Source organism: Oreochromis niloticus, linkage group LG11 (genome assembly GCF_001858045.2).
Source record: "Oreochromis niloticus isolate F11D_XX linkage group LG11, O_niloticus_UMD_NMBU, whole genome shotgun sequence".
Classification (NCBI taxonomy): domain Eukaryota; kingdom Metazoa; phylum Chordata; class Actinopteri; order Cichliformes; family Cichlidae; genus Oreochromis; species Oreochromis niloticus.
Window position 1 is genome coordinate 17,072,952 of NC_031976.2, and position 72,089 is coordinate 17,145,040.

The 72,089-nt window shown below is 40.6% G+C and overlaps 1 protein-coding gene, 5 long non-coding RNA genes and 4 pseudogenes across 7 annotated transcripts in view; 6 read left to right on the plus strand and 4 right to left on the minus strand.

Annotated features, from left to right (window-relative positions):
- The first annotated feature begins 7,217 nt into the window (after nt 1–7,217).
- On the plus strand, nt 7,218–12,462 carry LOC112848148 (uncharacterized). Its single transcript, XR_003222096.1, has 3 exons — nt 7,218–7,403; nt 10,991–11,080; nt 12,427–12,462. It is a non-coding gene; the product is annotated as an uncharacterized LOC112848148 (long non-coding RNA).
- A 3,920-nt stretch (nt 12,463–16,382) lies between these two features.
- On the minus strand, nt 16,383–18,530 carry LOC106096961 (chemokine-like receptor 1; annotated as a pseudogene).
- LOC100706510 (chemokine-like receptor 1) lies at nt 17,994–24,114 on the minus strand (annotated as a pseudogene).
- On the plus strand, nt 21,494–22,726 carry LOC109204375 (uncharacterized). Its single transcript, XR_002063882.2, has 2 exons — nt 21,494–21,870; nt 22,574–22,726. It is a non-coding gene; the product is annotated as an uncharacterized LOC109204375 (long non-coding RNA).
- An 8,990-nt stretch (nt 24,115–33,104) lies between the features above and the next one.
- LOC109204523 (uncharacterized) lies at nt 33,105–35,218 on the minus strand. Its single transcript, XR_002064016.2, has 5 exons — nt 35,072–35,218; nt 34,813–34,872; nt 34,489–34,609; nt 33,545–33,746; nt 33,105–33,433 (listed from the first exon to the last, which is right to left on the minus strand). It is a non-coding gene; the product is annotated as an uncharacterized LOC109204523 (long non-coding RNA).
- Nucleotides 35,219–39,413: 4,195 nt separating this feature from the next.
- On the plus strand, nt 39,414–40,422 carry LOC109204400 (trypsin-3-like; annotated as a pseudogene).
- A 2,763-nt stretch (nt 40,423–43,185) lies between these two features.
- Nucleotides 43,186–46,137, plus strand: LOC100707580 (hyaluronan synthase 1-like). Its single transcript, XM_003458426.5, is given in 6 exon segments — nt 43,186–43,262; nt 44,081–44,779; nt 44,877–45,102; nt 45,229–45,361; nt 45,497–46,038; nt 46,041–46,137. Coding segments are annotated over 5 exon segments (1,602 nt in total). The 5' UTR covers nt 43,186–43,262; nt 44,081–44,089; the 3' UTR covers nt 46,052–46,137.
- Nucleotides 46,138–62,422: 16,285 nt separating this feature from the next.
- On the plus strand, nt 62,423–63,564 carry LOC109204517 (uncharacterized). The gene is made up of 3 exons (XR_002064010.2): nt 62,423–63,145; nt 63,220–63,368; nt 63,450–63,564. It is a non-coding gene; the product is annotated as an uncharacterized LOC109204517 (long non-coding RNA).
- A 1,521-nt stretch (nt 63,565–65,085) lies between these two features.
- LOC109204626 (uncharacterized) lies at nt 65,086–70,462 on the plus strand (annotated as a pseudogene).
- A 206-nt stretch (nt 70,463–70,668) lies between these two features.
- The window catches only part of LOC112848252 (uncharacterized), a 2,202-nt gene continuing 781 nt past the window's right edge, over nt 70,669–72,089 (minus strand). The window contains exons 1-3 of one of the 2 annotated variants that reach the window (XR_003222274.1): nt 71,889–72,089; nt 71,198–71,414; nt 70,669–70,996 (exon numbers count right to left, since the gene is read on the minus strand). The exon at nt 71,889–72,089 is cut by the window's right edge and continues 781 nt beyond it. This is a non-coding gene — a long non-coding RNA (uncharacterized LOC112848252). Of the gene's footprint in view, nt 70,997–71,197 lie in introns of both variants that reach the window. The other variant, XR_003222273.1, reaches the window with a different exon arrangement.

Consider the following 72,089-nt stretch of genomic DNA (forward strand, 5'->3'; position numbering starts at 1 on the left):
ATGTCTGCTGTGATTTTGGTGAAAATCTCATGAGAATTGAAGTTGAAGTAATGATAATAAAACGTTGAAAATAAGTAAAGAGTAAAGAGAATAAGAGAAAATAAGTAAAGAGTAAAGAGAATAAGTGTATTTAAAGCAGTTGAACTGCAGACTGAATTTAGAGTTATAGGTTATTGGCGAAGAGTTTGTGACAGTCAAGTCTTAATTGAATATAAAGCCGGGCTTGGACATCAATAACATTGCTTGTGTAATTTTATGGGGTGTCTTCAAAAGTAATTAAATTTTGTAGTACGGGATTCTGGGAATTCTGAGAAGCGTATTGTCCAAAGGTAACGCTTGCCGGGAGTACGGACGCGTGCTTTCGTCCTCGAAGAGGGATAGTCAGTTGGTCACTGTGGACCTTGGGGCAGTCCAGAATAACTAGTGGTCAGACCACTTTACCGTCCGGGGCGGTGTTTTACGCTTTTTTGGTCAGCAAAGTTCGGAACTTGGGCGTTGATTGACGCTTTTAAATTGTGTTAGGGCATTAGATATGTGACCACGGTCCGGGGCCGATACTGGTTAATTGATCGCAAAAAACTTGGAGTTTGTCCCTTGGAGGGTTAATTTAAATTTGTCAAAATTCTGTAGGGTGTGCAATCTCAGGCCTGATATTTGTTGTTATTGTAATTATAAGACGTCTGTGTATCTGTGTAATATAAAGTAAGAGGTTTGGTGTCAAAAGGAGTCTGACCCAGCACTGAGCTGAAGTGCTGAGGCCATTTTTAGAGTGTGTGTGAAAATGCAAATAAGGCAGCTGCAAGGTCCCTAGAGTTTTAGGAAGTTTAGATAGAGACTGTTACACACGCCTGTATTTAAGACGCTGGGTTTTGTTTATTACAATATTGTAAGTAAAGTTTTATTTCTTGCCATGACTGTATGACTTTTTTGCTGGGTTTTGACATAGAATACATAAACTGTTGAAACTTAGGACCGCTATTTGGGGTCTGAAAACTGAAATTGACTTTGAAACAATTTCATTAATAAATATGTCTGTGAGTGATGTCTCTTTTGGTGTGTTCAAGTAAGATGTTTTAGGATTTTTAGATGGGTTTTGTTTCAGTTTGAGATAATATACACAGTTACATTTGGTGTTCCTAATGTATTGTTGACTTTGAGTGATACATATAGGTGTAAGTCGTTTGATGTTTGTTGGGCAAAGGAGGACTTTAGAAGATTGTAAGTGGTTTTTTAGTCCGATAATATATAAGTAGTTAGATTTGACAGACTTGTTTACATTTTGGCTTTATGTTAATATAGGTTGCAACGGGCACAGAGGAAACACAGCACAACATCTTAAGGGTTTAAAATAATAATAAATGAATGAATGAAGTTAAATGAATGAAGTTGTTATGGGTTTTTGTGTGTGTTTTTAGGGATAGTTTTTTGTGGGTTTTTAGGGGGAGTGTGTGTTTGTGGTGTTTGTGTGTGTCAAACGGGAGATAACATGAAAACAGAGGAATTAGAGACTAGAATGTCCTAGAAGCCAATAAAATGCAAATTAAGAAGCTGTGAACTGCTTAAACCACAGTTGGTTTCACAAGTACTGCTGCAAACATTGTTGAATGCGTGTGTTTAAGACGCCATTTATGTTTATTAGAGGGTTATAAATAAAGTTTTGAGTTGCTGTAGTGGATGTATAGTAAGTGACTGAATTTTGATAGATGTATATATTTTGAGCCATAAAGGCTGGTGTGTTTTATTTTTCAGTTATGTGTGTGTGGTGAGAAGCTGTGTGTGAGACGATGAGAGGTTTCAGTTTCTTTTTCTTTTGACTTGCTCTTTCTGATCATGGAAGGCATGTCCAAAATACTCGTATGAAAGCGTATTTTGTGTGATTTTAACCGTGTGAATGCTGTCAGTATTTGATTTGAGTGACTCTGCATGATTTGTCTGAGTGAGTGGAAAATGGAAGTTTGAGAGAGAAAAGGCGGGGTGTGTGAGACGATTACTGAATGACTAAAGAGGTTAGAACTTTTAAAGGTGTGTATGGAATAAAGGAGTGTGAAATATATTTCTTGTGTGAGGAAAAGTAGGATGTTTTAAAGTTTGAAAGTGTTTTTAATTCAAGAAATCCATGAGAGATGTTATGACAGGTTGAGTGTATTTTTTCCGATTGAAAATACATAAGTATATGTACTTGGGAAACCCAGTTAAGAGATTATTGGGTGACTGATGCTATAAAACTGACCTAAAGAATGGTCCTGTCCGTGGAGAAGTGTTAGTTGTCCTGATGTTTGGAAGAGCTCTATTTGAAAGTGTGTGTGAGAGGAAGGTGTGTGTGTGTGTGACTGATGATGTCAGGGGAGCACCCAGAGAAATAGACAGAGTTAAATTCTAAGAAGATGAAGCGGATGCATGTTTTAAGAAAAAGTAATAAAGTAATAAAATTATATTAATTACAGGTTTTAGAAAAGAGACAGACTGAGAGAAATAAATACAGGAACTAACAATTACATTAATGAATTGAAAATGCACATACACAAACTGTTACATGTGAAATTATGGTTGGAAAGTTTAAGAAAGAAAGCAGTTTACACTCCTTTAATTTCCAGAACCAGTGTGTCCCCTAGGTCTGATAACACCCTTGCCCAGTTGGCCCCTGTAGTAGGCGGGCATGGAAGGCTGGACAGCCCATGACGGGTAAGATCCCACCTCGAAACCCTGGGACAACCTAAGGCAAGGCGCAGTCACGATTGCTTGAACCTAAGTCCCGGAGTGACCTTGGAGTCACTGGAGGAGACGGGATTTAACAGGTAAGGCCACTGGGCACAGACGGAGGGAAATGTCATTAACAATGACCAGTGATGAGCCAAAGAGAGAAAATACACCCTGTCAAAAGGAGTTTGAAACACTGCAAAAGAAACATTTATAAGAATCACACATACAAACAGAAAATGCACTAACCTTACAGAGACAAGCTCATGAAGATTAATGAACAGATAATGATTTAAAACCTGGCTAAGAACACAAACATATGTAATTAAATCAGCCTGCTAATTTCATGAGGGTTAAAATGGTGTGAATGTTGAAGAAAATACACTTAAAACACACTTGGATAAAATAGAGTTGTTGTGGAATAACTCGAACGAAGCTGTATGACAAGGGAGTGAGTTAGGAAAAAAAAAAAACAACAAAACAAAAGAGAAGTGATTACTTAGGAGTGCTTTTGCACTGATTGATCAAAGTAAGTGATTAGTATAGAAAGAAAATGAAAATAATTCAATTATGTGATAAAGTTTAAACATGTATTCCTCTTGTTAAGTCGGCTGTTGAGCTGTGGGTTTATGCAAATTAGCTGGAGTGAGTGAGTGACAAAGACACTTCCTGTGTGCGTGTGTGTCGGAGGCTTTCAGTTCAGTTCAAGAGAGATCGGGGGCTGTTGAAGAGTATTGGGAGAAATATATAATGGTAAAGTATCAGGATATTTGATTACGGTGGTCAGGTCTGTTAAGAGGGGCAGATTTGGACAGGAAATTTATAATTTAAGGATGATACGTTGTTGAAATTGGTTTTTATCTTGTGCTGAATGAAAACGGTCTTTGATCTTTTGACGAGGTTTTCGGTGTGTTGAACGGGTGAAATTTAAGATTGTTTTAGATTTTTGAGGCTGTTGTTTTATTTCCAGAGAGGGAGTTTAATTAAGACATGGATATGTCTGAGAGGGGCCCCAAAAATTTTTTGTAGTAGTGCACTCAGGAAAAACCTGTCAGGTGATTTTGTTTGGTACTTTGATGAGCTAATAATCAGCTCTCTTTTTTCATTTTTGTTCTAAGCAGGCCTGGAAGAGAGTGAACCGACGGCGCTGACAAAATTACCAAGTACGAAAATCAGGTGGGCTTTACGGAATTATAATTGATTACAATCAGAGACTGATTGGCGGCAAGTCTCTGTCTAAAAATGGATTGTATCGATTCAATCCAGTCAAAAGTATAGAGAACTATGTTCCTGAAAAGGAAAAGGAAATAAAACAACAAATGATTGAGCTCATTTTGCTGATGTGGAGCATCCGATGACGTGCGCAGGAGGCTGCAGATCAGCAAAAATATCATGTGTGAATGCATGTGAGTGAATGTGAGTGACTGGACTAAGGTGGGAATGAATAAATGTGGACAAATTTACCATGTGAGGAAAAGAAAGAGGATGCTTTGTTTTGCTTTTGCCATAAGCAGGACAAGTGGGAGACTTAAATCTGGGGATGCTGATTTTGGGATATTGATGTGTGCTGTGAGGTAATTATTTACGGGGGTTAGATTATGGGATTACATTATATTGTTGGGAGAATGCAAAATGCTAAAAGGGAAACATTGTTTGATGAGATTCAAGTTACCATTAACTGAGGTAACTCAGGATTAATAACTGTTCTGTTCAAGTTTATTTTTGTCATGACACAGACTAGATCATAGGGGGAGAGTTGAGTATGAAATGTAAAGTACAGGTTTTGTTTCCAGGAAATTTCAAGGATCCAGACTTTTGCATGGAGCAAGGAGTTTGAGAAGATTTGACATGATGATTAAATTGATTTTATTCCTTAAACACAGGTTTACAGGCCTGGAGCAGATCTACCGGAGAGGAGGATTGCTGAGGTGTTTGGAGAGATGATATGACTAACCGTTTTCCTTTAATTTCTTAAGCCCGGGTGATGCATTTTGAGTTTTTTGAGTTTTTATTTATTTGGACACATTTGGTGTGTCCAAATATAAAGGGGGAATTTAAGAGGTAATTTGAGATGGGTTCTAGGATCATTTTATGACTTTTGGGGTTGTTGATAATTTAGATATGGTAAAACTGAGGCAGAAATTGTTATTTTTAAATAAAGTTATTTTTAAAGTAAAATGAAACTCCCCTGCTTGATTTAAAATAGGCGAGGCCAAAGGCCTGTAGCTTTTAACTGTATAGCTCTTAACTTGCAGGGATGGCGTGGAGTGTAATGAATGAATGCAAAACATGCTTACAGACACAAATATGACATAGATTTATTTTATAGGGCAAAGGTGGAACACATGGTGTTTTGTTTCTGCTTAGCAACTAATGAGGTAAAAGGTGTTAAAGATGAATACATGTAATAAGTGAACAGGAAACATGTGAGGCTGAGACGGGTGAAACAAAATGTTGTAAATAATGGAAACTTGTGTAACTGGCATTAACAGTAATTTTTGCATGTTAGGTATATGCTTGAAGCAAAAAGAGGTGTAAATCCTGATAGAAATTCTGAAGCGTGCTTTCTAGCGGAGAGTTAGGCTGACATGGGGATGGTGTATATTTTACCCGGGGTGTGTTTAATAAAACTAAAAGTATTGCTCACACACATAAAGAGTATTGAGATTAAGTAAAGTTAATAAAAAGGATAAAGCCCAGAACATGATATTGTGAACCAAGTTTGAATAATTAAAGGAACATTGGATGAACACAATAGATTAGTGAGGTGGAGCAGAGAGAGGTTTTTGTTTTCTATCTTTTACAGGAGAAGATTTCAGGACCACAGCGACTTAGGGGGGCGAGAATCCTGGAAGCCCCAGACCGAACGGAACCAACCAGAGAAAGGAGAAAAACAGAGCACAAATACACCTAGTTGTTTATGTTACAAAGAAGATCAAAAGCTTACACAGGTTATAATGGAAGCATAAAAGGGATGAGAGGAACTTTACATAACATAGAAATCCTGCAACAATTCGTAAATTGCCCAAACACAGTGTTCAGACCGGATATGCGCTACCCGTTAAAGGGGGCGAAGAAATCAGGCCTAAGTGTGAAAAATGAAATGGGTTAACTCGATAGAGGAGGTTTCCAAAGGTTGAGAAAATAATGTAGGACCTTTTACCAGGAGAAAGCTAATTGTATCTTTTACACTTTACAGTGTGCACTGAGGGAAGTTAGGAATAGTTTAAACTAGGATTGAAAAAAATTAAACTAGGTGAAAAAGGGGGTGTAGCAAGTAGATTTAGGGCAGCTCACAGCCTGGCGTAAACGCAAGGTGCCGTCACACAGCTTAAGTTATTTGTTTGATTTATTTTATGACAAAATAATAAGGAAGCATTGTTTATCAGTAATATTGTTTACAGGGTTCATATTGCATTGAATATGTTTGTCATCACATTCATTCTATTCACAGGTTTAGTTCATTTTATACACATTGCATATCTGTGCTTGTTTAGAGTTGATGTTCTATCCAAGAGGGTTTTAAGCTTCACTGGTGAGAGTGTCCAGGTGATACATGTTGAGGGAAGATGGGAACATAGCAGGTTAATTGCATGCATGCTTACAATACACATAAATCTAGTAGCAGGCCTGAGCGAGGGCCCAAGTGTCTTCTGCTTCTTATTTGAGACCTGCGCCAATTTAGTTTACTTAGTGATTGATGACGAGGGTCCATTCCACTAGATTTCCACTAGAGAGGGACCCAGGAAAGGAGCAGAGACCACTTAAGCGTGAAGTGTTTTCAAGTGGGAGCTGGCGTTTTATTACTGGACCACCTAGATGTCGTGAGGTTATTGTCTGGTTTGCTGAGTCAGGGGACGACTAGCGAGGGTCAGAGCGAAGGTAGTGGACCTGGGAATGTGACGTCTTTGGAAGACGTCAAGAGAGGGAATTGTGGAATTACAGGGATTATTTTACATAACCATCATCTTTATCATTGCATTAATTATCATTTCATCCAAGCATTTATTGAAGTTGCTGGCATTATGTTATAATTTGTATTACAGGTGTTATCATAATCAAATATTAACATGTTTATTACAGGTGCAGTTAGAACAACTTAAATCGTTGAGTTAAATCTATAATCATAAAAGCTTATATGCTGAGTATATTGTTACAGTAAAATAGTAGCTGAGCAAAGGCCTGAATGTATTCAGCTTCTTGTTGCATTTGAGTTTGCCTAGTAACAGGTGACAGAAGATGGGCCAAAGAGGAGGACAAGTCCATGGGGACCTCATCACCATATTTGGAAAAGGATGCCAGAAAGGGGAACTCCTGTCTCTGTAGTTATCTCTTAAAATTGATCATTGTCTGTAGAAGAGGCAAATAATGTTCTTAAGATGCAAATTATGTGCTTGTAAACGCATGAGGGGGCGTCATAATACCCTGAGGTTATAAAAGCAATCTGAAGTGTATTTTTGGGTGGGGATTTACAACTGATGGTTTCCAGTGTACGTCTCCCCACGCTGCGTGTATTCATTAAAAATCAATTGTTTGATTGACCTCTTTTGGACCATCATTGTTTTACTCTCGTCCTCAATTTCGGACCCGTAACAAAATGCATTGGAAACTTGTCACTTTTTTGTCTTCTGGATCGGACTCTATTCCTTTTTTCAAAAGGAATTCCTCCTGTATTTCCTGCTACGCTCTGGTCATTTCACCTCGAGGTAAATGTGTTTCTCATAGAAATAAATGGGGACGAAGTAGCAGGTGGATATTATGCAGACTGCAGGAGCTTAATGATTTTGAATAATCAAGATGAAGTATTCCTGCTGCTTTTTACCTAATCTGACAGCAATATTGTGTGTGCGCTTATTTTGCCCACAGGCTAAGAACATTTAATCTTATAAACACTATAAATCTTGTTTCACTTGTTTACTTACTCTTGTTAACATTTGGCTTTGGAAATCTACCAAAAGTACTTATGCTTCAGAAATGACAAATGATTTCACCCTTGCCTGTGTAATTGTAATTGCAAGAGAGGGCAAATGTCAGAGGACACTGACTGACTTAAATTACCATTAGGTTGCAACTTAGTCATGTGCTGCTGTGTTTTGTATTGTTAACACGTGTTCTGTTATTGGCTATTTGATTATCATCTTCTTGTGTCAGATGTATTACATATAGGATCAATTCATACACATTTGACACTTCATTTATACATGCAGAATAACAAAAAAGATGGTTGCTTTGTGCACTCATGTAGTGATTATGAAATTTACATTATATGTGCATAGGCGGTTAAGTCATAAAATACTCTGGCCATACTAATTTCAATGATGGTAAGCAAAAAATCATAATTGTCAATGTCAACAGGGAGTCAATAGGGATATATACACACTAACACACACACACACACACACACATATATATATATATATATATATATATATATATATATATATATATATATATATATATATGTGTATGTATGTATGTGTGTGTATGTATGTATATATGTTTTTAATATACTCTTTAGCATACACATACAGTCCTAATCAAAAGTTTAAGAGTACTTGAAAAATGCCAAGAAGTCATGTTTTGAATGGTTGGATCTTAACAAGGTTCCAAGTAGAACTTCAACATGCAACAAGAAGAAATGGGAGTGAGACAAAAAACTTTTTTTTTTGAGCATGCAATATGTTGAAAACAACACTTGAACTGAAACAGGCTTTTCAAAAGTTTAGCACCACACCTCCAAAAAAAACCCTGTAAACCCCCCCAAAACAGAAATCACTAATTACTAAGTTCCAAACATGAACTTAGTAATGAGTAGCTCCACCATTATTATTGATCACTTAAAAACTTTGTTGCGGCATGCTTGATGCAAGCATTTCCATTAAGTAAGTGGGAACATTTCTCCAAGTGGTGAAGACGGCCTCACAAAGGGCATCTACTGTCTGGAACTGTTGTCCATTGTTTTTAAACTTCCCTTGTTATCCATCCCCAAAGGTTCTCAGTTGGATTTAGATCAGGGGAACACACAGGATAGTCCAAAAGAGTAATCTTATTCTCCTGGAAGAAGTCCCTTCTCCTGCAGGCATTGTGTAATGTAGCGTTGTCCTGTTGAAAAACCCAGTCATTACCACACAGACAAGGGCCCTGAGTCATGAGGGATTCTCTCTGCAACATCTGGACATAGCCAGTGGCCATTTTATGCCCCTGCACCTCCCCTCCTCAAGCTCCATTGTTCCACTGAAAGAAAAAGCACCCCAGACCATTATGGCATCCCCTCCACTGTGGCACATAGAAAACATCTCAGGTGGGATCTACTTGTCATCTCAGTAACATTGGAAACCATCAGGACCAGCAAGGTTACATTTTTTCTCATCAGAGAATAAAACTTTCTTCCACCTCTCAGTGTCCCATGTTTGGTGCTCTCTTGCAAAGACCAAACAGTCAGTTTTGTGGCGTTCAAGGAGACAAGGCCTTTGAAGACGTTTTTTTGTTTTTGAAACCCTTCAGTCTCTGATGGTTATGGGGCTGCAGTCGGCACCAGTAATGGTCTTAATTTGTGTTGAGGATCGTTCAGTGTCTTGACGGACAGCCAATTGGATCCTCAGACTCAGTGCTGGTGAAATTTCTTCAGGTCTTCCACTTGACTTTTTTGTTCCATAACCTACAGGATTATTTAAGAAATTCCAAATGACTCTCTTACTCTCTCTTGCGTCCCACCTCAGCAGCAATGGCGCGCTGCGAGAGACCCTTCTTATCTAGTTCAACAACCCGACCACGTTCAAAAAGGGAACGTTTTTTTGCCTTTGCCATCAGAATGTCATGACAATGTGACTACCTGAAAGAAAATGACAATGAATCCACGTTTTTGCAGATTTGGCCTTTTAAAGACACGTGGTCCTAAACTTTTGATCAGCTGTAAAACAACCTGTTTCAGTTTAAGTGTTGTTTTCAGTAAATTGCATGCTCAAAATAATGTTTTGTCTCACTCCCATTTCTTCTTGTTGCATATTGAAGCTTGATTTGGAACCTTGTTAAGATCCAACTATGCAAAATATGATTTTTTTTACATTTTTCAAGTACTCTTAAACTTTTGATCGGGACTGTATTTATACTATCTTAGATATGTCTTAGATGGACCGTACAGTGGTCCCTCGTTTATCGCAGGAGTTACGTTCTAAAAATAACACGTGATAAGTGAAATCCATGAAGTAACCAAATTTATTTTTATAATTATTATAGATGTTTTGAGGCTGTAAAACCCCTCACTACACACAGGCATGAACATTTTCACACTTTTCTCTCTTGTTTAAACACTCTCAAAGTTTAAACCTTCGTAGAAAAATAAGTCCAGTATTATAGAATGAAACCAAAGGCACCCGCAGGTCCCTTTGGCTGTGCAAAACGTTACGTCGACATTGTTGTGTTTGTTGGGGAGAAAACATACATACAGTACAGCACTTCAAAGTCACACTGCTAGCGATCGAAGATTTATGTAAATTTGACAAGCTGAACGCATTCTGTACTGTACAGGAGACACGGCACGAGATTGATTCACAATGGTCTACAACCAATCAGGATGCAGAACACAATGCACTGTAAAAAACAAACAAACAAAAAACATGCAAAATTGCACAAAATAAAATCTGCGAAACAGCGAGGCTGCGAAAGGTGAACCACGTTATAGCGAGGGACCAATGTACATAAATATGTCCATCTAACACAAAATTCCTTGTTTTTGGTTTATGCATTGTTATACGTGGTCTAAAATTATTTGCAACACTTGTCCAAAAATATTATTTTTTATAATATGTCATTATATACAATTATCCACAATAAAACTTACATATAGTTGTAGTTTTTTCAAATCTTCATCCCTGGGCTAGACTGGGACAGAAAATCGGCCCTGCATTTTGACTAGAGATCAGAAAAGCCATAAAGCCTTTGAATGAAAACAAATGCTGTTGTGCAGTGATGTACACTGTCTTGTTGGTATATATGTATGATATCTATACATTTTACATCAAATGACCACATTGGTTGTAAGATTCAGATAATTCTTTATTACTGGTTTATTAATGTTTTTATCCACTGGTTTCCTCTTTCTGGCGCAAAGTAGGTGATAAACAGAGAAGAGAGACGGGACTTTGCCCAGACAAACCGATCAGCTAATCATTGATCAGTTTCATGGTTGAAGAAGCAACAGGAGAGGGACGGGGAAAGAATGAGAGGAGAAAAGGCAGCTGCGCAGCATAAAGCCACAGAATAACTCCAGCTTTTTGTCTTTTTTTCATTCTAGCTAAAGTACGGGACAAATCACGTTCCTTTTCACCTCAATACCTCAGTACCATTGACTGGTGGACCGATGGTGGCCAGTCCAGCTGTGCTGGTAGTAAACAAACTCACACCATCACCTGCTATGCACATACTCCTCATTGTTGTCCCAAGTGTATTACTTTTTTAAATTAATGGGGGTTTTTTTTTCAATTATTTAGCTTTGCACTCAGCTGTAGGTATTACAGGTACTGTGCTGCAGTGGTTTGTATCATATCTATCTAATAGACTCCAATTTGTTCAAGTAAATGGAGAGTCCTCTTCACACACTAAGGTCAATTATGGTGTTCCACAGGGTTCAGTGCTAGGACCAATTCTATTTACATTATACATGCTTCCCCTAGGCAGTATCATTAGAAGACATAGCATAAATTTTCACTGCTATGCAGATGACACGCAGCTCTATCTATCCATGAAGCCAGGTAACACACACCAATTAGTTAAACTGCAGGAATGCCTTAAAGACATAAAGACCTGGATGGCCGCTAACTTTCTACTTCTTAATTCAGATAAAACTGAGGTTAGTGTACTCGGCCCTGAAAATCTTAGAATGGTGTTCTAACCAGATTCTTACTCTGGATGGCATTACCTTGGCCTCCAGTAATGCTGTGAGGAACCTTGGAGTCATTTTTGACCAGGACATGTCCTTCAACGCACATATTAAACAAATATCTAAGACTGCTTTCTTCCATTTGCGCAACATCTCTAAAATTAGAAATATCCTGTCTCAGAGTGACGCTGAAAAACTAGTTCATGCATTTATTACTTCCAGGCTGGACTACTGTAATTCTTTATTATCAGGATGTCCTAAAAACTCGCTGAAAAGCCTTCAGCTGATCCAAAATGCTGCAGCAAGGGTACTGACAGGGACTAGAAAGAGAGAGCATATTTCTCCTGTTTTGGCTTCCCTTCATTGGCTTCCTGTTAAATCTAGAATTGAATTCAGAATCCTGCTCCTCACATACAAGGTCTTAAATAATCAGGCCCCATCTTATCTTAATGATCTTGTAGTGCCATATCACCCTATTAGAGCACTTTGCTCTCGCTGTGCAGGCCTACTTGCTGTCCCTAGAGTATTTAAAAGTAGAATGGGAGGCAGAGCCTTCAGTTTTCAGGCCCCTCTTCTGTGGAACCAGCTTCCAGTTTGGATTCGGGAGACAGACACTATCTCTACTTTCAAGATTAGGCTTAAAACTTTCCTTTTTGCTAAAGCATATAGTTAGGGCTGGACCAGGTGACCCTGAATCCTCCCTTAGTTATGCTGCAATAGACGTAGGCTGCCGGGGATTCCCATGATGCATTGAGTTTTTCCTTTCCAGTCACCTTTCTCACTCACTATGTGTTAATAGACCTCTCTGCATCGAATCATATCTTTTATTAATCTCTGTCTCTCTTCCACAGCACGTCTTTCATCCTGTTTTCCTTCTTTCACCCCAACCGGTCGCAGCAGATGGCCCCGCCCCTCCCTGAGCCTGGTTCTGCCGGAGGTTTCTTCCTGTTAAAAGGGAGTTTTTCCTTCCCACTGTCGCCAAAGTGCTTGCTCATAGGGGGTCATATGGTTGTTGGGTTTTTCTCTGTATTTATTATTGTGCGATCTACTGTACAATATAAAGTGCCTTGAGGCGACTTTTGTTGTGATTTGGCGTTATATAAATAAAATTGAATTGAATTGAATTGAATTGAATAACCCCTGTCTTTGTATGTAAACATTTTTTTTTAAAATCTGGTAACAGATTATTTCTTTCTTTGTACATTGAACAGTTTTTTTTTTTACCAGATCCATAAATTTCAACCTGTTTGACCTAAAAAAAAAACAATGATTTGAAAATATGTTTGCGTACTCCAGATATCCAACCTTATTTACTAATTTTATCACTCTTTTTTATAATGTGCATAGTTGCTGTAGTGTGCTTTTGTATTTGTTATCCTATATTTCCAGATCAAACCATTGAACGGTTTTAAATATCTAATGATGACTGTTTCAGAATGTGCCTTGTTTTTCCCAACACTGGGATCCTCTTTGCTATTTTTGTTTTTAGATTTCTAACATTAGGCTTCCTGCAGATTTTGCAGTCTGATGTCACACCCAGAAATCTGTTCTTATACACCCCTTCTATAATATATTTTTCTGATTATAAATCAAACATTAAAGATGTGATAGAAGTGGAGACTTACAACCTTAATTCTTTATTTGTAACAGGGACACTGCACTTTAATAAACATTGCTTTTAATGTACCAGATTTAGCTATGAGCAAATTTTTTATCTGTAGTTCCCAGACAGAAAGAAAAGATAACAGAAATACAAGCAAAGGCTCCAGGGCATAGACCCTTATCATGATGGAGCCAAGGCAGTTTGTTTTCAGTAATCTCTAATGAAAAAAGAAAATATAAACAAACATAAATGATTATGATACTGAATGCCTGATAAACATCTAAAACAGGAAACAAAGTCAAACGTTGTTGTGATCATAAAAGATGGGATCAGATACTGAACAAAACAAAAAATATATTAATTACATTTTTAGTAAAACTAAATACTAACATATGCAAGCAAATATGCAAAATACTTTCTCTCTCTCTTTTTTTTAAGATGCCTAAATTAAGACTAAAACTAAACGGCATTTTAGGCAAAAGAGTGAAATGTCACAATTAACAATGGTGGAAGAGACTAAGGTGAGAAGAGTGCAATTGAATTTAAGTTATACAGTATATAATATAAAGTAAAGAATAAATGTAAAAATAAAGAATAAATAATTATACAAAGCTGCAAATGTTAAACACAATAAAACACAACAATCACAACTCTGTGTCATATATTAACAGGGAACATGCCAGACTGTTGTTATGCTAAATAAGTAAAAAAAAATATGAACACTCACAGGATGGTCTTACAAAGAACTCAGTGGTATTCCAGTCATAATAAATATTTGACTGAATGTGTTATCTTTATTACATAGTTAATAGTTTAAATGCCCACCTCTCTTACCTAATATGGCATTTGTGGGACCAGTCACATGTCCAAGTGTTGTGTTACACAAAGTCGACCAGAAACAAATGTAATACTTATTTTGAAATTACTGACTCATTCTATTTTCCAGGAAGTGGCATTTTACAACCACTTTTAGTTCCATAATCGTACAAACATAGCACAAACTGCAACTGTGAGTCAAAGAGACATGAACAACTTTTGCTACTGCCATCTAATTAACATTATAAGAACAGTTATATTTTTATACAATTCAAACAACACAGGTTTAGAAAGATTCCCTCTGGAGTAATGTTTCTTTTGTTTCTATGTTTCTTTAAGTCATTGCAACCCTTGAACATTAGTATTTAAAACTGAGTTGTATTTGTGTTTACTGACTTATTGTAAATGTGAGAGTGTTTCTCCTCCCGGAGGACAGTCTTGAATACATTCATAATGGATTTCCAGGCTTCTTTCTTAAAATCTTAGTCCACAAACACATGCAGCAGTGGATTCAGGCAGCTGTTGAGAAAGGCCGTATTGGTGGCCAAAGGAATGCCAATAATGCAATTTGAAGTATCCATTTTTTTTTGCTATCACAATTCGATCCATAATTTGAATGGGAGCCCAGCACAGAAAAAATATGATGACAACGGCAATGATCTTGAAGGAACGACTCAATTGGGTGGCCAGTGGTTCCTTTTGAGATGATTGTTTTGATTGTGACAACATGACGTGTGCTCCTAGCAGTGAACCCCAGGAAGGCGGCCGGTCCAGACGGAGTACCTGGCAAGGTACTAAGAGCATGCGCACACCAGCTCACCCTCATCTTCACCAGACTCTTCAACCTCTCACTGGATCAGGCAGCCATCCCATCCTGTCTAAAATCAGCCACAATCATCCCAGTGCCGAAGAAGTCTCCCATCTCCAGCCTGAATGATTACCGCCCTGTGGCCCTCACACCGGTAATCATGAAATGCTTTGAGAGACTAGTCCTTCAGCACATCAAGGATTACCTCCCCCCAGAATTCGACCCCCACCAGTTTGCATACCGTGCAAACAGATCCACAGAAGACGCCATCGCCACAGCCCTCCACGCTGTGCTGAGTCACCTAGAGCAGCGGCAGAGCTACGTCCGAATGCTCTTTGTGGACTACAGCTCAGCCTTTAATACTATCATCCCGGACATCCTCATCACCAAACTGGTCACTCTTGGCCTCCCTCCTCTCACATGTGCCTGGATAAAGGATTTCCTCACAAACCGGCCCCAGACTGTAAGACTCGGCCCTCATCTCTCCTCCACTCGCACACTGAGCACCGGCTCCCCACAGGGCTGTGTGCTGAGCCCCCTCCTGTATTCTCTCTACACCCACGACTGCAGTCCAACCCACAACAACACTCTCATCATCAAGTTTGCTGATGACACCACGGTAGTCGGACTCATCTCAAAGGGAGACGAGGCAGACTACAGAGAGGAAGTCCTGAAGTTGGCAGCATGGTGTTCAGAAAAAAACCTGGCACTGAACACCAAGAAAACCAAAGAGCTCATTGTTGACTTCAGGAGACACAACACCGACTTGGCCCCCCTCTACATCAACGGGGAGTGTGTGGAGAGGGTCCACACTTTCCGGTTTCTTGGTGTCCTCATCTCTGCTGACATCTCCTGGACGGAAAACATCTCAGCGGTCATCAAGAAGGCCCAACAGCGGCTGCACTTCCTGAGAGTCCTCAGGAAGTACAAGCTGAACTCCAACCTGCTGCTGACCTTCTACCGCTCGTCCATTGAGAGCCTGCTAACCTACTGCATCATGGTATCGTACGGCAGCTGCACCAAGGCAGATAGAGTGAGGCTTCAGAGTGTGGTCAAGACAGCACAAAAGATCATCGGCTGCCCTCTCCCCTCCCTGATGGACATTTATTCCTCCCGCTGCCTCAGCAGAGCAGCAAACATTATCCAGGACAGTTCCCACCCTGGCTTCAACATGTTCAGCCTGCTTCCCTCAGGGAAGCGCTACAGGTGCATCAGCACAAAAACCCACAGACTCAAAAACAGTTTCTTCCCCAAAGCGATAACCACCCTGAACTCACACATGCACCGATAACACAGCCCCCCACTTCCCACTTCCTCTATGGACCACCACTATTTATACCAATTCCATGTGCAATAACTCAACTGTACATACATAACACTATTTATTACATATCACTTACGGCTTGTAAATTGTACATTTTATATATATATACACATCTTCTTCCATATGTTAATACTGTCCATATGTATATAGCGCTGCAGAACTGTACCCCCCCCCCCCCCCCCGCATGTTTACACTGAGTAGGAGATGCTCTGTATCTCATTGTACAACTGTATAGTGACAATAAAGGCATTCTATTCTATTCTATTCTATTCTATTCTATTCTATAAGAGGAGACAATGATAGTGGATGGGACTGCAAAAAGCACAAGGAAGTGGGCAATGTTAATTGGTGGATGATAAAATTGTCGCAGTATATTGGGAGATTCTGCATTATAGTCATCAGAAATAGCGTAGCTGTTTAAGCAGAGAGTTTTGTTTTCATTCTCACACGCTTGCTCTGTGTCCATGATGATGGAATATGGAAAGCTGATCATCAAAGCCACCCCCCAAACACCCAGAGTCACAAACCTTACATACATTTTGGTTGTTCTGAGCCCAGACGGGCCACACTACAGACACACATCTGTCTGCACTAATCACCACCAGAATGTAGACACTAGCAAACATGTTCAGAATAAGTACCATGGCATTGCGCTTACACATGAATTTGCCAAAAGGCCAGTGGAAGGCTAAAGCAAGGTTTATTACATTAAGGGGTAGAAATGCTACAAAGTAAATGAAGTTGGCTACAGCAAGGTTGAGGTACCAAAATAGGTACTGTTTTCTTCATCTTGAATCCAGTTGTCCAGATAACCAGTACCATTCCTGAGCACACTAAAGAGAAATATCAGGAAGTGAAAAATGTTAGAAAGTCTCTCATCACTGTGTCTAATTTCAGTAGTGGTTGTACTGGTGCTAATACTAGAGTTAATGGTTTGAGTTATTGTTGGCCATCTCCATCATTTTCTTGAGACCTGCAGTTTATGTAAGATATAATATAAGACATAACAATATAAGACAAACAGTATGAATGTAGTGTAGCTATACTCAATTAATTACCCCCAAATCACTACTTGATGTCAAATACAGTTGAAGTTACAAAGCAAATGAATTTTGTCAACATGAGCCCCAAGTGCTAAAACAACACAAATAGTGATCCAGATTAAGGCACTAAGCTATGCCAAATTACAAAAATTACAGTAGTAATGAGTAGTAATGCCCAAAAAATAAGTAAATAAAAGTGAATAAGAGCAGTAATAATGTCAAGTTATGAGGTTAATCAAACATTTAAAATTTTCAAAGTTATCACAAATGTATCTAGAGGCAAATTATAATACAAATATGGGGAGTTACTACAAAGTGAATCAATATATTCAAGGTTTATTCCATATATTTGAGTTTTATTCAATATATTCAAGGTTCATTTTATTCCATTTATATTTATGTTTATTTGACTAGATTTTATCTTAATCTGAATAAATGTCTCTGAGAATATGCATTTGTATTTGCTTTCAGGTGCAACTGTGTGGCTGAACACAAAACTGTGCTGAAAACAAAACTGTCCAAAACACATGTTTCATCTTATGTATTTGTCTGTATTGTGTGTTTATTTATTTACACAGGATAATTACATGTCATCTTATAAACACTGTATTCTCTTAATTCACCCTTGTTTGCCTACTTTTAATAAATAGCTTTGGCATAAGAAGTGTACCAAAAATAATTATGCTTCATAAATGACAGATGATTTAACCACTTCCTGTCTAGTCAACACAAAAGAGAAACAAAGCGCACGTTGTCTGATTTTCTTAATTAAAGTTATCAGAAGTTGGAACTCAATCATGTGCTGCGGTGTAATGAAGTTTTAGCATGCAAACAGCTCCCTCTACTGGTTGATATTATAATAATCAGTGTTTTCTGTTTGTTTTTTGATAATGAGAAGCTGCTATCACTGGATGTTTCTTATTAGATGTTGGATTAATTGATACACATATGAGGATTTATTTATAGATATACAATACAATAAAAAATTATTTTGAGCCCACATGTGGTGATTACAGGATGTATAAGTGGAGAAACAGTTAAGTCCAAATACACTCTCAAAATTTAAATGATGGTATGAAAGAATGATCATCATTGTCATCTTTTATTGATGCCACCATAGCTGAGAAGAAGTGAAAAAGTGGAAAAATTCATATATATTATATTCTTTACATAGACACAGAAGCTTTTACAAAAGTTCATTTTGTTAAAATTTTTGAAAAATATTATACAAAGCAGATGAACGTAAGAATATAATAATGATGAAATATAGTGAAAAGGAATTTTACAATTCTTTTGAATTTCAAAAACAAGCAGCCTGAATGCACAGCTGTGAATCAAAGATACCAGCAGCAAGTCTGCATAGTGCAACTGCATCAGTTACATATCTGAATCATACTTAAGGTAGTAAAAAGCCCATAAGCAATTTGACATATGCTTTACAGCTTAATTTTTTTGTTTCTTATACCTCAGTATTCAAATCTGAACTCTCTCGGCTCTGACTGGTGTCCACTGACTTTGTGTAAGTGTGAGTGCGTGTCTCCTCTTCCTTGAAGGCACTCTCCAGCACATTCAGGATGGATTTGCGGACTTTATCTTTAAAATCTTGGCCCATGAACACATACAGAAGTGGATTCAGGCAGCTGTTGAGAAAGGCCAGACTGGTGGCTCTTGGTGACCCAATTATGATGATATCATCTAATATCTCACTTGAATATTCTGGCATGGAATTTGCCATCTCAATTAGACCCATGATGTTAAAGGGAGACCAGCACAGAAAGAAAGTGATGATGATGGCAGCAATGATCTTAAAGGGGCAACTTGACTGGCTAGTCAGCGTTTGGTTTCTTCTGAGACGATGAATTATGACAGCATAACACGAGACAATGACAGTGAAGGGCACAACAAATCCTAGGAGGAAGCGCGTGATAGTCATGGCCTGAAGACGAAATTGCCTTAACTGGTTCACAGATGGTGTTTCATAGTCATCAGAAAGAGCATAGTTGTCGAAGCAGAGGATTTTGTCACAAACTTTCTCAGTGTCCCTGAAGATGAAGTATGGAGCACTGAGAATCAAAGCCACCACCCAAACACACAGACTCACATAGGATGCCTTTCATGAACTTCGGTGGTTCTGAGCCCAGACCGGCAACACCAAGGAAACACATCTGTCCACACTGATCACCATCAGAACGTAGACACTGGCAAACATGTTCAGAAAGCTGATGGTGGTGTTCAGCTTGCACATGAACTTGCCAAAAGGCCAGTGGAAATCCAAAGCTGTGTAAGTCACACTCAGGGGCAGAAATGCAGTGAAGAGGAAGTCAGCCACAGCAAGCTTGAGGTACCAAACTGTGTTAACAGTTTTCTTCATCTTGAAGCCGGTCACCCAGATAACCACTCCATTCCTGAGCACACCAAGTATAAAGGCCAGGGAATAAATTATGAGAGACATGATTTTGATAGGCTGTATCAGCCCATCATGACAGTTACTATTCTCAGAGCCATTTCCATCAGGTGCAGCAGTTGTATTGATTGGATTGAAAGAGTTAGTGGCCATCTCCCTCACTGACTTTAGACCTACAAAGAAAAACAATAAATAAAAGGTTCATTTCCCAGTCAGTAGGACACTGAAACTGAAGCTATGGTGACATTCATCTAAGACAGTGTGTCAACATAGCTCCCAGACAATCAGACACAAACATGAAAGGGCATTATTTTCAAATTTGCAATCCTCAAAAAAGCACACTTTTTCTGTAATAAAGTGTTGTAAGTAAAGTTGTAAAGTGTGATTTAATTTTTCTTCTTCTATCTGCTGCACCCTTTAAGGGTCACCAGAGTCCTCTGTCACACAAACCTTCTGTGTGTTCATGTTATAATACATACAGTACATTTGGGAACTTTGTCTAAAGTTTTGTTTTTTTCCCCCATCTTACACTTCCTTTGTCCAATATATCCATGCACCTGTCAAAACCATCACAGTCTTGCCTCTAATGTTCACCTGAGGCGTTTTTGCCACCCCATCTGAATCCCATGCCACTCTCATGCCACGCTAACAAAATTTCTCTAGATTTCCCTTCTACCCTGTGAGTACCGTCACCTCTTCAGGTTCTCTTCTATCTGCTCAGTCCTCTCACTAAATAACACAATGTCATCATAGACCACAAAGACTCCTTGCTGACCTCATCTGTCAACCAATGTTGCAAACAAGAAGGGGCTCAGAGCCGATCCCTGATGTAATCACACACTCACCTTGGATCCATCTGCCACTCCTACCACCACTGTCTCGCTGTCCTCATACATGTCCAGCACTACCATCACATACTCCTCTTCCGCTCCCGTATGACTTCTGACCTTCTTTATACTTTGCATCTACATTCTCAAGGCAAACATTACATCTGCAGTGCTCTTTCTTGGCATAAAGCCATAATGCTGCTCATCGATCATCACTTCTCTTCTTAACCTGACTTCAGCAACTCTTTCCCATATCCTCATGGCATGGCAAGAACTTTACCCCTCTGAAGTTTAGATACAGCTTTGCACATCACCCTTGTTCTTGAAAATCCGCACTAATACTGTGAAATAACACTAAATTTGTGTTTTTACATCATGTGACAGTGTAAGAATATGAATTTCCTGCTTTTTTATGCACATATACATATTTAGAGAAATATTCCTGGGAAATCTTTCATGGCTTCACCTTTAGTACCTTTAGTGAAGCTGTCTTGTTGGCTGTTGATGAATCCTCTGCAGAAGAATGTCTGATCCAACTCTGACAGCTTAGGTGTGGGGGTGTATGTCACTGCTGATAAACATGCAAATCCACAGGAAGTTTGTAAAAGTTAAAACATGAGAGAGCGTTAGATGGCGGTTGGGAGCGTGAGGGTTTGCAATGCCTTCAATTTGGACCGCAACATATTGCATCAAGAATACAGCATTATCTTTCTGAAAGCAAAAGACATCTAATATATATTCTTGTGAAAGGGCCATAGCGTAACCCAGCTATCAGCACCCCGTTTTGCAATTTAACTCAATTTTCTTTCCTAACACTGTCTCAACCTTGTGTTTGGTGAGTATCAAGTCATGAAATATTCTGAGGAAAACCAATGTGTTTCCACAATCAGTAGCATATAATATAATTCAGTAAATAAAAGTATAATATGCACTTTCTAACTCATTGTCCCTATGCCCTGGGTGTGTATTTTGTTTGTCTTTTCTTCTTTTTTGTTTTTATTTTTGGTTGGATTCAGGTGGAAGAAGAGCATCTTCATGAATTTTTTGCCAACCCTAATAACACATAACAGTCAATAATATTAACATGCAGCGCCGTAGCTCCGCAAACGCACATAACGCACACTGCGTAGGGCACCAAATGGCCGGTAGGGCACCAAAAAAATCAGGGTCGTAAAAAAAAAAAAAGTAAACCATATTAATACTATAAATATCATATGCATTAATATGGTTAAACAATACAAAAGCAACATAAAACAATTTTCCCGAGAAAAGGGGTGAATCTGCTTTGTGCCCTGTCTCCAGTCTCCTCCTGGTGGCCCCCCCCCCACTCCCAGTGGTCTGTTCTATAATGCCTCAATTCGGTATTGGTAAACACCTGTTTGAACATGGCCTCGAAACGGCAACAGGAGTCGGGAGCGGAGAAAAGAAAGAAGAAGAGGAAGCGTGATGAAACTCAGGCGTCGCTTGCCGGTAAGGCAATGTTTAAATAATAACAATAAAAAAAGTTCATTATTGTAGCCCTTGCTTGCACGCTCATGTCCGTCAACTCTGTGATAGCTCCTGTTAGCAGTGTTCATACTGTGTTAACAAATGTTGCAAATGATTGATGTTGGGTAGTTTGTTTACGTTGTGGATATGAATATAGAATGGACTACTAAAAGCAACTCATCATGGTCACTCAATTGACGGTTTTCAGATAACGTTAGCAATCGTGAGACTAGCATTTCCCTCCTCAGGTTGCTAGCTGGCTAACGTCATGCATGCTACTGATTAACCTTAACTTTGGGATAGGTCAGTGATGCAGTCAAGTATTATTATCAGATTAGACAAGATTACTTTGTATGTTGCTGCATTTCAGGATATCTATAAAGACGCATATCTTATTTATGCGGCATAAATAAGATATAGGTTTCATATTACAGTGTAATATGAAACCTATATCTTCCAGTAATATAGATTTCCTACTTGCGCATTTATATCAAATTATGTACAGCATGTTTATATTGCCATTTGCCATTATGAAAATCTATACATGTAAAATATAGTTAGTAATTTTTAAATGTACCAGTGACTTACTTAATTTATTAGTCTTATAATGCAATTTTTCGTAGGCCTACTGTAGATTCAAAATTGTATTTCTGTAAAATCCCTGAATATTTTCTCTTGTATGCAGGGTCAATGCTTAAATATGTTCAAGGAGGATCTCAAGGACAGGATGAACCATCCAGTAGTAGTGCCATCCCTGGACATCAACCACCAGCCATTGTAGACCCTGCAACAATCCCTAGCCAAGAAGAACAAGAACCATCAACCACCAGTTCAGGTACAGTTCCATACACAAGTACCACTGAGAGTCCTGTCACTGAGAGACTATCAGAAAGTGACACTGTGGAGACATGTGTGCCCCCTTCAACCGATCCTGCTCTTTGGCCAGCTCACATTGTAGATGCTGATCGTGTTGAAATTGTGCGGAGAGGTCCTTTTAATGTCAGCTCTGATTTTAATTTTCCAAAGGGGCCTGAGTATTTATTTGTAACAGTATTTTTAACCTCCTTTAACCTTATTTATTTGTTTAACTGTCATGTTTGTTGTTATTTAATTAAACAAATTCCACTGAGAAATTCAAAAGTATTAATGTTTTTTTTTTTTTTTTTTAAGTGGCGGGGGGGGGCACCATAAAGCATTTGTGCTTAGGGCACCCAAATGGCTAGCAACGGCCCTGTTAACATGTATAAACTTTATAGATTTGTCCACTAGGGCCAAGAAACATAAAAATACATTATGTTCAAGATAAGTGATTTTTCAAGTTCTTCAGGTTCATAGAAAAATACCTGATGTATCTGCAGTTCTACAAATATGTTATTTAGTAATTTAGTAAAGCTCTTTTTTGTGGACGAATTCACTGCAGATTAATAAAACACAGTTTAGGGGTGATTTGTCACCCCTTATGAAGAACTAGATCTACAGGAAGTTTGCACAACAATTAAAATTTGAATCTCTCTATTTCTTTTCAGTGACGCAGTATGGGGCTCTTATCAGCATCTGGTTTTGCAATCTTGATAAACTACTTCTTACGCTGAAAGCCAACTGTCCTTTTCTTGTGTCTGCACAATATTCTCATGAAAAAAAACTCCTTGTGGAAATGTAACTAATATGTCAACTTCTCAAAGAGTAGCAGCTGAAACAGTAGCTGTAACAACAGAGGAATATTTATTTAGGGTCTGACAGCAGTTTACCATCTGTGTCCAGAATCTCATACCTTTTTTCTGGACTTGGACCGTGTACGTTCTTAACAGCTCGTAACTCGTAACCCTCCACCTGCTGTCGGTGGCGCTGAATGAGTATCTACAGGAGACGTGTTATGGATGTCAAACCGGCCAACCCAGTCACGTACAACACAGCTGCCTGTTTGAATTGCCTGAGTATTTCTTTGAGACCTACTATGATGAGGTGATGCAAAGGCTCCGGATGGACCGATTCATCCCAGCCATCTGCCTGTTTGTATGCTCATACACCGTCTGTGAGGTGAAAGCACAAATCTGCAGTGTTGCAGAACGCCTTCTGTGTGAACTGAGAGCAGCGCCACACATAGTATGCACCATTAACGAGAATATCACATACCTGCTAGATCAGGGGTAGGGAACTCCGGGCCTCGAGAGCCAGTGTCCTGCAGGTTTTAGATGTGTCCTTGATCCAACACAGCTGATTTAAATGGCTAAATTAGCCCCTCAACATGTCTTGAAGTTCTCCAGAGGCCTGGTAATGAACTAATCATTTGATTCAGGTGTGGTGACCCAGGTGAGATCTAAAACCTGCACCGGCTCTTGAGGACTAACATTCCCTACCCTGTGCTAGATGCAAGTCGTTATGCCCGTCGTGTTAAACCAGCACTACTTCACATGATTGGAAACTACTGGGCTGGGAGACACATGATTTAATGTATGCTGCTCAGTATTCATTGTCTGTATGTGCCAGTGTTTGAATTAAATAAAAAGACATGTTAACATCAACATCTTAGTCATTTGTGTCTTGCACTGATCATGGAAAACACCTTGTATAAAATATATCATGATCCTGCCCATCCTGCAGGTTTGGGTGCTGTAAATAAGCTGTGTATGGCGGCGGGGGAGGCATCAGGTGTAATGCCTCCACTATCTCAGGTCAAACGTTATTTAGAACGAGACGACACTTACAGTCTCCATAAACCTGTTAGGATACACTTTCCCAGAAATAGAGTATTGGTGAATGGGATCGACAAACAGTTTCAAGCCGATCTAGTTCATATGTCTGAATATTCAGCAGATAATGATAATGTGAGATACCTGCTAACATGTATCGATGTATTCTCAAAATACGCATGGGTTAGATGCCTCACAACCAAGACAGGGGCCGCTGTAGCAGCCGCTTTCGAGGATATGAGGGAAGGATCCCTATGAAACTACAAACAGATGAAGGCAAAGAGTTTTATAATACAGTCTTTAAACAGCTAATGAAGTGATATAATATCAAGCATTTCTCAACACCTAGCGAGGTTAAATCTAGTGTTGTGGAGAAATTCAATCGTAGCTTCAAGGGTAGAATGTGGAAGTACTTAACATCTGCCAACTCCTGGAGATATGTAGATGTCATCCCGATCTCACACGCATATAACAATGCTTATCATAGATCTATCCAAATGGCCCCGGCAGAGGTGAATAAGGATAATAAGAAGTTGGTCTTTAACACGCTGTACAAGACAAAGTCTCAGAAGAAAACACATTTTAAATTTAATGTTGGCAACACTGTACGAATATCAAAACTGAGAGGCGTGTTTCGAAAAGGATATGAGCAGACCTACACTGATGAGATCTTTACCATGAAGGAACACATACGGAGACAGCCACCGGTGTACAGGCTAGTGGACCTCGCAGGAAAGGTATTAAAAGGGACATTTTATGAGCCTGAGATACAACATGTGGTTGTTGATAAAAACAAAACATTTAAAATTGAAAACATATTGGCTAGAAAAAAAGTGGGCCGGAAAAAGGTGGCACTAGTGAAATAGCTAGGATAGCCCATCTGTTTTAATTCATGGATTCCAGAAAAAGACATCGTCGAGGTGTGATTAACACAGACAACCCAGCTCTGCATACTTTCATTCTGCACTGAGCAGAGACTGAAGAAGGAAGGATGAATAAAAAGAACAACAACGGCGCCTTTTAAGTAAGCCTCTTCTCGAATGCTTCGGCACATGTATATCCAGGCAATAAAATATCTAATTTTAGAACAAAGTTAGCAAAACCTATTGTTTTGAATGAACCAGATGAGGTTGCTGTTATAGAGTTTCAGTACCCGCGTATATGGGTGGCGTTCCAGCAGCTGGATTTCAGAGTGGAAGACCGCCGGGTGCCCATTCTACATTTTGACACCCCACACTACACACCTTTGTCCAAGTCATTAATCGACGACAAAGGAATTGATTTGAAAGACGACCAAAATCAACACATACCCTTTTTATACGGGAAGGTGTTTGTCAAGCTCCACTTCTGTCCGGTAAGACAGCATTTTTAAAGAATAAGGATGGCTGCCTACAACACAGATGAAGTAAAATATTTAAAATACTATTTGAATCAGGCTGGTGGTGAATTAAGTGGGTATATCGGGAGGGGCACGCAATATGGTGCAGGCCTGGGAGGCTTGTTCCACAGCTTGTTTAGATTTGCTGTACCGTTGTTTAAAAAAGGAGTCAGCATAGTCAAACCCCACCTAAAAACAGCCGCATCAGGCATAGTGTCTGATGTCATATCCAACATAACTAGTCTGCATCACCATAAACATGCTGGGTGTCCGCCGGCAGGAGTTGTGCATCCCGGTTAAATTGTTCGGGCAGGGATAAAGACAATACATTCTTTTCACGGGGACCTTGTCTCAAAAGCGTGAGGTATCTTTGGAGAATGTCACCATATTTTTTAGCTTTCTCATACACATCTGTGTCGGTTTCTTGTAACACCTGAAGCATCTCCTTGTCCAACTCATTCTGAGCCTGTTGTCTGATGGTACCTGTGTGCTGCTGCTGCTGCTGTTGTTTTAAGTCCAATTGGTGTTGGGGCACCAAAAACATCTTTTGCACATTTCCATTTTCACCTGTTTGCTATCAGACTGGTTATGAAAGGGATTGCAGCCCCTTATAATGGTAGTAAAAACAAGGATTGGTTGATTGTCTTTCTCTTTTTCAAAGGTTTGAGCTTTTTGTCAGCAATCAGTCTGATTATTGTTTTTTTTTTCTTTTTTTAGTTGTTTGTACTGTTGATCAGTAAGTGGAATGTTGCCTTGCAGTACGTTAAAGGCTATCTCACGCAACGCATTGATGAAATCTATGTTTACATTCCTAATAATAACTCTGTGTAGGCTAGGGGGTGACTTGTATATCAGCTCCAACAGAGACAGATTCCTCCGCATGTGTGATGACATCCTTTCACCTCTTCACTGTTTTTTGTTTTGGGATATAAACAACTGGATGGTCTGATAGTAAATTGGTTCTGACTCTTAAATAGTCCGGAGTCTTGGCTTTATAGTCTATTAAAAGATACCCGTATGTTGTGGATCTGGCATCATTAAACACTTCTATAAAATATTTAGTATTACCAGGAAACATTTCCCTACCTAAAAGCATGACCTGATATTTATCTCTTGGATTATTAAACAAAATTAGGTAGTTAGTGTTCAAGGAAATAGTTCTACTGGATTTTCCTCGAATAAACAAATTCTGAACTAGATATATACAACTCAAATTCCTATGATGCACATATTTCGTGAACACATTTTGTACTTCTAAATTGCTGGCAGCATCATTCATTACATCATCTATAATTAACAAATTGTTATGGTCTGTGGGCAGGAGGGTGTCATCAGCCAGAGATTCGGCTATACCGTTCACAAAGTTTATGTCTCTTATCTTAAGAAGTTGGTCATATAGCGGCTGCCAGCATGAGTATGTATATACAATGTTATCAATACTATGTGAAATAGTATTGATAACATTTCACAGGGTCATTCAACCATGCTGAATGGGTGCTGCAACCTACCATCATACCCCTAATCTATTTTAAAATCCATAAGGATGTGTTGTATAGTCTGAAAACACACGGCACTTGTTGTAGACCTCTTTGACCTTCTTCACAACAGTTTTATTCTTCAAACGAAGTTTCTTTTTATTGCATCTGATACTATCAGACACAGCAACTAGGTGTGAGTCTGATGTCTGATTGGCTACAAACGTGTGGACTAAGCCTTTCAAGGAGGAGCCAGTAGGAGGGTGACAACTTTTGAGTTTATTGCGTTCAGTGTTACACCTTTACATTTAACCTGTGTCTTGCCCAGTGATGTGTGATACGCATAGCATTTTGGCCCACCGGAAACAAATTCCACTATGTAATCCTCCACACCCCCTTCTCCAGAGTCTAATTCACTGGTGAGATCCCCTAGAAATGGCCCTAGAGGAGGCATCCAGTTGCCAGGGCATACAGTGAAAATGACACTATCCATGTCACAATACAGCACGCGTTGCTGCAAGTTGTCTAACAAATCAAACAGCATCAGTCTGGCGTGTGCAGTGGTGATGGCCCCCACAAAGACATTGACATCCTTCACACCGGATGCTCTACCATGAGCGTGGCGCCAATGCACCATGGCGACCTTGTTGGGAAAATGCCACACCTCGTCAATAGAAACAATTCTGTATCCTTTCTCAACAGTTTTTTCAAGCTCAAACGACATCTAGGTTCCCGACAACATCCTCTCACTGTCACTGTGCAGGCATGCTGTGTGTTGGTTCTGCTCTTTAGCACACATGCTGCAGAGTGGGAACATCAGTTTGCCGTGGCACCTGTAGGGAAGGACTGGGTGAAACAGACCTCTAGGTGGGAGCACTGTGCATTTAACAAAGGCGAAATAATTTTCTAGCCTGTCAAAGTTGTTGTAAATGATTTGCGGGTGTCCTACAGGATAATCTTTTTTACAGGGAGTGCAGAATTATTAGGCAAATGAGTATTTTGTCCACATCATCCTCTTCATGCATGTTGTCTTACTCCAAGCTGTATAGGCTCGAAAGCCTACTACCAATTAAGCATATTAGGTGATGTGCATCTCTGTAATGAGAAGGGGTGTGGTCTAATGACATCAACACCCTATATCAGGTGTGCATAATTATTAGGCAACTTCCTTTCCTTTGGCAAAATGGGTCAAAAGAAGGACTTGACAGGCTCAGAAAAGTCAAAAATAGTGAGATATCTTGCAGAGGGATGCAGCAGTCTTAAAATTGCAAAGCTTCTGAAGCGTGATCATCGAACAATCAAGCGTTTCATTCAAAATAGTCAACAGGGTCGCAAGAAGCGTGTGGAAAAACCAAGGTGCAAAATAACTGCCCATGAACTGAGAAAAGTCAAGCGTGCAGCTGCCAAGATGCCACTTGCCACCAGTTTGGCCATATTTCAGAGCTGCAACATCACTGGAGTGCCCAAAAGCACAAGGTGTGCAATACTCAGAGACATGGCCAAGGTAAGAAAGGCTGAAAGACGACCACCACTGAACAAGACACACAAGCTGAAACGTCAAGACTGGGCCAAGAAATATCTCAAGACTGATTTTTCTAAGGTTTTATGGACCGATGAAATGAGAGTGAGTCTTGATGGGCCAGATGGATGGGCCCGTGGCTGGATTGGTAAAGGGCAGAGAGCTCCAGTCCCACTCAGACGCCAGCAAGGTGGAGGTGGAGTACTGGTTTGGGCTGGTATCATCAAAGATGAGCTTGTGGGGCCTTTTCGGGTTGAGGATGGAGTCAAGCTCAACTCCCAGTCCTACTGCCAGTTTCTGGAAGACACCTTCTTCAAGCAGTGGTACAGGAAGAAGTCTGCATCCTTCAAGAAAAACATGATTTTCATGCAGGACAATGCTCCGTCACACGCGTCCAAGTACTCCACAGCGTGGCTGGCAAGAAAGGGTATAAAAGAAGAAAAACTAATGACATGGCCTCCTTGTTCACCTGATCTGAACCCCATTGAGAACCTGTGGTCCATCATCAAATGTGACATTTACAAGGAGGGAAAACAGTACACCTCTCTGAACAGTGTCTGGGAGGCTGTGGTTGCTGCTGCACGCAATGTTGATGGTGAACAGATCAAAACACTGACAGAATCCATGGATGGCAGGCTTTTGAGTGTCCTTGCAAAGAAAGGTGGCTATATTGGTCGCTGATTTGTTTTTGTTTTGTTTTTGAATGTCAGAAATGTATATTTGTGAATGTGGAGATGTTATATTGGTTTCACTGGTAAAAATAAATAATTGAAATGGGTATATATTTGTTTTTTGTTAAGTTGCCTAATAATTATGCACAGTAATAGTCACCTGCACACACAGATATCCCCCTAAAATAGCTAAAACTAAAAACTACTTCCAAAAACATTCAGCTTTGATATTAATGAGTTTTTTGGGTTCATTGAAAACATGGTTGTTGTTCAATAATAAAATTATTCCTCAAAAATACAACTTGCCTAATAATTCTGCACTCCCTGTACATTCACTTCATGTTCTTTAGTGTGTTTAGGTTTGCTCCTAGTTCTCAGTTGGTTTAGAGCAGGGGTCGGCAACCTTTAACACCCAAAGAGCCATTTGGACCCGGTTTCCACGCAAAAGAAAACACTGGGAGCCGCAAATACTTTTTGACATCTAAAATGAAGATAACACTGTATATATTGTTTTTTACCTTTATGCTTTGTGTGAACAACTAAGTTGTGTTGCTTATGAAATCCATGAAGTGCTACAGAGAAAATTACATTTTATTTATGTAATTAACACATTTTGAACTCTTAAAGAAATATAACAAAAGGAAAGACACCCAGCTGAACTAAAATGATCCATGTAGCAAACAAAAACTGTTGTGAGCCGCCACCCTTATATCGCCTTTGGGCTTTTGGAGCCTTGACCTGACTTTTAAAAAATAATTGGGGAAAAAAAAGCACTATGCTGCTAAAAAATGAAAAATAGATATTTGCAAAATTCTGCCTAAATATTTATTTTACGTGGTTAATGTGTGTGGCGGGGCGTGGTCTGCAGCGCCGCTGCAGGGGAGGCAGACGCACCTGAGCGGCACCCGCAATCACGCCTCGCCGCCTTAACGTCTGTGCTATCTATGCTGTTGTGCTGGTATGTGTCGGACTGTGAGCTGATAAGCTGCCAAGCCAACTTCCAAATTTGGCCACTCTGTAAAAAGCCAAACAAGAGAGAAAAGATTTGGAATTAGGCGACAAGGACCCCATTGCATCTCTGCAATTATTAAAATATAGTGTTCCTAACAGTGGTAGCATACGAGATATTGGACTGTTTTTTCTGTCACTACTGGAGTCAAACTCAGCTGCATGTGTAACATAGTTAAATAGAGTTGAAGTTAAATCCTGCTAAATGGGACATTGGCACCACCTACTGTTGTAAAAGTCACCCTGCAACATTTACAAAGGGCAAGGGATTCTAGGTAATCCTCAGAGTAATGGAGGATTCCTGTGAGGTCTCACGCTGACTGCCCACGACAAAAAACAAAGAACTTTCTAATTTGTTGCCTTTTTGTTGTGAATGCAGACCAGAGAAGACACTACACAGAGATCCCACATGTTTACAAGACATTGTCAAAAAAAAATCTCCCCCAACTGTGTTTTTTGATGCAACCAGTTCAGTTGTGAAAAAACTGCTGAGACCAAATGGCAAATCTGGCCATATCTTACTTTATCAAGGTATTCTGACAGAAAACAATTGCTCCAGTGTCCCAGTGGTGCAAATGCTGGTTAGGTGATGACAGTTCTGGAGCCCCTCTTCCTTCAGAAAGGTGCAAAAAATACCTGAAATCCCAAATTGCTCAAGACTCCATCATCACTCCAGATGAACAGACAGAGGAAAGTGAAAAAGTGGATTCAGTTGATGAGATCCAGACTGACCTATGACAGTGGGTAACAGAAATATGTGAGGAGAGCAGGTCACTTGCTGCAGCAAACAGGGATAGAGATAATATTCACTTTTCCCTGAGCTTATTCCCCATATAATAATACTGGCAAGTTACTTGCCACTCTGGACAGGAATAATGGTCCCTCTCTTCCAAAGCACCAGGATCACAGCAAGTTCAGCCACTGTAGAAGTGTGGTCGCACATTTTTGAAGCCATCCTGATAACCTTCTCCCACCAACGATGTGGAGATCCAACCCTTTTAGATCCAATTAAAATCAATACACTCAAAAAGATGCTCTGTAAAAGAGTAGAATTCTTGGAACAGAGTTTAATACACTGAATCATATGAACAGCAGAAAAAATACATACAGACATTTAGCAAGAAAATTACATAGCAGAAAGCAAGCAAAGCAAAACCCCGGGGTGTACAGCCTTAAGCACAGACAGTAGAGCAACACAGAGACGGACAGGAAGTAGCAGCAGGAGAAAAAGAGCTGGGGTGTCCTCTGGTCCTCTAGGGACCAGAGGACCAGTATCCCCGCCCCTGCTGCTGGGTAACTTTCCCACGCGCCCAAACACAGCTGCAGGGGTCAGGTAGCGGCCAAGGTTTTGGCCAAAGGCCAGTCAGGACTCTGACTACCCCTTGCTCTGGCTTATCACAATAGGTCATGACACGGTCAAACATCACACATTAATCCTAATTATTACATCTTATACAGCAAGTGGCACAATCTTATAACATATAATACATAGGTTACATGCTTTCTCATATATAAAAACACTTCAGTGTGGGTTCAAAGTATGTGTGTGTGTGTGTGTGAGTGATTATATCGTATGATATTTTATTGTGATGTGTTCAGGATCTCTGTTACAATGTTACTGTTTTGGTTGTGCTGCATGAAAGACGTTGAGCGTGTATTAGGGAAGGTTAGTTACCGGAGAGTAAATTATTCAGGAGAACTCTCCCCTTACATTAACTGCCCTGTTACTGTACCACCTTAATAAACCTCGGTGAAGCAAAATGTCTTGTGCTTAACACTCTACATGAAAGTTAAAATATATATGTTCAGTGCACATAGATATATAGTGTATATAGCTACATAGTTATACATATCATACAAAAATCCACCACAGAAGCTGAGTTCAAAAACATAAAACAGGGCCTTTTCAAACATGAAAACTTGCCTGTTCGAGTCGATTGCTTTATTGCTCGTCATCTTTCCTTCATCGAGGGAAATATGCAGATTTGTTCTGCAAAAGAAAAGACCAAAGACGAGGAAACAGTGGGATCACTGAAAGTCACAGATGCCAATTCTGGATCCATGACGACTCACAGTGCAGAAGACAAAATAAAAATGGATGCTCACCCATTTGTGGGATCTGATGCTGCCACAAACATTCCTCCGGCTGATGAAGATGCAGTTGAGAACTGGAGGGGCTGTTCCACCCAAAAAGGAAGACGACTTCCTACCTCTCTCCATGTACCGAATAGCTCCATACAGATGAATCTTTTGGGGCCAAAAGAGTGAAGGTGGGATTATTAAAAAATGGAAACCATCATCAGCCTATTAGATTAGGGGAATCAACGATCTCTGTGCTCAATACCTGTGCATTTGATGCATTTTTTCAGTGCTTGTGTTGTGCCTTCTGTGACAGCTACACATTTCACAATGCTGTTCTGAAAGACATTGAAAACCAAGTCTTGCAGCTGGTGAAAGCCATTGCCACAGATGGTGTGACCCAACAAACATAAAGGAGGGCAGAGCTGCTTAGTGTAATGTTTGAAGCTGTCCAGTTGATGTCTGGTGAAATCCAAATCGATGCTCAGTGCAATGTCTCCGCTGTAATTGCTAAGGCAATGAGGAACATATCAAGTGTTTATTTTACAAAACACTGCTCTTCACAGCACTGCTACCTCAGAAAAGGGATGAAAAGGGAAGAGCCATTTGTTTGTCCTGCTATCTGTGTCCTCAAAGAGTCTGGTATGGCTCATCTTGGCACTGCTGTGGAAGCAGGACTTGGCCTACCTGAGTCTACCTGCCTCAGGCCACTCTCCAATCAATCTCTGTGTCCATCAGAATTCAAAACAGAAGACAGCACCACAGGAAATGAGCACTGTGCAGGGACAATTACTCACAGCTACAACATTGGAGATATCGTGTGGATTGATACTGACTTTGCAAACCAAACAGAATTTCCATTAAGTGAATTTCCCTCCAACCTGGTTCTCCAAGGAAAGTCGTTCACTTTGAGGGCATTAATTGCTTTACATGTAAAGATGACTAGTGGTGGTTTGGGGCATTACACTGCATACTGCAGGAGAGCTCCATCTGTGTCGGAGTTCTATGATGACCTGGGAAATGGAGTGACAGGAGCATCTGAAAAGAAGAAAATACAACCCCATGCTGTGTTATACACAGTATAATGAGTGTTGCATGCATTTTTCTGTTTTATTTGGTTCATTACAGTTACATGTGTTCAATATGGCTAGTTTCTTTTATCAGTAAGTTCAGTTTTTCAAATAAAGTTAAATTTCAAAATTAAAAATCCTTTTACACTCTTTTCTTTGTCAGTCTGATGTATATTTGCTTTTACACACCCATTCACCTTCACCTGTAGCCTCTTGAAAGTAACCGTTCCATTTTTCTGTCAATAATTTTTTCTGTATTTGTTTTGTGTTGACCTCATGGCTTAGGTCAGGGGTCAACATCCTTTTCAGTTCAAAGTGCCCCTTTTCCCCTACAAAACGTGTCTAGAGCCTAAAAGAAGAAAGAGCTGATAAATATCTAGAAAATGAGTTGTTGTATCGTGAAAGCTTTGGAAATGTAAATAAAAATGTTTATCTTTAGAATTTAGAACAAAATGAATCATCTAACCTTTAATGGCAAAAAGTATTTGTTAAAATGAAGCCAGCTAAGTGAGTCCTTTCCATAAAAATGCAAAATTAGGAAAGATGGGCAACCAACCTGAAATTTACAGCAAATAGTTTTGAAGCTAAGAAACATTAAATCACTTCTAAAAGCCTTGTACATTCTATGAATAGCCAATGCAGATATTTCATAAAAAACAAACTGCTAACAGAGCCCCTTCTTGTTGTCTTTATAATAAAACATAACTTACTTGCTCTTATAAGAGCCACAGTGGAGGGGCCAGAGAGCCACATGTGGCTTTAGAGCCACAGGTTGATGATCCCTCGCCTAGGTGCTGTGGAATATTCAATTTTCTACATGTAGGTGGCAACCTATCAAAAAGCATACTCAAAATAGCACTTGAAATTAATGTGAAAGCAAACACATATTTATTTTCTGAGACAGCTACATTGATACTAATCAACATATATAATTAAAAACAAAATCATTGAGACAAAAATAATTTCGGTATACATGAATCATTTCACATGTAACTCATAGTTTTCCACAGAAAAAAATAAAAACTTTAGCCTACCTTGTGTACGTTTCTGGTAGCATCAGAAATATCGACCTTTCCGCTGACTAAATTGGTTTACTAAAATGTACGGAAACACACAAAACATTCTTAAAAATAAATACACAGCAAGCCTAAAAAAGTGGACAGTCTTCTATAAAAGTGCATAACTCCACAGCTGCTGAAACTCACTACCACAGACATTGGTGTTATAGCGTAGGCCGTAAGAATTAAAATCGTTATATCTCAGAAACCGTAGCAGCACAAATGATAATTTTACCTGCACAAATCAGCACAAACAAAGCACTAACTGCCTTTACGTTTCAAGTGGGTGGGGGGTCAGCTTCACTCTGCTGTGCCAAGGTAGGTGTCACCGACAAAATTTGTTCCCCCTGCGTCGCGAGCATTCGCTGGGAACGGAGTGCAGATCCAGTTTACTCCGCCTCCATTACAGACAATTAATCGTGGAGGTGAAAAAGTGAAAAATGGGTGTCGTTACATTACCATTCAGTTTGAGGGTTACAACAGAAAATTATATATTTATTGTTCTCATCGGAGAACGGGATTATTTTAACAAACGTAGTACATTTTGCCTGATAATTATTTTTATCCTCCTGTAACTTTACTGTATAAAGAGCGAAAACCTCCAAAGTTTAAGGAGCAGTTAGTCGTTATAAGAAGTGTTTGTGAACTAAAAATCAAGAATGTGGGATACTGTTTGTCCGTGATTTGGAGAGCGCAGCATGTGCTCCCGACGCAGGGGAAACAAATTCTGTCGGGGATCCGAACGACAGCTGTTGTGCAGGTGAAGCCAAAGGCAAGATATGCTTCATCATATGTTCTAGTCTTTGGCTTGGAAGGAAGTTGGTTTGGAAGCATATTTGGTGATGCTTCAGCCTCTGCTCTGCGTTTGTGTGGGAGCCCCGTCAAAAAACCTGTCCATTATGATAACAGTGTCCAAGCAATTTTTCTTTTTAAATTCAACACTGTTGTGATACTTCTCATCAAAGCTATAGATATTTTAATAACTGCCCTGTTTCTCAGTAGCACAAATTATCCTTTAAATTTTCAGTAGAGGGAATGAAGTTGTTTTCTGCATTCATGTTTTGATAATGAAATGAGAAGTAGGTCAACATTATCAGTGGAAAAGCAATAAAGCCAAAAATGTTTTAATGATGCAAATAATGTTGACAGAAATATTCACAGTAGTAATGTGTAAATCCCCGAGTCATTTCATGGGGGAACATAAGTGTGAAGTACTAATGACATACTGCAGCTTCCAGCGTCACTGTAATACACCCAGTATTTTGCTTTTGAGTGCAAAACAGTGTGACCTTGCAACTTTTCGAAACTCTAAAAAGGAATGTGTAAATCCCCGAGTCATTTCATGGGGGAACATAAGTGTTGAAACTTCTACACCTCCGTTACACTGCCATAAAGTCACAAGCAGTGGGAATCTGCTGTGTCTTGCAACTTCAAAGGTTTGTTGATCTTATTGCGGCGCTGACTGGAAATCAAACCCGCGTCTCACTTGTGCGGAGAGGTCAGGAATTTAGTTTTTCAAGTCAAAACTGCCAACCGTTTTTGCTCATAAGGGTAGGAAATGTTATTTTTTTTCCACGAATAAACCACACACAGGGAAAAAAGCTGCACCTCAGTAACCCAAACCACTTCCTTACATTTGTCCCTACTTTAAACCGCAGTCCCCCTCAGCAGACCTAGTGAATATGAATACTCAACCTCAGCTCTGTCTGACAGAAAACAAGCATGGCACTGCATAAGTCATACAGATCATACAGAAGTTTTTATGCTTTCCATATAATCTAAGCAAGCATTAGAGTAGCAAATACGGAAGGAAGGAAGAAGGGTTAGGGTTAAGAAGAACAGAAGATACAGGTTGGAGGAGGAGTGAAGCAGACTATGTGAGTGTCTCATAGCAATAACAGGGTGAAGAACTTGCCTGTGCTGGATGGGAATGCGTTATATTTTAACCTTAAGTGTATAATCACAGGGTTTGGGTAAATGGGCCCTAACATTTCAGTGTTTTCTTGTCTAGTGCTGATAAACACCTACGCTCACACATGAGTAACAGAGGTTTGTGTTTTTCAGTATATCTCTATTGTGAAATTATGACTCAGCAATAATTTAGCAGTGTTGGCTTGATATTTTTCTTTAATATTTTAAACTGGACAGATTAAAATGATTCACTGATTTCCCAAGGTACCAGACAGACTGTGTATCAAGGGCTTAATACTCCAGCAGCACTTGTAGTTGTGTCTCTTGATGGAAGTAGGTGAAGTTGTGCCAGAAAATTTTACTCTGTACAATATCAAGACAGGATTACTTTACAGGTCATTTTCTGGATTTATTTCTTTAATTTTCGGCGTGTTAGTAGATATTACTAAAAAGAACCAATGCAAGAAATACTTTCGAGGTCAAAAGGCGACATTTCAGTCCTTCTTCTTCTTTTTCTTCTTCCTTTTTCTGCTCCCTTTAGGGGCCATCCGCCCACATTACACCCGATCCCTAGAATCTTTCTCTGTCCACCAACCTTCTGCATGTCCTCCTTCACTACCAACATTGGGGTCATTATTCAATAAAAGTTGTGCATTACACATTCCTTATACTTTTCTTAAAAGTAATGGAAATTGTTGCTTAATTACTCCCCAGAGAAAGTTACTTGGTAAACTACCTATTAGATTACTTTTACCTTCTGTATTCTGTAACATGACCTGAAATGCATTGTCACATAATAACCAGTCGCACAAGCCAAACACAAATCTGTTTTCTAATGAGGACACACCTTTGATCTTTATTGGGGGTCTATGTGTGACCACAAAACTGCCAAAAAAAAAAAAAAGTTGAAAAGCAGCTCAAAGAGACTTCAAAGCGATTGTCACTGTGGAAACGTCCATTTCACCCTCTACACCACAGACTTCAGTCACTGCACAGAGACCTGCCATCTTCAGAAGTTTTCTGATGACTCTGCAGTGGTTGGGTGCATCAGCAGGGATGATGAAACAGAGTACCGGCCTGTGGTCGACTCCTTTGTCACGTGGTGTGAGAAGAATCATCTGCAGCTCAACATGGCAAAGACCAAGGAATTGATCTTGGACTTCAGGAAGACCAGGAAACACTGGACCCCTGTTTCAATCCAGGGGGTCAATGTTGACATTGCGGATGACTATAAATACCTCGGGTTATACATTGACAATAAACTGGACTGGGCTAAAAACACCACAGCACTTTACAGGAAGGGCCAGAGTTGTCTCTATTTTTTGAGGCGAGTGAGGTCCTTCAACATCTGCCGGACAGTGCTAAGGATTTTCTACGAGTCTGTTGTGGCCAGTGCGATCCTCTATGCTATTGCATGCTGGGGGAGCAGGCTGAGGGTCGCAGATGCCAACAGACTCAATAAACTGATCAGTAAGGCCAGTAATGTTGTGGGGATGGAGCTGGACTCCCTTAAGGTGGTGTTGGAGAGGCGGATGTTGTCCAAGATAAAGACAATGTTGGATAATACCTCCCACCCACTCCATGACATGCCGGTCAGTCACAGGAGCACGTTCAGTGAGTGACTGAGATTTCTTACTTAGTGTACTGTCTGTCTTTGTTACTGTTTGTACTGGAGCACTGTAACCAAAATAATTTCCCCTAGGGATCAATAAAGTATTCTGATTCTGATTCTGATGCAATACCACTACTAATATCACTACCATCTTGTAAACCTTCCCTTTCTTCCCTTTTCTGCTGTCATTCAGTCACAAATCACGCCTGAGACTCATCTCCAGGCAGCAATTTTCTGAAGCTGAAATTCTACCTTAAATGAAAAAGGATAACATTTATAGGTTAAATATTGCCACCTTAGTTCTCTTTAAATGCATTTTTTGCTGTCTTTGTGCTGAAAAATGGTACGAGAGCATCTGTAACCACATGAGTTTCACCCACATGCACAGTCATAACTTCCATTGACGTCACTCTGTGGGTCACTTGAAGGCAGTGCATGTCATGTAAAGTAATGAATTTTATGATAAACTTGCAATAAAAAGTATAATGTCACATGACTGTTCTGTGAAGAAAATGTATTGAGGCAAAAGTGAGCTTTAAACAAGAATATGCAGACTGTAAAGCATGGCACTCAAATTGTTTCCTAATCCAAGTTATGTAGTAACTTGTTATTGAACTGCTGTTTTTTCCTCCTATATAGTTTACATCAAGCACAGCATCACTGGGGAAATGTAACACATGTTTAGTGTCTGAGGCGTGCCTCCGGTGGCCTTGAGAAAAGACAGATAAGAGGGACTGAAATACCTGAAACCAGGAGAATTAGGGTACATTGATCTGCCAGCGAGAAAAACAGAAGGCATGCAGCTTTTCCTTCTCCTGATTCTCTCTGGAGGGGCAGGTATAAAATCTAATTTATAGATTCAGATGATGGGCACTCAAGTGCCACCAGTGATTAAGGATAGGACGCCAATCCACTGATAAAATAATTAATTTTATTTTGCGACTTATTTACTTATTTACAGGTGTGCTGAAAGGAGATAACAAGATTGTTGGAGGATATGAGTGTCCCAAGAACTCTGTGCCCTACCAAGTGTCACTCTTCACTGGGTACAACTTCTGTGGGGGGGTTCTTATCTCTGATGAGTGGGTGCTCTCTGCTGCACACTGCAAACCAAAGTAAGGCACACAATCACCATCAAGCCTGAATGCAAGCAGCTTTAAACTTTAAAATGTCTTTTTTTAGTGTAGAAACAAACTCTCAAAGTGGGCTTGGTTCTTTCAGCTCAAATCTAGAAATTCGTCTGGGGGAACACGACATCTGGGAACCTGACGGGACTGAACAGCACATCATGTCTGCTGAGTTTATTCGCCACCCTGACTACGATCCCCGCACACAGGACAGCGACATCATGCTGATCAAACTGAGTCGACCTGCCGCTCTGAACAGCTACGTGCGTCCTGCTGTGCTTCCTTCAAGGTGTGCCAGGTCTCAGGATGGGGGAATCTTCGTCCCAGCGATGAGGGCTGTAAGTTAAACTGTGCTATACGGCCTGTCTGTGTTAGATTGCTTGAACAGGCAGTCAACTCAGGTATTTTTAAAGATATTGATCTGTTTGTGTCTTTGCAGCAAGATACCCAGATACCCTGCAGTGCCTGGAGGTCCCTCTCCTGAGTGATGACACCTGCTTTAATGCATATCCTTTCCAAATTACTGAAAACATGATCTGTGCTGGATATCTGGAGGGAGGGAAGGACTCCTGCCAGGTAACATCAAAACAGGAAATGTTTATGCACCATGATAAAAAAGATGAACCACTGAAAAATCATTTATTTTAATTCCAGGGTGACTCTGGGGGCCCATTGATGTGTGACGGAGAGCTCCAGGGAGTTGTGTCGTGGGGGCACGGCTGTGCACAGAGGAACAAGCCCGGGGTGCACACAAAAGTTTGCAATTATGTTTCCTGGATTAAGAACACAATGGCATCTGGATGAACAGAAAAGATTCATGCCAGCTGGTTAACTTTAGTAAAGTCATCTACATGATGTGTGGTGTGTACATACATGTCTGTTTGTGCGTCATTTGAAGTTTCTAAAAAGAGAACACGTGTCTGCCTTGTGCTTAATATTTTCCCACACACGCGAGTTCTCTTTTAGACCTTACCTTGCAGTAAAGTGACAGGCAATGTGCTAAAATAAGTGTGTACAAAGTATTTGGCTTTGAAAAGCCCACTTGTGTGTAATTCAAACTTTAGTATGTAAGACTGTAAATCAAGATGTCACGCAGGAATTTTATACAGTGTGTGACACATGTAGCAGCCTCCCATGCCATCACAGCATTTGCAGTTACAAGCCCTGACTCAAAATGGCTTTACAATGAATCGGCACACAAGTTTCACGCTCAGGGATGTCTTAGTAGTTAAGGAGCAAACCGAGCACTTAAAGTCAGGCAACAAAAAATCACAAAGAGCAAAATATGCTGCCACACTCCTCTCTGTGGGTTGAAACTGTGAAGCATGTTGCACATAGGGCGACTCTCCATAATCACTGATTATAGTAGAGTGCTGCTGCAAATGTGGTACAGTCAGTTTCATGATGTATCGGTTTAGCGTTAATGTTAACCAATCAACTAAAGAAGTAAGCATCTGTCACAGCAGCACAGCACCAGGTGCACACATGGGAATGCTCGATTAGAAAATCCTGAAATGATTTAAGTGGATTTTGGTTTCCTGGGTGTGGCGCAGAGCAGCTGAGTGAGTCACCAGGCACTTGCTTGACCACCACATAAAGACCGGGACCTAACAAAGTTTCTGAGGACTTTTATCCTCCTCATAGCCTCCCTACTAAAACAAAAAAACCAAATGCTGTACGGCATGTGGAGGCTGACATGTTTTTTAGAAAACATGATCCTGGCCAAGATGTTTATTCTGGCAACACAGCTGTCTGTGTTTTGAATCCATCTGGAATTCCACAAACCATGTTTATGAGCTACTTAGAGGTTATGGCAGGTTGGTAAAGGCATCTTCATCCATCTGCAGTGCGCTTTAGAGGACACTTTCTTGACGTGACCACAAACTAATGCAGTTTAACCATCAGTAACTGTAAGGATTAGTCAGGCATATGATAGAAGAAACCAGTTTAGCCATGATCTTTTCATATAAACTCAGTTATGAAAAGGGATGGGAAGCAAAGGAAAAAACTGAGGAGCTGAGTGGAATAAAAGTAACATGTGAAAAGCTTTCATGAACACTAAATGTGTGCATCTTAATATATAATAACAAAAACATTTAATAGAGACGATAAATTGAACTGATAAAACCATAAAAACACAGCTTAATGTATACACTGATATCAGAAATCAGTATCATATGAGACATTGGCACACAGCTGGACTTCAGGAGAAGTTTAAATCGGGAGCATTGTTTGAAGAAGTTTCTGTTTGAACCAATAAATCTGCAGCACATTGTTGGAAAGATTCAAAAACATAACCACTAAGTCAAGCCTGTTCACCACCCCATAGCACGCATGGGCTCCCTGCGTGACATCAACTTCCCCGTGGCTGCTATTTGAGCATATTGATGGCTATGGCCAGCTCAGAGGGTGTGGACCATCATCAGTGGTCAACAGAGTTCCCTTAAAGAAACTCTCCAGGGATGTGATCATGTTTAAATCAAGAGTTGTAGGCAGCTGTGGAGTAAATCATCTGGGAGAGTTTTCTTCTTCAGAGAGAGCAGACAAGCTTTGTTTTCAGTTGTGACACCAGCACCGAACACACACACACACACACACACACACACACACACACACACACAGTCTGCCCACTCCTTCAAACGCTATCCTTGACCCCTGTCATCACATTTTTAGCCCTCCAGTCAGAGATGTGCGGAGGAGTCGAGGCAGCAGCATTTACCAAAATTAGACATCCTCACCTTGGAGCCTCATTTTCAGAGGAGGTCAATATGTTGCAAATCTTCATCATTTGTAGTCTTGTTAAAGCCCAACAGCAGCTGTATTTTATGATCCCATATGCTGTTTTCTTTCCTTTGTTTGTTTTGTTTTTTAGTATTTTGGGTTCTTTTAATATGAAAACATAGCGCAATGTAACCGGTATCATATACATTTTTTTTAAATCACAGCCTCGACCTTTTTTTTTTTTTTAACTTGGCTTGTGGAGTTTCAGAAAAGAGCCACAAGAGGGCAACATCTAACTGTGAACAAAACCTAAATTGAGCGAAACTCCTGCACACACGGTCACAATAGCTTCTGTAAAACATAAAAACTTAATAAGGGTTTTCAGCTTCAGTACTTACAGCTTCGAACAGCCTGATATGGTTCTTACACTGTTAGTGGATGGAAAGCTTACATCTGCACGCTACAAATCATTGTAAGATCAATTGTCACTGTAACTGGCATTAAGTTCGGTCTCACTGATAGACTTTGACTGTTTACATTTATCAGTTGATTGTCATTAACAAAAAAACGGGTAGAGATTTGTCATACTTATAACACGTATGACACATTAACAATAAAAAAGAGTTAAATACATATTTTAAAAAACAACAACAATAAGCAAACAGATAAATAATGTTCGGGACTCCGCGACCAGCCTTTAACAACGTCGGCTCCTGTGAAAAGCCCCTATAATGGGAAGCTTGGGAACTCCCTTCTTTACAGCAAACGGCAGACTGGTCGGAGGTCACTCTCTACACATCTCCATGGTAAAGAAAGAAAACAAAACAGCTGTATGAAATCTGCACAGTGATGCCCTCATGTTAAATGGACCACCGCCTTGCTCCTGACGCACGACTGACTCAGCGAGGTTGCGTGAGCGTGAAAATATAGGAGGTCCCCCTCCTCTCCTAAAACGAGTACACTTTAAAACTCATGCATTTCAAACCAAGTTCTGAGACAAGGAGAACTCCTGGTGGATATCACATAATTCTACATGCAGCCAGTGTTAACATCAGGTAGGGTTAAAAATGTGTGCTTTCATTATTTTATTCATGCTCTTATTATTATAAATTGTTTTAGCCTATTAACACATGGCTAAAATTCATTATTATTATTATTATTATTATTATTATTATTATTATTGTTATTATTGTTATTATTATTATTATATTATCAACTTTTCTAAACTGCTAATGACTGTGTATTATTATTATTATTATCATTAGTAGTAGTAGTAGTAGTAGTAGTAGTAGTAGTAGTATTATTATTATTATTATTATTATTTGTTTTTGGTTGGAAATTACAATAACATTTGACCTAAGGGGTTTAATAATAGTATATAGTATTATCCTATATTGAAATTTTTATATATAAAATAGAATTAGATACACCAAAATTAAAAAAAATAAAATATGATCAGTTAATTTTTCGTATGCTTTCGCTCAGTAGGGCACAGTTCTTATGATAACACCTAGGATTGTCAGCCATGATAACTTGATCACTGGTTAATACCGTGGAATTATAGATAAATTCTGTGGTGTATTTTTTTCCCCTGACTGTAGTTTGATAATGAGTCCCACAAGCATTTTGCAAAAAACATATATTTTCACTGAATTCTTTTTCTCCCAGTCTGAGTGTCTGTGTATATTCCAATGGCTAAATTTAATAGTATGACAAAGAGATCTGCTCAGAAAACTTTCAGTCTTTAACAGATTTTTGTCATGTGCTGCTAAACAGAAAACATCTTTCACTGCAATGTGTAGACATTTTGATTGACAAGCTGTCCTGACTCTATTTAAAGTTTTACTGATATGTGTTGTCTGTATCTCCTTAGGTGAAATAAATGGAGCTAAAACCTTTATTGAAGAAGCTGGGTTCAATAATCCGCGCCATCCTCACTTTTGTCTTTGCTTTGGCCGTCCTGGGTGTGATGGTGTGGGCCTACGTTCAGGGCTATCAGCTGCTGTCGTCCATGTATGGAATCATTTCCTTTGGCATTTATGGACTCCTACTCTCACTCCATGTGTTGGTCCAGAGCTTGTTTGCCTTTGTTGAGCACCAGCGAATGAAATCTCGAACAAAACCATGCTCCTATACCAAAACAATCGGCTTCACTATATCGGCTTACCAGGAGGACCCTGTTTATCTCAGAGAGTGCTTAAACTCAGTCAGGGCCCTCAAGTATCCCCCTGAGCTGCTGCGCATCATCATGGTGATAGATGGGAATTCAGATGATGACCAGTATATGATGGACATGTTCAAAGAGGTGTTTGCAGACCAGGATCCGGGCTACTATGTATGGAATAACAACTATCATACCTGGGATCCCACCCAGGTCCAACATGATGAAGAAATTGGCTCAGCAATGGAAGGGGATGCTGATTATGTGGTAGGAGAGGATCCACAGAGAAAAGAAGTAGAGCGCCTGATCCAGACCAAGAGATGTGTGTGCATCATGCAGAAGTGGGGAGGCAAGCGGGAGGTGATGTACACAGCATTTAAAGCCCTGGGGCCATCGGTTGATTACATACAGGTATCTACTTTTACTTAAGTGTTTCCTTTCTTATTCTTTTATGAAAATAAAAATGAAATGTTTCCAATTTTCAATGACGTTATGTCTCATTTTTCAGGTGTGTGATTCAGATACTAAGCTGGACCCTTTGGCCACAGTGGAATTGTGCAAGGTATTGGAGAGTAACCCCAAGTATGGGGCTGTAGGAGGGGATGTGATGATACTCAACCTTAAAGACTCTTACATCAGCTTCATGAGCAGTCTCAGGTACTGGATGGCTTTCAATATCGAAAGGTCCTGCCAGTCCTTCTTCAACTGTGTGTCCTGCATTAGTGGCCCTTTAGGTAAGGGGATTTTTTTTGTTTGTTTGTTTTGCAAAATATTATTATATTAAAGGCTTAAAAGCGTTGATGTAACTCATTGTAACCAACATCTTTTGAATTTGTCATTTCTTGTACTTGTTCATGCAGGTCTGTATAGAAATGATATCCTTCAGCAGTTTCTGGAGTCGTGGTACAATCAGAAGTTTCTGGGAACTCATTGTACATTTGGTGACGACAGACATCTCACCAACCGTATGCTGAGCATGGGATATGCCACTAAGTATGTATTTTCTAGATATTATTAGGCACAAAAATTACATAATAGGGCTCAACAAAGCTCAGTAGCTACAATAATGATTCTACAACATCAAACAAGCAGGTTCTAAAGGTCTGTTTTTTTACCCTTTTCCTTCAGATACACTGCTCGCTCAAAATGCTACACAGAAACACCCGCTCAGTTCCTTCGCTGGCTCAACCAACAGACTCGCTGGACAAAATCTTACTTCCGGGAGTGGCTCTACAATGCAATGTGGTGGCACAAGCACCATCTCTGGATGACCTATGAGTCCATCGTGTCAGGTATTTTCCCCTTCTTTGTCACGGCCACCATAATCCAGCTGTTTTGGACAGGCACTCTGTGGGACATCCTCTGGGTTCTGTGCTGCATCCAGCTTATCGGGCTGGTGAAAGCAGCCTATGCCTGCATCCTGCGGAGAAACATGGTGATGGTGTTTATGTCACTTTACTCAGCTCTCTACATGACCAGTTTGCTGCCTGCTAAGTACTTTGCCATTCTCACGATGAACAAAAGCAGCTGGGGAACATCAGGCAGGCGTAAGATTGTTGGTAACTATATTCCACTCCTTCCCCTGTCGGTGTGGGCTGCAATTTTATTAAGTGGACTCGGTTACACCATCTACAAAGAGAGCAAAGAGGACTGGTCAACTGAGGCTAAAAAAATGGAAACTAGATTTCTTATTTATGGCTGTGTAGCCTATGTATGCTACTGGGTTCTTATGATGTTCCTCTATTTTGTGTGGTTCCACAGAGCATGTAGAAAGCGTTCTGGAAGTTACAACGTGAGCGTATAAAGCTGGGCATACACTGTGCGATTTTTTTCAGTCGCGTTATTCAGCTCCTGCTCAAACTGTACGATTGAATCGCAGGGGTTAGAAGTTTGTAGGTCACGATGCAGGGTTTCACACTATACGCCCCGATGCTCTGATGCGACCTAAGTGCTCACACTGTGCGTCCATAACATGAAGTGATAACATGAAGCTTATAACACAAAATCTGTCTCTCGCTCTCTGTCTTTCACTCACACAGACACACACACCACCACCATCAACTTTTCTAAATTGCTAATGACACACATTGACCAGTCAGCTGTAATTGAGCAGCAATGTCCATCCAACTATTTTCACGGCTGTTGTGGTCGTGATAACTTTGTGAGGCCACATCGAAAAGGCTCAGATGAGCTTGCCAAAGTTGGGTATCCATCGCTTGTGTCCAGATCACACGCTGCACTGCTACGCTACTCTGTCATTTTCACTTCAGTTTCTGTGTTTGTGCGTGCAGAGTGTGAGAGGTTGCGCGAAATCTGCTCGTGGCACTGCTTCAACAGCACAATACCCTCACAAGGCGTGACAGGATTTCAAACAGGTTTGATTTTCTTGCGACCATATGATTGCTGATCGTGAGCTGGTCGTGTTAGTCGTGTTAATCGCCTGTCATTTACTACATGATGCACGACACACGATTAAGGCGAAATTTGGGCCGATCCCCAAAACTGAAAATTCGTCTCAATATGGGGCCAAAAATCACACAGTGTATCCTCAGCTTAAGTCTGAAGAGCAAAAGTAATTTATTGAAATTCAAACCTCATGTGTGTATTTATTTTGTGTCACATTATTGAAGGACAGGGATGTTCTACAACGCTGCTAAAGAAATAAAATGGTAACTCAAAAAAAAAGAACAGTACTGTTTATAAGATTGGAGACTGAAGAAGTCTCTTGGATGTGAACGTTATCTGAACGCTACGTCCAGATGAACAGAATCAACTTTTGGAGAAAAAAGAGTAGAATCAAAGAAAAAGAATCAGTGAAAAACATGCAAATCAGAGTGAAAATAATAAAATATGAAAAATTTCTATATAGAGACAAACAATTTATTTATATGGAGATGGTGTTACGTATTCTTTTTTAAATTACACTGAGATGTTTTGTTGTCTCAGGTTCTCTTTGTCAGATGTTAATGGAGGAGATGGGTTTGCATAATATTTATTTCTGATATCTGTACATATATATATATATATATATATACACACATAAACAGAATTGTGTTTCTTTGAATGTTTGTGTATGTCTATGCTGATAATTTAATTTAATTTTAATTTGACCAACACAAGTCCAGAGGTGTGTAAGGTTTCTACAGCATTGTTGGTTTCATTGCACTGGATCCTGGATGCAACTTTCTGCAGCACTGCAAGCTTACTTGAAAATAAATGTTATAATATACTGCAGTATGAAATTAAAACTGTTAAATTACTGCAGGATGAATCAAGAAGGACTTGATTAAATAATGTATCACATTGTTTGCTGTATCGAGAAAAGTGAAGTTGGGATGTACTTTGTACAGTGCACTTTATTCAATGCTTTATTGGAGAGAAAATTTGAGAAAACATATATATTTTTTATGAATCATCTTAGCAATTGTTTGTAATGGCTGGAATTTTTAGGAAAATGTGAAAAAGAAATGACGAAATAAATTTGTTTTATAATGGACACTTTTGTCTTGTGTTAAATCATGTTACCAATGGAAAACTATAGAAATGCTGACTTGGTAAATCAAAGAAACGTGGATATAAAGTTACATAACACAAGAACATTTCCAACATTCCCACATAATTCACAAAGCACCAAACCAAAGTCTTCAAACATCTGTGCTGGAAATGCATGAATCCAGGGTGCGACTATAGGGGACAAAAATCAGTCATTCACACAGTGACAGATTATGGTGCAAAGTACATTTAGGACTATAAATCAAACAAAGTTTTTCCAAATATGGCTAGGTAGTATATATATTTTTTCATAGATTCATTCCTGGACTGGAAATTAGATTAGCAGTGTACAGTACAAGTCTGGAAACACCCCTTGTTTCTTTATATTTTGCTTCCAAGGAGACAGTCTTTACTGTATTTCCTGTCTTTTTTCCTCTGTTCAGAGGTTACACCAAACACCTTCATGCAACAACACTACAGCTGTACTTTTCCAGTTATTTATAGTAACATTTCCCTACCGCACAGTCCCTGTCCCACCTCCTCCCTGAACCCTGTGCAGCATTCTTCCTTATTCTTCCTTATTTAAATTCCATCTTTTTATCTTTGTCAGTCGCTTCCTTTTCACGAATTCCAGAGTGATCCTACAGACCACCAACAAACACAAATGGTCATGAACAGAACTAGACCAAAAATTAATTTAAAATAAAGTAGCCAATGTCCAAAGAAAAGCACTGAAATACCTTCAGAAAGCCTGGAGACCTATTGCTTAAGACCACTTTAAAAATTACAAGAAGGTATTCAAAAAAGCGGTTAGCAAAGAAAAAGTGGGAGAGGCAAAGTACTGGAAGGCTAAGTGTATGGCAAAGAGAGAGGTAACAAAAGAAAAGAAAGGCTTATAGTGAGTTGTTTGTGAGGCTGGAAACTGAGGAAGGAGAACAGGGCTTGTATCAGATGGCTAGGCAGAGATATGGAGCTGGAAAGTGAACAGGTGTATCAGTAAGATGCAAGGATTAGATGTAGTGAAAGTAGATGAGAAAATACAGTAAAAACTACTCAAAATGGATTTTAATTGGTCGCACTCTAGAGCCCTGACTACATAGCACTGAGACGGCACTTAAGGATTTTTAACAACATTCTTTTAACTCTGGACTCTGGCAGCCCTGCTGCCCTTTTATTGTTTGACTTGTCAGCAGCTTTTGACACGGTCAACCATGACATCCTGTTATCACGGCTAGAATTTCATGCTGGCCTAAAAGGATCTGCCCTACAGTGGTTTCGGTCCTATTTGTCAGAAAGGTCTTTTCATGTCAATATGGGCCCCCACAACTCCAAAATAGCCCCTCTGACATACGGTGTACCTCAAGGCTCTATTTTGGGTCCTGCCCTGTTCGCACTCTATTTGTTGCCATTGGGCTCCATCTTCTTGCGGTACAGCATTTCATTTCACTGTTTTGCTGATGATTTGCAGATTTATCTACCTTTAAAAGCAGGGTCAGACCATCCCCAGCTCTTATTACGCTGCCTTGACGATGTCAAACAGTGGTTGTCATTAAATTTTTTAAAGCTAAATGAAAATAAAACTGAGGTTGTCATTTTTGGCAACATTAATCATATCGACAGCACTCTGAGTGCCCTTTCCTCGTATTGTAAAACACATGTAAAAAACCTCGGTGTCTACATTGATGGTTCTTTTAAATTGAATAAGCAGGTGAGTGCAGTAGTTCAGTCCTGCTTTTTTCAGTTAAGACAGCTAGCCAAGGTAAAGCCATACCTCCCGGCTAACGTCTTTGAGCGTGTTATTCACCTTTTCCTTACTTGCAGATTAGACTAATGCAATTCATTGTATTATGGTCTAGATCAGGCCACCATCCATCATCTTCAGATGGTTCAAAATGCAGCTGCTCGCCTGCTAACTGGTACCAAACGGAGAGAGCATATAACCCCAGTTTTAGCTTCTTTACACTGGCTTCCTGTCTCCTACAGGATCCAATTTAAACTTTAACTTTTTGTTTTTAAGTCACTTAATGCTCGAGCCCCTCCTTACCTGTCTGAGCTCCTCTCTGCCTATGCTCCAGGAAAAACCATGAGGTCTAGCTCAAAATTAATGCTGTCCATCCCACGGACTTATCTCAAATCCCGTGGTGATAGATCCTTCTCTGTGGCAGGTCCCAGACTTTGGAATAGTCTCCCCTTAAATATTAGATCTGCACAAACACTTGAGCAATTTAAATCATTACTAAAGAAACATTTTTATGCCCTGGCTTTTAACACACTATGACCCAAGCATTTTGGTCTTATTTGAATTAGTTTTAGTTATTGTTTTAATTCTTTTATTGTCCTATTATTATTTTTTATTGTTATTATTGTATTACATTATTGCTTTTTAATGCCATTTTTATATTGTTAAGCACTTTGTGCAGCATAGGCTGTTTGAAATGTGCTATGTAAATAAATTTGACCTTGACCCCTGATCTCTATGCAACATTGCAGAGGCGTGTCAACCAAGACAGCCCTACAACATCCAGAGCCTTCAGGAGCTCAGGGCGGACCTCATGCACCCTGGGGGCTCTGCAGCCAAGGAGTTGCTTAACTGCCTCATTGACCTCACCGCCAGAGATAGGTGAGCTGTTCCCCTCATCCCCAAACTCTGCTTCCTCTATCAAAGTTGTGCAAGTGGGATTAAGGAGGTCCTCGAAGTATTCCTTCCACCGCCCGACTATGTTCTCAGTCGAAGTCAGTAGCACTCCACTTGCGCTATACACAATGCAGGTAGAGCACCGCTTTCCCCTCCTGAGCCGCCTGACGGTTTGCCAGATTCTCTTCGAGGCAGTCCGAAAGTCTTTTTCCATGACCTCTCCAAACTCCTCCCATACCCGAGTTTTTGCTTAAGCCACGACCCGTGTCGTGTTCCATTTGGCCTGTCAGTACTATCAGCTGCTTCCGAAGTCCCACAGGCTAACCAAGCCCGATAGGCCTCCTTCTTCAGCCTGGTGGCCCCCCTCACCTCTGGTGTCCACCATTTAGTTCAGGGGTTACCACCACGACAGACACCAACCACCTTGCCACTGGCCGCATGTCAGACTAAGACAGAGCCCATCCCCAGAAGTCTGGTTCCAAAGCCCAGGTGAGGTGTGCTGAACTATATCTAGTTCTACTTCTCAGCCTCACGTACTAACTCAGGCTCTTTCCTCACCAGAAAGTTGATATTCCATGTCCCAGTTGCTAGTTTCGGTAGCCAGGGATCATTTCGTCAGGGTCTCCACCCCTGGCCAGCGCCCAGCACACATTGCACCCGACTGTGTGGACTAATAATAAGTTGTAATTATCAAATAGCCAATAACTTTGGCTTTGTGGACTGGTGCCAGCAGAACTACCTCCAGATCAACACCAGAAAAACGAAGGAGCTGGTGGTAGACTTCCGCAGGCACAAACATGCTCCCCTGCAACCACTAAACATTCAAGGTATGGACATTGGACAGCTACAGGTACATTGGTGTTTATCTGAACAATAAACTGGACTGGACTCATAATTCAGACGCCCTCTACAAGAAAGGGCAGAGCAGGCTGTACGTGCTGCGGAGACTCAGGTCTTTTGGAGTGAAGGGCCCACTCCTGAAGATCTTCCATGACTCTGTGGTGGCCTCAGCCACCTCATCCCTGTTGGACAACATCTCCCACACCATGCAGGAGACTCTGACAGCACTGAGCAGCTCCTTCAGTGGCAGGCTGCGGCACCAACGATGTGGGATGGAGAGATTCCGCAGGTCTTTCCTTCCTATTGCTGTCAGACTCCACAACAAAGTCGCAGCTGAGCAAACACACACATCCACACATGTGCAATAACAATAGGTGCAATTCTCTTTTTCTGACAACATTGCCTTTTATTCTGTCGTGTATAGTATTTTATTCTATTCTATTGTGTAAAGTATCTTATTCTTAATATCTTATCCTATTCCAGTGTTTTTTCTTAATTTTTGCTACTGTAACTTTGCACTGTTTACTTTCTTCTGTAACAAAACAAATTTCCCACGTGTGGGACTAATAAAGGTTATCTTATCTTATCTTATCTTATTTTATCTTATCTTAATAGAACTATGTGGAACCATCAGGCTGAAGAAGTAGTCCTATCAAGTTTGGTTACCCTGGACTTTGGAGGAAGCAGATAGGTACCAACAGGCCAAGCGGAAGATAGCTTGGTCAGACTTGAGTGTCGGAGGAATTCGGAGAGGCCATGGAAAAAGACTTTTGGACTGCCTCGAAGAGATTCTGGCAAACAGTCAGGCGACTCAGGAGGGAAAAGCAGTGCTCTACCTGGACTGTGTATAGTGTGGGCAGACTGCTGCTGACTTCGACTGAGAACATTGTCGGGCGATGAAAGGAATACTTCGAGGACTGTACAAAAGGCCAGCCAGTCGGCGGTACTGATGAACGGAGCTACATCTGCTGAGTAAATATATCAATATATATAAATATATCGTACAGCTGCCAATTAGCCAATTAGCCAATCAGCGGTGAGGCAACCCATCCTCTTCACCAATCAGAAGACACAATCTATCTCATCATTACGCACACACTTCGACACAGAGAGTTTGGTCGGAGCTACAGGTGGGGGGAGTCGCAGGGGTTCACTCACCGTGTGGATTTTGTTCCTTCTTATGCTGTTAGCATATGCTGTTATGCTGTTGCCATGAGACTGTAAGTTTCTGTGTTTTATCCTGCTTGTTCTTTGCTGCAGCCATTATCCTCCTTTGTTTAAATCCTTGGCGCACACTTTGGCCGTTTATCAATGCCCAAGTACGCGAGTACGTACTCGCGTTCTCGGTGAGTACGTACTCGGTGAGTACGTACTCGCCGAGAACGCACGGGAGTACGTACCCGCCAAGAACGCGAGCACGGACTCGCGAAATGTACAATTGGAACACCTGCGTACGTGATGATGTCACATGTCCGGAGTTTTTACTGCCGTCCCCTCCTAATTTAACTGTGAGTAACATGTTATGAAGCTTAACTGTAATCACAGCCAAACCGGTTTACTCAGGAACAAATAAAACACTGAAATAAACCAAACATTAACATTTAGAAGTGATCTAAGTGACTTATATATCATTTTTAACCTCAGTAGTGAAACCTCTATTAATAAAAATAGTGTACATGTACATACGTGTACATACCTTAATAAAAACAAGCAGGTGAGATGTTAGAACGCTTTTATTTCTATTCTAGTGGACACTCAATACTATAGACAGCTGTTGGGGTTTCTTTAACCTGAGTAGTGAGAAGTCCGCGGGCGGGGGGGTTGAAAACGATGTGCCGGGAGTCCGCTGTTTAGTTTTGGACGAAATGCATTTTGGGATATATATACTGTAGCTGTCCCAAGTCCACACCGATGCATGCTCGATAAAACGGGCGGATCGAGAACACATCCGGGACTTTTTCGCGTTCTTGGCTTGATGCGTACTTCGAATTGGAACAGTACTTGGTCTCCGACTGATGACGTATCACGAGTACACGAGAACGCAAGTACGCACAAGTACGCATGTTGATAAACGCCCAATGTTTACTGAATGTTACTGCCGTTTACTGCGAAGCAGCCTCTGCCATGCGGTCATTAAGGGACCGTCACTAATTTCTCATGTTGGCTCTTGTGTAAAGCGCCTAGTTAGGATTTATGTAAATAGTAAAATTAGCATTTGTTGATACTCCCTTATTTTGGTTGAATGTTCCGCTGCCCAGTATTGTTTGTATTGTTGTATTACGCATTTAATTCACTCTCTTCACGTAATTATGTAAGACTTTTGTGTTCTTTTCCAACAGAAACCACACCATCACTTCACCACGCGGCATATAGCATTTTACAGCACGTTAAATCCCCTCACTCAGATTTTGGATGTGTACCTCGGATTCTTGTTAAATAAATGAGTGAACGAGAGATACCTGAGTGGCAGTGAATTTTGTGGATAAGCCATCTATTCTTATCGGACATCCCTGTTGAGACTGTGGATTCATAGAGTCAGCACCTTATCACCTTCACCATTCATAGTCAAGTCAAGTCCGTCTCTCTTAAAGTGACATCCTCCATTATAAGGACCTTAATCCCACTGATGCATCTTCTGCAGAGGAAGCAGAGTCAGACTTTACCAGGGTAAAGTCTATGCCAGGGTGCTAGAAAGGAGAGTCCATCTGTTACTCAGACCTCGGATACAGGAGGATGCAGTTGCAATGCAGTTTTCATCCTGGTCATGGAACACTGGACAAGGATACTTGAGAGTGCATGGGAGTTTGCCCAACCAGTCTGCATGTGCGAGATGATGATGAGATGAGATAGCCTTTATTTGTCAGTTGCAGTTCTTTTGCCCACAACCGAGATGACAGACCTTGCCGACCGTACATACAATACACAAACATCACATTGGGGAGACAGGTCAGGCTAGGTAGCAAGGGAAAAAAAACATTGAAATATGTAACACAAAAGGATAATACAGGAATGCACAGATATCTACACAACATAAACACAATAAACAGAGACAAGCAACATGGGAAAGTGTTCCAGTGTGTACAGCTGATCTGGGACCGCTGCAATCTGTGATTGCGCCTCCAGCTGATCCAGTGTCCACACCGGGTGGGAGGTAAGCGTTGGAGCAGGCGTTGGAGCCGGGGTAGGGGGGGTGATGCATCAGTGAGTGCTTATCAGTATCAGTATATGTATGTGTATGCGTGTCCATAGTTCAGCTGAGACATTGTCCTTCGCCCTGCCAGGCTAAGTAAACAGTCTTCCAGCCAACCCAGGTGGCCTTGCATGGAATGGCAAGGAACAGACTAAACACAGTCGTTATCAGGGAGTTTTTGTTCAGCTCCATCCTTGAGCCCACAGCTGGCGCCGAAGGGGTAGCCACATTATGATGGTGATTTTTCTTTTGCAACAGCTCATGAGAATTTCAAAGCTGTTCTTTAACACTCTGACACTGGTCTCTCAATCTCCCGTTGGAGATTGAGAGACCAGTGTGTTGTGTGGAAAAGGCATTCAGCTGTGTTCCTTGGGGTGTCCTGTGGGAGGTGCTGTGGGAATATGGGGTGTCTGGCCCATTGATACATGCCATTCAATCTTTATACAACCGTTGCAGAAGCTTGGTCTGCACAGCCCGCAATAAGTCAGATTCATTTCCGGTGGGTGATGGACTCCGCCAGGGTTGCCCTTTGTCACAGATTCTGTTCGGAATTTTTATGGACGGAATTTATAGGCGTAGCCAAGTGGCAGAAGGCTTTCACTTGGGTATTCTTAGAATCTCATCTCTCCTTTTCATAGATGATGTGGTTCTTTTGGCTTCATCAGTTGACGGCCTCCAGTTCGCTCTGGAGTGGTTTGCAGCCGAGTGTGAGGCAGCGGGAATGAGAATCAGCACCTCCAAATCTAAGGCCACAGTCCTCAGCTGGAAAAGTGTGGAGTGCCTACACTGGGTCAGGGAGGACTTGGCTCCTCCACTTGATTTTGTCCCCCAAGTGGAGGAGTTTAAGTACCTCTAGGTCATGTTCATGAGTGATGGGAGAAGGGAGTGGGAGATCAACAGACAGATTGGTGCTACGGCTGCAGTGATGCGGATGCCGTAACGGTCTGTCCTGGTGAAGAGAGAGCTGAGTGTAAAAGCGAAGCTTTCAATTTAGCGATTGGTCTACTTCCCTTTTTAATACATGTCATTATATACAATTATCAATATTTAATGTGGATGCAAATATGTAACACCCACATTGATATATAGTTTTTTTTAAATATAAATAGTAAAAAAATTACATTTGTAAATTTTTTTCAACATTTTTTTTCTTTATTTTTCACAAATTCATACCACTAACTGCTATGCACATGCTCCCCATTTTTGTCCCTTGCTCATTATTTTTTTAATTAATTAATTATTAAAAAAATTATTTAGCTCTCCCCTCAGCTCATTACCCCTTTCTATGTATGTGAACATTTAAAAAAATCTGGTAAGAGATTATTTCTTGCTCTGAATGTTACATGAACTGTTTAATTTTTTTTCTTTACAAATCCATACATTTCAACATGCTTGAACTAACATATCCAACCTTATTAGAGCATTGTCCAATGTGCTATTTTTGTCATGGTCCATGGTCCTGTGTCTGAGGAGTGTGTGTGTGTGTGGGATGCCCTGGTGGCCACACCCCCGGGCTGGGCCATCAACTACACAAATGGGCTAAAAGAAATGGGCTACAAGAATATTCGACCCTCTTCCTCCCCAGTCGCTGCAGGCTTCTTCTTCGTGGGGAAAAAGGACGGTTCGTTGCAGCCGTGCATAGATTACCAGGGCTTAAATGACATTACAGTTAAGAACAAATACCCTTTTCCACTAATTAACTCTGTTTTTGAATCTCTCCAGGAAGCCACCATTTTCACTAAGTTGGATCTGCGAAACGCTTATTATTTGGTTCGGATAAGAGAGGGGGATGAGTGGAAGACCGCTTTTAACACCCCACTGGGCCACTTTCAGTATTTGGTTATGCCGTTCGGCTTAACAAACGCCCCCGCAGTCTTCCAAACTCGAGCAGAAGTCCTGAAGCACACCAAAACGATGTGCTTCGGGACTTCTTGAACGCGTTTGTTTTTGTGTATTTGGATGACATCCTCATATTTTCCAGGACCATGGAGGAGCATCGCATTCACGTCTGAAGTGTGCTGCAATGGTTACTGGAGAACAGACTGTATGTCAAAGCAGAGAAATGCGAGTTCCATGCTTCATCTGTTTCCTTTTTGGGCTATATATTAGCAGGAGGGCAGGTGAAGACGGACCGAGTGAAGATCAAGGCAGTTCTGGAGTGGCCAGTCCCGGAGTCGCGGAAGAAGCTTCAACGCTTTCTCGGGTTTGCAAACTTCTACCGACGCTTCATCCGAAACTACAGTCAAGTAGCCGCGCCTCTCACTCGTCTCACTTCTTCAAAGGTACCTTTCACCTGGCCCCCGGAGGCCCACACAACGTTCACGAAGTTAAAAGAACTATTCACTTCAGCACCCGTTCTAGTCCATCCCGACACCACTAAACAATTCATTGTTGAAGTGGATGCGTCCAACACCGGAGTCGGGGCTCTTCTCTCTCAGTGGTCTGGGCCTCAAGGTAAGCTCCAGCCATGCACCTACTTCTCCCGCCGGCTCACTCCTACTGAGAGAAATTATGATGTAGGGAGCTTTTGGCCATAAAACTAGCTTTGGAAGAGCTGCGCCACTGGCTGGAGGGAGCCGAGCAGCCTTTTCTCATATGGACTGACCATAAGAATCTGATTTATCTCAGGACTGCTAAAAGACTGAACTCCCGACAAGCCCGCTGATCTCTGTTTTTTACCCGCTTTAACTTCACTCTCTCTTATCGCCCAGGCTCATGGAATGTCAAGCCAGATGCGCTCTCCCGTCAGTACTCCCCAGACACGGAAACATCGTCACCTGCCACCATTCTACCCCCCGCCTGTGTGGTCAAGGTCAAGGTCAAGGTCAAATTTATTTATATAGCACATTTCAAACAGCCGATGCTGGACAAAGTGCTTAACAATATAAAATTGGCATTAAAAAATAACAATGTAATACGATAATAACAATAAAAAACAATAATAGGACAATAAAAGAATTAAAACAATAACTAAAACTAATTCAAATAAGACCAAAATGCTTGGATCATAGTGTGTTAAAAGCCAGGGCATAAAAATGTGTCTTTAGTAATGATTTAAATTGCTTAAGTGTTTGTGCAGATCTAATATTTAAGGGGAGACTATTCCAAAGTCTGGGACCTGCCACAGAGAAGGATCTATCACCACGGGATTTGAGATAAGTCCGTGGGATGGACAGCATTAATTTTGAGCTAGACCTCATGGTTTTTCCTGGAGCATAGGCAGAGAGGAGCTCAGACAGGTAAGGAGGGGCTCGGGCATTAAGTGACTTAAAAACAAAAAGTAAAACTTTAAATTGGATCCTGTAGGAGACAAGAAGCCAGTGTAAAGAAGCTAAAACTGGGGTTATATGCTCTCTCCGTTTGGTACCAGTTAGCAAGCGAGCAGCTGCATTTTGAACCATCTGAAGATGATGGATGGTGGCCTGATCTAGACCATAATACAATGAATTGCAGTAGTCTAATCTGCAAGTAAGAAAAAGGTGAATAACACGCTCAAAGACGTTAGCCGGGAGGTATGGCTTTACCTTGGCTAGCTGTCTTAGCTGAAAAAAGCAGGACTGAACTACTGCACTCACCTGCTTATTCAATTTAAAAGAACCATCAATGTAGACACCGAGGTTTTTTACATGTGTTTTACAATACAAGGAAAGGGCGCCCAGAGTGCTGTCGATATGATTAAAGTTGCCAAATATGACAACCTCAGTTTTATTTTCATTTAGCTTTAAAAAATTTAATGACAACCACTGTTTGACATCGTCAAGGCAGCGTAATAAGAGCTGGGGATCGTCTGACCCTGCTTTTAAAGGTAGATAAATCTGCAAATCATCAGCAAAACAATGAAATGAGATGCTGTACCGCAAGAAGATGGAGCCCAATGGCAACAAATAGAGTGCGAACAGGGCAGGGCCCAAAATAGAGCCTTGAGGTACACCGTATTTAAGAGGGGCTATTTTGGAGTTGTGGGGTCCCATATTGACATGAAAAGACCTTTCTGACAAATAGGACCGAAACCACTGTAGGGCGGATCCTTTTAGGCCAGCATGAAATTCTAGCCGTGATAACAGGATGTCATGGTCGACCGTGTCAAAAGCTGCTGACAAGTCCAACAATAAAAGGGCAGCAGGGCAGCAGGGCTGCCAGAGTCCAGAGTTAAAAGAATATCGTTAAAAATCCTTAAAAGTGCCGTCTCAGTGCTATGTAGTGATTTAAAACCAGATTGAAATTTTTCAGAGATTATATTAAAATCAAGGTGGGCCTGCAACTGTAGGTAGACCAGTTTCTCCAAGACTTTAGATAGAAAGGGAAGCTTTGAGATAGGCCTGTAGTTGGACAGAACAGTTGGGTCCAGATTTTGTTTTTTAAGAAGAGGCTGAACTATAGCTTGTTTAAAGCATGATGGGACGCAGCCTGTAGCAAAGGACATATTAATTAATCTCAGGATAAAAGGCCCAACAGTATTAAAAGTGCTTTTAAGCAAGCTTGGAGGGAGACAATCAGAGGGGCAGTGTGATGATCTTAAGTTACTAACTACCGCAGTCAAGTCATTAAGGGAGACGGGATCAAACTGCTCTAAGACAGCTGAGCACACAGGAGAAAGACTAGGATCTGAAGCAGCAGACGACGAGACAAGAGCCCTAATCGATAGAATCTTGTCATTAAAAAATGCTAAAAAATCATCGCACATGCTTGGTGAAGAAATGACTCCAGCATTATCACGTGAACTAAGAAAGCAATTAAGGACATTAAAAAGTACCTGAGGCCTGTGACTGTTTACTGACACTAAGTTTGAGACAAACTTTGTCTTTGCAGCTTTTACAGCTTCTTGGTAAGCAGAAAGACGAGTCCTTAAAATCTGTAGGGAAACGTGCAATCTGTCCTTTTTCCATCTCCTTTCAGCGCATCTATAGTCACGTCTGAGGGAGCGCGTATGTTCGTTCAACCATGGCTCTGATAAATGTTTAGCGCGCACAGTCCTGAGCGGAGCAATAGAGTCCAAGATATCAGTGCAGGTAGAATGAAGAATGTCCGAAAGGTCCTCAACACTTTTACAGTTGGAGTTCATTATTCCAGAATCCATAAAGGCAGCAGAAAAAGCGGGCGCTGTTAGAGCATTAAGCGCTCGCTTTTTGCGCGCTGGCGCGTACGGCTTATCTACCGAGCAGCGCAGCGTTAGAGTGAACAACACAGGAAGATGATCGGAGATGCGCAACTCGGATATTTCCGTGATGCACACATCCAGCCCATGGGAGAGCACCAAGTCCAGTGTGTGACCTTTTTCATGCGTGGGACCGGTAACCCACTGGGTCAAGTTAAAAGAGTCAATAATATTTAAAAAGTCCTTGACCAAAGGTTTAGAGTCACAGCAGACATGGATGTTAAAATCACCAAGGATTAAAAAACTGTCGAAATTAAGAACAATTCCAGCCATAAAACCTGAAAACTCTTTGATAAAATCCTTATTAAACTTAGGAGGACGGTAAAGGAGGGCACACAGCAAAGGCGCAGCAGAGTTTAGGTGTAACTCAAACAGCTGGAGTTCAAAGCTAGAAAATGAGTCGTGCTGTAATGTTTGATGGCAATGAAATCGAGCGTTGAACACGGTGGCTAAGCCTCCCCCCCACCAGAGGGCCGAGGGAGACTGAAGAATGAGAAATTAGGAGGAACCAGTTCCGAAAAAGCTACAGACTCACCGGGTTGAAGCCATGTTTCTGTCAGAAACAGAAAGTCCAACTGTTGTGACTTTAGGAAGTCATTTAATACAAACGTCTTGTTTGTTAATGCTCTTACATTTAGTAAAGCCATTTGGACTGTGTAGATCCTAACATCAGATGTTCCAGCTCGGTTAAGTGTGCGAAGATTTCTGTGGTCCACACCGCATCCACGGGTCCGAGGCCGCTTAGGGAAATAGAAAGCTGAGAGCGGGGGATCAAGTGTCGTGGGAGCTCCAGGGACAACAGGCAGGATCCATCTAAAAATGCACTCTGCTGGTCCAGTAGTTCCACGAGAAGCACGGAGAAGAGCTCAGACTTTGATGAGTGTACCAGCCCGCTTTCCTCGTTTCCTCGGGTGCTTCTTCCAGGAAGTGGTGTAGGAGTGTTGTATTGGGATTAGAGAAATTATTTCCCTGCTATTGTTCATATTACCATGGCATTAATCACATAATCTCCAAGTAGGGATATTGCATTTAGATGTTTAAACATATTGGCACCCAATTAAGCTTTTATTACAGGTCCAGTAAGAACCACTTTAAACTGTTGAGTCGAATCTATAATTCCAAATGCTTTTCAAAGCTCCTATAATTTTAAATGTTTCTGTGCAGACTGCAGGGACAGGAAATATACTCTGTGCCAAAATGAGACAGGAAACACTTCTGCAAGGCTTGCTGAAGTGAAACTGAAAGCAGTCTGAGTTGGTTTGTCATTTTATTATGCATTTATATTTTTGATTAAGCTTTGATTAAGCTTTAAGTAGTTGTATTAGACTGGAACATTTGTTTTATATATTTTACATATAAGTCAAGATCAGTACACACAGGATGGCCTTAGCCTGGGTGCCTGAGCTGAGGTCAATTAAAGTGCAGCATGAGGATCACACATGCACAGACATACACACACATACAGACACATATAGTTAGAGAGGTCAAATAAGGTGCAGAGCGAGGGCAACACAGCACATACACCCACACTAGTAGACTCAGTTAGTAGGTAAGAAGTTAAGATGTGTTTTGCTATAACTGCAAAGTTGGGGTGCGTACGTGTTAGTCTGTTCCAGGAAGTACACCAGATGTCCCAGAGATAAGCGACAGCGAAGGCGAGCTGAGGGGAAGCACCTGGGTTCGAGCCGAAGACGATGTTCTTTTAAACTGTGTCAAGGGTTGACTGAACGGTTATGGTTTTGGATTGACGTATGCTGTACTGGATCTGCCTGGCAACAGAAGGGGGGCTGTACTATCTTTTCCCCTATAAAGCCTTTGTTCTGACTATTAAGTAAGACAGTTCAACACTGAATCTGCACAGTGTTGGACTCCACATGTGTATTCATTAAAATGTCGTCTAATTGCACCCGGCAGGATCAGTGGTCATTATTTGGTCTTCCTCCCTCAATTTCTGAACCCTAACAGTTGGCACAGATAAACCGGAATATAGGGCTCAAAAAGTGGTGGAGGAGGCCCATAATCATCTCCTGTCTCCGTTTGTTTAAGAGCCAGGTCATACGATGCTTTGATTTCTAAGAGTAACTGGCGATTGTACACACGCAGAGCGAGGGCATTTTGGGATAATATAGAAAAGGATAAGGCTAGCGAAAGCCAAAGCAAAGCTAGCAGAGTTGACTGACGTGTCGCCGTGCATACTACTGGCGCCATCTTCTTCGACAGACCCCTGGTGGGCGCCCTCTCCTGGGATATCGAGGAGGTTATCCGCCAGGCTCTCCCGGGGGATCCCGACTCAGGTACCGGACCTCCCGGGCGGCGTTTTGTTCCTGCTGCTGCCCGCAGAGCGGTGATTCACTGGATTCACACCGCACGCTTTTCGTGGAATACGTGTCTGCTTGCGCCGTTTGTGCCCGCAGTAAACTATCCACTAAGCACCCTGTAGGCCTGCTCCACCCACTCACCACGCCTCACCGGCCTTGGTCTCACATTTCATTGGACTTCATTACAGGTCTTCCCCATTCCTCGGGGAAGAGCGTCATCCTCACCATAACCGATTGATTCTCTAAAGCCACTCACTTCATTCCGCTAGCGAAACTACCCTCCGCCTCTGACACAGCCCAAGCCCTGATTGAGAATTTTTTTGGGCTTCATGGAATTCCCCTCAACATTGTCTCAGACCGGGGTTCGCAGTTTACCTCACAAGTGTGGAGGACCTTTTGTTGTATTTTGGGCGCGAGAGTCAGTTTGAGCTCCGGTTTCCACCCGCAATCCAGTGGTCAGACTGAGTGGCTTAACCAGGAGCTGGAGGCTGCGCTACGATGCGTAGCGTCCCAAAACCCCACCTCCTGGGTCACCTATTTACCCTGGGTGGAATATGCTCATAACTCATAACCCGGAAACTAGCCCCCCACTTCATTGGCCAGTATGAAATTGGTACAGTCATCAATCCAGCGGTGGTTCGGCTCAAGCTCCCCATTTCCTGGCGCATACATCCCACGTTCTACGTTTCCCAGATTAAACCTGTCCGCCAGAGCCCGTTGTGCCCTCTGTCCGAGCCCCCTCCTCCAGTCCGGCTTATCGACGATCATCCGGCCTATACGGTCCGACGGATCGTGGATGCGCACCGGCGCGGGCGGGGGTGGCAGTACCTGGTGGACTGGGAGGGGTACGGTCCTGAGAACCGTCTCTGGGTTCCACGGTCCTCCATTCTGGACCCGTCTCTCATCGCTGACTTCCGCGCTTTTCTCTGCAGGCAGCAGTCCGGTCGGTCGCCAGGGGGCAACCCTTGAGGGGGGGTACTGTCATGGTCCGTGGTCCTGTGTCTGAGGAGTGTGTGTGTGTGTGTGTGGGATGCCCTGGAGGCCACACCCCCGGGCTCGGCCATCACCTGCACACCTGCTTTACATCCGGGGCGATTACCCCACGTTGATGGATGCTCCATGCCAGTCCGTTAATCACCTCTCTGTGGTAACTAGCCTGCCGCAAAAGCGTTGTACAGTTGTGTCATTTGAACTGCGTTAACTCTGCTTTCGTGTGTCTAGATTACAATCCAGCATCCTGCATCTGCCACCTGCCTGTCCTCCTGCTCGCCTGGACCACCCGGTGCATCAGCTGGCCTTATTCCTGACTCCGATTCACTTTCCACGGACTCACTCACCCCCCTTCCGAGTCCCACGGTCCCTCTCCGATCGTAAGCCAACTACTCAAACCCTGTCTTGTTGTGTTCCCGTTTTCCCGGCTCACTAGTAATTTTCTCCCCTTTTTGTTGCAGCCTCCCACGGTCCCGATTCCAGCTTCCCTGCGTCATTTATTTCCCCGGGTTTTCTTCAGTTCCTCGCTTGCTTCTTTAATTACTCCGGGTCACCTTTTGTTAATATAATAAACCGTTTTTCTTGCTCGCATTTGAGTCTGCTTTTGGATCCTTTTTGTGTGCACACGCTTCGGCGTATGACAATTTTTGCTTTTACATTTCTAACATGATGCTTCCAGTGAATTTTTCTGTTTAACATCACACCCAGAAATCTGTTCTCATACACCTTTTCTGCACAGACATTCAAGATGTGTTAGAATTGGAGACTTTCAACTTTAATTCTTTGTTTGTCACAGGGACAATGCACTTTAATAACCATTGCTTTAAATATTTCAGATTTAGTCATGAGCTAATTTTTTACTTGCAGTTCCTAGCCAAAAAGAAGAGATAAAAGAAATACAAGCAAATGTTACAGGGTATAGACCTTTATCGTGATGGACCAAACTATTTAAATATTAAAAAATACATACTAAGATATGCAAGCAAATATACAGGATATTTTCTCTCTCTCTCTCTCTCTCGAAGATGGCTAAATTAAGACTAAAACTAAATGACATTTTAGGATGGATTGAAGACTGAAATGTCACAGTTAACAATGGTGGAAGAGACTACGGTGATAAGAGTGCTAATTTAAGTTATATATAAAAATATGTAAAAATAAAGAATACATAACTATACAAAACTGCTACTATGTTAAACACAATAACATCATAACCTTTATGTCATATATATATTAACAGGGAATAAGCCACTCTGCTGTTTTGCTAAATAAGTAAGAACAAATAAAAACATTCACATGACATGTAACCAAGAACCAAGAACAGAATGAGCTATGCTTACTCCATTCTTAATAGTATTCTTAATGTAACTGCCCACTTCTGACCAAATGTGACATTTGTGGGACCAGTCACATATCCAAATGCTGTGTTACACAAAGTCGACCAGAAACAAATGTAATACTTATTTTGAAATTACTGCCTCATTCTATTTTCCAGGAAGTGGCATTTTACAACCACTTTTAGTTCTATAATTGTACAAATATGTACGGTGGCCCTGAAGTGCAAACCACAAAAACAAATCACAAAACGCACAACAAATTGAAAAGCGCAACAACAAATTGAAAAGCGCAAAAACAAATTGAAAAGCGCAAAAACAAATTCACTAAACGCAAAAACAAATTGAAAAGCGCAAAAACAAATCACAAAACGCACAACAAATTGAAAAGCGCAACAACAAATTGAAAAGCGCAAAAACAAATTGAAAAGCGCAAAAACAAATTCACTAAACGCAAAAACAAATTGAAAAGCGCAACAACAAATTGAAAAGCGCGAAAACAAATTCACTAAACGCAAAAACAAATTGAAAAGCGCAAACACAAATCACAAAACGCACAACAAATTGAAAAGCGCAACAACAAATTGAAAAGCGCAACAACAAATTGAAAAGCGCAAAAACAAATTCACTAAACGCAAAAACAAATTGAAAAGCGCAAAAACAAATTCACTAAACGCAAAACCAAATTGAAAAGCGCAAAAACAAATTCACTAAACGCAAAAACAAATTGAAAAGCGCAACAACAAATTGAAAAGTGCAAAAACAAATTCACTAAACGCAACAACAAATTGAAAAGCGCAACAACAAAAGAAGAATCACAAAAACAAATTGAGAAGCACAATTACATTAAGAAAACCGGAAAGGGTAGGTACCAGTCGGCAACAGGAGACATCACTGATTGGATGTCCGCGCTGTTCGTCTTTGGAACCGGAAGTTACTCTGCCTGTAGCGCATTTCTTTTGAAAAACGGCGGAATGTTTTGTCCTAGCTATGGGAAAAGTCTGGTTGAGGAGTCACCAAACTTTTGCAGCGGCTGTGGCGAGAGGCTTTATCACGCATCTTGCATCGGAGACACTTCACTCCCATTGAGTAAGTTAATAAGCATAATAAAATGTTTGTTATTTATTGATTTATTAGCCTAGCGTTAGCTGTTTCCAGACCATAGCATCCCAGAGGGCTGTTCCACTAAGCGAGCTCAGAAATCGAGGCTCATTTGAAAATGCACGCAGCTATCAAATGACTGCTCAAGACCTTTCTAGTAGTGAAGGTTTGAGGGCAGTTCTAGTGTTAACAAACCTCGCAGCTAGGGTGCCACGGACCAGACTTGTCCACAAGCATATTGCATAATGAATGAGCAGAAAGACTGCAGGTTAGCCTCGTTCCTGGAACCGAATTTGGGGCAATCGAGCCTGGCTTTTGGGATTAGCTTGCTTCGTGGAACAGTCCTCTGAGCATTTCCACAACTGAAACGATAATAAATTAGTTCATTTATTATGTTTGGTTAACTTTAGGAACTAACACTATTATGTGTCTATACATTAAAACTTACTGGTGTAGAATTGTATTGGTCAATAGTATCAGTTACATTGTCATTCCTTGGTAGAAATTTTCTAGTGAGATTATTCAGTGTTGTCCTTATTTGCGTGTTGTGTGGACAATGGAATGTCACATGAATGAATGTCTTTAATGTGTGACATTGTAGTACATTTTTCCTTTGTTTCCCTTTAGCATCACAGACTACCTCAAACTGCCCGACTCCAACCTTCAGCACCTTCTTAGAATACAGAAAAAAGAAAAATGAAGAGAGGCAAAAGTTTTCTGAAGGGAGGAAGGGCTTAAAGAAAAAGGAAAAAAGAAAGGTTCAGGTAGTTTGGCTAGCTCTGTCTGAAAACAAGTTGAGGTTAATTTTCTAATGACATTCTTTTGTTATTCCTTAGGGGAGTTGTGTAAAAAATGTTCAGTGTAGTAAAGCTATCCAGAATAAGAACAATTGTTTACGAGTAATTGTACATTTAGGTTGTCAGGAAGATCCCTCTTTTGCAGTTAATAAATATTCAATTTTGAATAGATCTGCTTAGAGTCATATTAGTATCTACTTGGCCCATTGTTCATGTCTTTTTCCTTACAGATAAATGTCGGCTTGATGACCATTAAAAAGGGTGGTTTGAAGCCATACCGTGGAAAAACTATTTTCCTAACAACAGACCCTGACTCTACTGCCACAAGTCTGCTCAATCAAGCTGTTAAAAAAATGAAGGACTTTAACAAAGATCTAAAAGATGGACCTTTCCTTCTTCTGTATCCGGATGGCACTGAGGTCATTACTGTCCCTGGAACACAAAGACCATTTACACTTGAGGCTTATAAGGCTGAAGTTGGCAAGCCTTATCAAAGAATCACTGTTTTCATCTGCTTGAAGAGTGACTTTGAAGATGGTAAGCTGCTAATGTTTGTTTGGATTTTGACACACATTCCCTTAGTTTCAACAAATGCTAACTTTGAAATTGTGAAATGATAACATTACGCATAAAGCACCCAAGTCAATAGCATACCTACATTAAAATGGTGAATGGCCTGTATTTGATATAGCACCTTCTAGGGTTCTACAACCCCCCCAAGACACTTCACAACAAAACCAGTCATTCACCCACACACATTCACACACTGCTGGTGATTAGCTACAATGTGGACACAACTGTCCTGGGACTCACTGACTGAAGCAAGGCTGCTGTACACAGATGCCACCTATCCCTCCCACTACCACCACCTGGCATGGAGGGTGAAGTGTCTTGCCCAAGGACACAACGACTGTGACAGACTGAGCAGGGCTCAAACCTTCAACCTTTTGATTACAGGGCGTGCTTTTAACTCCTCTGCCACCATTGCTCCCTAAATTAGCTTGTATATGTTATGTTTCTTCCTGGAAACATGAAATTCAGCCATTTTTGGATCTACTGAGTCATGAGTTTTAAATGCTAACTTTATGCCTTTCGTATTAATCTATTATTGATGATCAAATAAAGTTTCATACATTAGTATGAATTTAGTTAGCTTAGCTTAATTTGTTTTCATGTTTTGTAGTTGGAGAAAACTCAGACTTGTCTGACTCTGACCCAGAGATTGTTATTAAAAGGCCCTCTGAGTTTGATCTTGCTGATACACTGGTAAGTACAATTTAAAATTTTTATAGAGTTTTCTTGTTGTTTAGCCACCACCATTTGCCTCAGTTCAGTAAAACAGTTAATAGTTATATGTGAAATACATTTTGTGTGTGTGTGTGCGTGCTCGCGTGCGTGCGTGTGTTTGTTTGTTTGTTTGTTTCAGCCGTGGGAACTTCAACATGAAAGCAGTCCTTTACAGAAAGCGGCAGAATATGAGTAAGTGATATTTGAAGAACATGTAATCTTTTACTGTTTTTTGCCTACACTTTGTATTAATGAGATATACACTTTTGTCATTCATTCTGTATATGGTTTTTGGAACATGGACTACATAATACTTGTATTGCTTGTTTGTTAATCAAGATGCTTAAATATTCTCAAAGTGTCAATATTTTCACAGTACACAACAAAAATGCTTTTCTTTGTTCTCTAAGGAAGGGTGCTGGGGATCTTGTGCTTGCTAATGAAGTACAACAGGTAAAAAACTATTTTATTAGTAAAACAGTGCAGCAGACAATCTCCACCGCCTTTACTTTGCAATTAGATAACGATTCACTGTTTGCTGAGCCCCCAGAAGAACCTGTGTTAGTAATTTAAACATTTGAATCCAATTAACCGCCATCTTGTTCTGTACAAGACATCATGCAATCATGAGAGAAGTATATATACCTTTAAAAAAAAAAGTTTCCCTTTTTTTTAGAGACACCAATTTGCAGGCACATGGAATTATTGCAAATTTGGCACTGGAACTTGACCACAAGAAGGTCAGCAGGTTCAATATATCAAGGTCAGCTGTATGGGATGGAGCTGTTAGAGGATTTCGACGCAGCACATACTCTGACAACTACAACATGTTCATCAAGTTTAATGATGATGCTGGCAGCTTTGAAGAAGGTTTGGATACAGGTGGCCCGAGGCGTGAATTCCTCACACTTCTTATGGGCAGTCTGTGAAATCGCCCCATCTTTGATGGACCTCCAGAGAGCCGTTATCTTGTATATAATTCAAGAGGTGGATGTTTTCTCCGTCATTATTACAATGGAACTTTTAATAAAAATTGGCGTATTTTTTCATTAGCATATTTAATAGCAATTAACCATGATAATTATGTGCCCTGTATAACAGCTGCCAGGCAAGATGAGTACTTTTTAGCAGGAAGATGATCGCTGTATCCATTGTGCATGGGGGACCAGCACCACATTTCCTCTCCAAGAACCTGGTCAACCACATCACAGGGAATCAGAGTTTCAGCGCCACTGTAGAAGATGTGCAAGATGAGGAGATCACAAAATTCTACATCAGGTAGAAAATTACCTAGGCTCAGGGAATGGGTTTACTTAGAAGACACTTGGGGCCAGTTTAAAAGATTTAATCAGGATAAAAGTTATCCGGGTTGGATCATATCTTGAAAGTAGGTTCAAGGTAGATTCTGTAATCTGAAAGGACAGATTTCCAACTCCCAACAACACAAGTGAAATAACAAATTGATTATTTTTTTAATCCAATGTTTGAATGAATCGTAAAAGTAGTGAAAATTATATTTTTGTTTTTCTTACAGTAAACCTTTTTTTTTTTTTATAGGTCCTGAAAGCTGAATCAGAGGAGTCTTTGCATAATCTTATTTTGCAAAACAGCACAATCTTCCAAACTGCTGGATGCCTCAGAAACGTCAAGCCTTTTGAGAAACAAGCATTTGTGGAGGAGTACCTCAGATGGTACATCCTTGAAAGAAACCAAAGTGTCATTCAACGGTAAACTCATTACTCCTTTTAAATTCAGGATGGCCAGTTGCTCATCACAGCAGCCACTGACATTTTCAGACCTTCAGATGTATATGAAAAAACTGATTCAGTAGCATCGGTGATCTGATGAACAACAAGTTAATTCCTGAGCCACTTTCGCACGCTATTAACCTTTTGACACTAGAACTCTAATTTAGTATACATTTATTGTTCACAATGACCCATAATAATCATAGTCATGCAACATGATTAATTTTTCAGTTATTTATAAAAAGAGGTGATCCCTTGTTTGACACACTTGTTTATTCCAGTGTGAAAGCACTATTTTTTTAAATGCTAAAATACCAATGAGCTCTTCTTTTTTTGCTGTCACAGTTAATTTCTGAGCGCTATGAATTGTTTTTGTGTATGAGTGATTCTATGCATTTCAAATCTGTCCAAATTTATAATGAAAGATCTAGTAGGTAAAGACATTTAAACACAATTTAGAAGACTGCAATAGTTATAGCTATAAACCAATTATTAGTTATTTGTCTATCCTTTGCAGATTTAAAGATGGACTGGAAAGTCTGAATTTTTTAAGTGCACTGCAACAAATTCCAGTGTGCTGGCCCCACTCCTATGCTTCTCTGCCAAGGCCCTGACTGCTTCAGAACTGGACAGCATGTTCAGACCAGATCTCAGCCCAGCAGGAAGCAACAAGCGGCATAAGGAGGTCCTAACACTTGGCTTTTGGGCAGATTATCTCCTTGATTGTGAAGGTTTCAATGACCATTTTTATTTGTTTATAGTTTTATGAAAGGAGAGGTGAGGAAATAAATTTTCTGTAATGTACTACAGTGTTTGCTGTTGCCTTCTCTGAAAGAAGAAAGTAGTGTGTCTGGAAGATTTGATGATGTTTGCCACAGGGCTGACGGCAGTTCCACCGGCAGGAATGACACCACCACCACGCATCCAGTTTTTAAGTGTTTCGCCTTTTCCAGTTGCAAACATCTGTGCAAATACTCTGAAGCTACCCATCTGTGACTCATACAGCATCTTTAAGGCCAACATGGACTTTGGAATTCAAAATGCTCCAGGATTTGGATGTTCTTAAATCAGCAAGGTCATCAAGTTACAGTTACTGAGTTACCCTGTTAGGTTCAGCTGCCGTTGGCATACTACTTAACACATTCATGTGACAAGCAACTTCCATATTGTTAAACATTTAGTTGTTTTTTCTGAATATTGTGTATGTTGGAAAGTGACAGAAATGCTGGACACTATTTGTAAATGGTTTTATTAAAGAAATTTTAAATGTTTCCTTGTGGTTAAATGTTAATATTTAAATCCATGCCAGTTGCTGTATATTATGAACAATATTATATTCAATTTAGCAAGAGGGAAAGGAAACGCTACTAACATTTAAAAATGAAGGAAAAACAGAAGGGCTGGAGCACTCAAGTAAGTCCAAAGGTTTTATTAGGTGCAAAAAAAGGAAAGAAACTAACGTTTTGACACCGTGTGTGTCTTCGTCAGAGTAACTCTGACAAATGTCATTACAAACTGAAGTTCAGTTGGTATTTAAAACCCAGCTATGTCCTTCAGGGCCAAATACAGTTCTGTGGCCGATTCCCAGTCTTGTGGCTGCTGCAGTGTGTTTTGTTGTACAGCCTGTTGTAAATATTCCCCAATGTTTGGATCACCACACAATCCAACCAGTAGCCCCTCCTCGGGAAACGCATCCAGTTCCCTCTCCTCAACAGCAAATCCACAGTCTCTTGAACCATATCTGCAAAATGAAAATAGAACAGTGAAGGATTTTTTGCTGACAATATGGAACTATATAAATCAACGCATGCAGTGACATGTTATAAACTACTCTATCATACTTATGTGTAAAATTATGAATATATATTAACCAACTTAAGCAATAACAACACCTTGCATTTAGTTTGATGCAAAAGGTTAATTTTGTTAAGAACTCAAATACCTGTGAGGCAAGAGAGAGTTTGTTTGGAATCCCCCCTGGACACGATGCAAGTCTGCTTGGCCGGATCCTGTGTTTGTTCCAGAGGTCTTTGCATTCATCCAGGTCTTTCTGTAGAACCCCTGTGAAGCAGAATCTCAGCAAGCATTGGCGTTCGTGGCTTCCATTGAAGTTTCCAGAGTCTCTTAGGTCTCCAAAAAAGTCCATCCAAAACTGAGACCTGGGTATATAATTAATATTTAAGAATCAATTTAGCTTTGTTCTTGGTCATTTTATAGGGTTTGTTACATTTTGGTCCCATTTAAAACATGCCACAAATGGATGTCAAACAAAGTAATGCATATTAGTTTTCCATAAATATTGTAGCGACCCTGCAGTAATGTTCTTGTTAAAAATGCTGTATTCTTTTCACTCTGTTCTGTGTGTTGATTGTGAGGAGTGGAGAGTTTGGTCTGAGTTTTTCATTTTGTATTGGCGTCGTTAAATCTAGGCAAGCATGCTCATTTCGGCACAACAGCTGACAATGACCATTTTGAGTTCCTGCAATAAAGTGACGGCTGTTAACGTCTATCTCATCCAACTTTTCAACACGTCCAGCAGGACGCTACTCTATTTTCTTAAATGCATGTAAAAAAAACAACAATCTGATCAGCTTTCACTGTAGCTTACACCTACCAGACACAAATGTACCCACCTTCCTCTTCTGAAATAAGACCACCATGACTCGATGCGCTGATTCCCAGTAGATGATCCATAACTGTGGCTTGACGATCCAGCATAATAGTCCGTGTGCGCGTGACGGAGGGTACACTGTATTGCTGCCATAGTCCCATTCTCAGTCCCGAAGTCTGTTCGTAATCTCATTGGTATCACACCAAGACTCTTTACACAGTTT